The sequence below is a fragment of the Rhincodon typus genome, chromosome 18 (assembly GCF_021869965.1).
Source record: "Rhincodon typus isolate 14 chromosome 18, sRhiTyp1.1, whole genome shotgun sequence".
Classification (NCBI taxonomy): Eukaryota; Metazoa; Chordata; class Chondrichthyes; order Orectolobiformes; family Rhincodontidae; genus Rhincodon; species Rhincodon typus.
This window is the reverse complement of record NC_063349.1, coordinates 44,585,172-44,657,260: the sequence shown is the minus strand read 5'-3', so window position 1 is coordinate 44,657,260 and position 72,089 is coordinate 44,585,172. Positions and strand designations below refer to the sequence as shown.

At 41.4% G+C, this 72,089-nt stretch overlaps 3 protein-coding genes across 7 annotated transcripts in view; 1 reads left to right on the top strand and 2 right to left on the bottom strand.

The window, feature by feature from the left end:
* Positions 1–18,863, bottom strand: part of si:ch73-62b13.1 (Carbohydrate sulfotransferase 1-like) — a 24,611-nt gene extending 5,748 nt beyond the window's left edge. Inside the window, exons 1-2 of the mRNA XM_048607715.1 lie at positions 18,706–18,863; positions 15,447–15,634 (exon numbers count right to left, since the gene is read on the bottom strand). Coding sequence (XP_048463672.1) covers positions 15,447–15,591 — 145 coding nt within the window. The 5' untranslated portion in view covers positions 15,592–15,634; positions 18,706–18,863. The remainder of the gene's footprint in view (positions 1–15,446; positions 15,635–18,705) is intronic.
* Positions 18,864–40,624: 21,761 nt separating this feature from the next.
* Positions 40,625–52,458, top strand: mterf2 (mitochondrial transcription termination factor 2). Of its 4 annotated transcripts, none has more exons than XM_048607849.1 (2): positions 40,625–40,714; positions 43,766–52,458. In XM_048607849.1, the coding sequence occupies exon 2, from the start codon at positions 43,785–43,787 to the stop codon at positions 44,961–44,963; it is 1,179 nt and encodes a 392-aa protein (XP_048463806.1). In that variant the 5' UTR covers positions 40,625–40,714; positions 43,766–43,784; the 3' UTR covers positions 44,964–52,458. The 4 variants fall into 4 exon arrangements, with proteins under 4 accessions (XP_048463806.1, XP_048463805.1, XP_020376614.1 ...); XM_048607848.1 differs by having other exon boundaries at positions 40,654–40,692; XM_020521025.2 differs by lacking the exon at positions 40,625–40,714 and adding an exon at positions 40,943–40,996.
* Positions 52,459–54,906: 2,448 nt separating this feature from the next.
* zgc:153031 lies at positions 54,907–69,603 on the bottom strand. Of its 2 annotated transcripts, none has more exons than XM_020521026.2 (6): positions 69,380–69,603; positions 66,672–66,721; positions 63,254–63,350; positions 60,934–61,060; positions 56,523–56,638; positions 54,907–55,010 (listed from the first exon to the last, which is right to left on the bottom strand). In XM_020521026.2, exons 1-6 carry the CDS (start codon positions 69,463–69,465, stop codon positions 54,926–54,928), a joined length of 561 nt encoding a protein of 186 aa, XP_020376615.1. In that variant the 5' UTR covers positions 69,466–69,603; the 3' UTR covers positions 54,907–54,925. The 2 variants fall into 2 exon arrangements, with proteins under 2 accessions (XP_020376615.1, XP_048463577.1); XM_048607620.1 differs by lacking the exon at positions 69,380–69,603 and adding an exon at positions 69,126–69,264.
* Between the last annotated feature and the right edge of the window lie 2,486 nt (positions 69,604–72,089).

Below are 72,089 nucleotides of genomic sequence, written 5' to 3'. Positions count from 1 at the left end.
TTTACATTAAATTTTCATAGAAAATCAACCACATAGAAATAGGCAGCATAAATAATCCACATTGCTTGTATATTGACAACATCCTTCTCTTCATAATGATTACAGCTAAATCTGCGTTGTTTATTTTTGCTTCAACTTTGAAATGTCATTCTTGAGATTGGGTTCATTGATTCAAATTTGAAAGGTCTTCCTTATGTATATCAGCTTCACTTTGATCTAAAGAACTGTCTTGTCCCACCATAAAATTGTATGTGGTTTAACACTGACAGCAAAATCTTCACACGGCACCACTGACCTCCTGTAAGTTAACACCAGGATTTTGTCAAGTATTTTTCCTCAATATAATTGAGTTTTTGAACAAAGTATTTGGTTTGCAGAAATCTCCTAAATTGGTTAAAAGTGCATGAATCTTTTTGATTTTACTGGAAAATCCAGGAGTGCCAAGAGAAGTGGAATTAAAGCTTGACATGTAAGTAGAGCAGGAGACCATTCAGCCCCTAAAATCTGTTCCATCATTCAATGATTGTAGAAACATTGGACTCAGGAGCAGGAAGGGGCATTCATTCCCATGAGCATACTCCATTCAATAACTGATCTGGTTGTGATGTCAGCTCCAACTTCCTGTCTCCACCGAATAACCCTTGTCCATCAAAAATCCAGCTAACTCAGCCTTGCATAAATTCAATTACCCAGCATTAACTGTTTTCTGGGTAAGAGAATTCCACAACTAACATCCCTCTGACAGAAAATATTTCTGCTCATCTCTGTCTTAAATGGGACCTCTTGTTTTTAAACTGCTTCCTTGAGTTCCAGTCTCCTCTTTGTTTAAGGTAGTGGTTCTGAAAGGGTTAATGTTGGAGACTGCATGCATCTCTACCCAGCCTGATGACATCATAGAGTCTTGGATAGGAACAAGAAGAGACTAGCTCAAATGCTAACTGGAGACAGATGTATCATTCCTGGCTCTTGATAGTCTTAGCAATTATGTTTAAGTGGCCAATGTTACTTGTACCTGGTGGAACCCGAAATGAGGGGAGAATCTATTGAGATTAATGATGATGGCAGGAGGTTTTCTTGTGGCTGTGAAAAAACCAGTAAGTCAAATGATGCTCAAGCAAATTCAACAATAAATAGAGTGACCAAGAATATCCTACTATTCATCAGTATTTCAGTGAAGGATGGCCAGACCGATTGTGCAGCACACACAATTTCTTTGATCCCTAGCAACATTTTGAATCATAGATGGCTTACTAGTTTATGACTGAAGATTAGTTATTCCAGTTTCCCTTTCGGAAGGTGTCTTGGAAAGGATACACAGGGGCCTCCTAGGCACTGTCTGGTATACAGTCAAAACTTGTCAATGGTGCAGTTGTCAGAAATTTCAAAAGAGATTGAAGATAACTTAACTCATGATGAAATCTGCAATTATGCAGGGCTACAAACAGTCCTACCATCACTGAAGAAAACTCAGATGGCAGCAACCAACTATATTTGTGAGAAGGTACAAACAAGGAGAAAAAAATGAGCAACACAATTCACTTGAGCTCACTGAAGAATCTTTAACCAAAATTGTTCAGACACCAAACAGTATAGCAAACAAATTGATGCAGTAGATTTCAATTTGGTGCTGGCTGACAAGCTGACATAAACTCAACAGCAACATTTCAATCTTTTATCTTCCAAAGAAGAATTATCAGTACTACTGACAGTGATTACACGAAGTAACCAGCAATCTTTCACCAACACAACTAAGGATATGAAAATGGCTAGTCCATCTACAAGACTTCCACAGAGGGCAAATTGAGGTCATAGAGTCATAGTCACAGAGTCACACAGCATGGAAACAGACCCTTCGGTCCAACTAGTCCATGCCAACCATATTCCCAAACTAAACTAGTACCATCTGCCTGCATTTGGCCCATATCCCTCCAAACCTTTCCTATTCATGCACTTATCCAAATGTTCTCCCTCAACACCATTTTCCCATGCAATCCCAATAGCCTTTGATATCTATATATATCTTAACTCCATTCATTCACCTTGGCTCCACATATTTAGTGTTAACTCTCAAAAATCTATTGGTTCCAAATTTAAAAGTATTGATTAAGTTAGCATCTACTGCTTTTTGTGTGAAGAAGTGCTTGATAGGCTATGACCACATTGTTCTGGCCTCCCCAAACCCCAAAAAATGGGTTTCTTTTGAAACTATATCTTCAACAATGGCTTCTTCAAATGTAATTAATTGGCTGTAAAATGATTTGGAACATCTTATATTTGTGACAGATGCAATATAAATGCATCTATATCTTAATTTTATGCTTTTTATTCTTTCTGTCCGCTATCAGTTCTTTTCAAAATCCAAAATATCTCAAATGACTCACTCCCAAATCTTTTTTTATTTCAGGAAACACAAAATGAGTTTATATTGGCATGGTGCCAGTGATGATTATCAGATGTACAGAGCAGGATCCTTTCAACTTCATAGAATCCCTGTAGAATGGAAGCAGGCTATTCAGCCCATTGAGTCCACACCGACCTCCAAAGAGCATCCCACCCAGATCCACTCCCCACCCTATCCCTGTAACCCCTGGCTAACCCATCTAGCCTGCATATTCCTGGACACTATGGGGCAATTTAGCATGGCTGCACATCTTTGGACTGTGGGAGGAAATCAGAGAAAACCCATGCAGACAGGGGGAGAAAGTGCAAACTCCACACAGACCATCACCCAACACTGGAATTGAACCCAGCTCCCTGGCACTGTGAGGCAGCGATGCTAATCACTGAGCCAACATGGCTCCCTAACTTCTTCTCAGGGCATGGCCACTGCTGAGAGGCTGCACTGAGTCATTTTCTGATTATTGTGGACTGGTTCGAGGGGACACAGTAATCGGAGAAGCCTAACATCAAGGGCAAATATTCAGAAAATCCATTTCTCTCAGAGGGTTGTTAGTCTGTGGAATTTGCTTCCCCAGTGGAGCAGGGTCATTGAATTTATTCAAGGCTATGTTATATTGATTTTTGATAGGCAAGGGAGGGGAGGATTGTGGGCTGAGGAAGCTGAGGTGCACACAGGAAAATGGAGTTGAGACCATTACCAGATCAGCCAAGATCTTATTTAATGATAAGATTCCCCTGTGTGCAGTGGCTGTAAATTTAATGGAAGGTTGAAGGAGCCCCTGAAAATTAAACAGTAAATCTTGTGATTGAACAAAAAGCATTTTGACCACTGCAATTGGGTTTTTGTGATAAACCTTCAGTCCACATCCTCACATTTTCTAGTCTACAAATTATTGAAATTATAGAATTATCAACACAAGAAAACTATGAGCATTTCAGTATCTTCATCAGGAACAAAAACAAAGTTGCTGGAAAAGCTCAGCAGGTCTGGCAGCATCTGTGGAGGAGAAAACAGAGTTAACGTTTCGGGTCTGGTGACTAGCCAGGTTCTGAGGAAGGGTCATCGGACCCGAAACGTTAACTCTGTTTTCTCCTCCACAGATGTTGCCAGACCTGCTGAGCTTTTCCAGCAACTTTGTTTTTATTCCTGATTGACAGCATCCGCAGTTTTTTTGGTTTTTTTTTCAGTATCTTCATGTTGTACTTGCAACTAGCAGGATGGTAGAAAGCAATCCAGATTCACTTTCATCAATGTTCATCATACAAATCCTAAATTCCTCTTATAGAGCAAACCTCAGCCAATGCATTAGTCCAATGTGTAGTCACCATCATAAAATAGACACTGGAACCAAATCAGTAGCTGTGACAATTAACCAATTAAGAACAGTCTTTCTGTTTTTATCAAACATAAGAAAGAGAAGAAGGGGTAGCCCATTGACCCTATTTCATCATTCAATGAGATCATGACTGATCTTCTACCTCCCCAGTATTTTCCTGCACTATACCTATATGGAATCATAGAGTCATAGAGATGTACAGCATAGAAATAGACCCATTGGTCCAACTCGTCCATGCCGACCAGATATCCTATATAAATCTAGTTCCCTTTGCCAGCATTTGCCATATCCCTCTCCCTTGATGTTTTCAACATGTAGGAATCTATTGATCTCTGTCTTCAACTAACTCAATAACTGAGCTTCTACAGCTCTCTGAAGTATGGGAATTCCAAAGATTCGCCATCCTCTAAGTGAACAAACTCCTTCTCATCTCAGTCCTATTGGCCTACTTCTTATACTGAGAGTGTGTCCCCTGGTTCGAAACATACCTCCCCAACCAGGAGAAATATTGTTTGTGCATCTACACTGTTGAGCCCCTGGTAAGAATTGTATATGTTTGAATGAGTGAATGAGATCAACTCTCATTCCTTTAAACTCCAGTTAATACAGGCCCAGTCTATTTAAGCGATCCTCGTGGAGCAGTCCCTCCGCTTCCAGAATAAGTTTGGTGAACGTATATTGCTCTCCCTCAATGGATAAGTATATCTTCCTATAAGTAAGAAGACCAAAACTGCACACAATGCTCCAGGTGTGGTCTAACCCAGGCTCTACATAATAACACTAAGACATAAGAACATAAGAACTAGGAGCAGGAGTAGGCCAACTGGCCCCTCGAGCCTGCCCCGCCATTTAATAAGATCATGGCTGATCTTTTTGAGGCTCAGCTCCACTTACCAGCCCACTCACCATAACCCTTAATTCCTTTACTGTTCAAAAATTTATCAAGCCTTGCCTTAAAAACATTCAGCGAGGTAGCTTCAACCACTTCACTGGGCAGGGAATTCCACAGATTCACAACCCTTTGGGTGAAGAAGTTCCTCCTGACCTCAGTCCTACATCTGCTTCCCTTTATTTTGAGGTGATGCCCTCTAGTCCTAGTTTCACCTGCTAACGGAAACAACCTCCCTGCCTTCACCTTATCTATTCCCTTCATAATCTTATATGTTTCTATAAGATCTCCCCTCATTCTTCTGAATTCCAATGAGTATAATCCCAGTCTACTCAGTCTCTCCTCATAATCCAACCCTCTCAACTCTGGAATCAACTGAGTGAATCTCCTCTGCACCCCCCCCAGTGCTAGTACATCTCTTCTCAAGTAAGGAGACCAAAACTGCACACAGTACTCCAGGTGTGGCCTCACCAGGACCCTATACAGCTGCAGCATAGCCTCCCCGTTTTTAAACTCCATCCCTCTAGCAATGGCAGACAAAATTCCATTTGCCTTTTTAATTACCTGCTTCACCTGCAATCCTACTTTTAGTGATTCATGCACAAGGACACCCAAGTCCCTCTGCACAGCAGCGTGCTGCAATTTTTCACCATTTAAAACATAGTCCATTTTGCTGTTATTCTTAACAAAATGGATGACCTCACACTTATCAACATTGTACTCCATCTACCAGACCTTTGCCCACTCACTCAGACTATCTATATCCCTCTGCAGGCTTTCAGTGTCTTCTGCACACTTTGCTCTACCACTCACCTTAGTGTCATCTGCAAATTTTGACACACCACACTTAGTCCCCAACTCCAAATCATCTATGTAAATTTGTAAACAATTGTGATCCCAACACTGATCCCTGAGGCACACCACTAGCCACTGACCACCAACCAGAAAAACACCCATTTGCCCCTACTCTTTGCTTTCTACTGGTCAACCAATCCTCTATCCATGCCAATATATTACTTGTAATACCATGCAACTTTATCTTATGTAGCAGCCTTTGGTGTGGCACCTTGTCAAATGCCTTCTGGAAATCCAGATACACCACATCCACAGGTTCCCCATTGTCCACCATGCAAGTAATGTCCTCAAAGAATTCCACCAAATTAGTTAAACATGACCTACTCTTCATGAGCCCATGCTGGGTGTTCCCAATGGGCACCTTTACTGCTTTACTCAAATCCTCTTGTAGTAAGAACCAACATACCACATGCCTTCTTAAGTGCTCGCCGTACTTGTATGTTCTCTTTCAGATAAACACCATTAAAGAAATACTCCGTGATTCTGTTTTTCTCCCCAGCAAACTAGATAACTTAACATTTATCTACATGGTATTCCATATGTCAATTCTTTTGCCCAGCCACATGGCCTCTCCAAATCCCCTTGAAACATCTTTGCATCTTCCTCACAACTCATACTTCTGCCTAGTTTTTTTTGTCATCTGAAAACTGAGAAATATTACCTATAATTGCCATATCCAAATCAATTGCATAAATTGTGAGTGTCTGGAGCCCAACCACTGATCCTTGCAATAACCCATTTATTCCAACTCTCTGATTTCTCTTCATTGACTAGCTCACAATCTATGCCTCTATATTTCTCCAATCGGTTGTGCTCAAATTTTGACTTCTAAATATACACATTTGACGGTCTCCTTTACCTGTTCTTCTAGTTATAGGCCCAAAAAGCTCCAACAGGTTTGTTAAACATGATGTCTGTCATCATTTCACGTTGTCTATGCCCAATCCTAGCCTATTTTCTCAGAGTCCTGTTATCATATTCTATCTTATAAGTTCTAGCATTTTCCCTACAATGGATGCTAAGTAAATAGGTCTGTAGTTTCGTTTTCTCTCTCCCTCCTTTCTTAAACATTGGGGTTAAATTTGTCACTCTCCAATCGGCAGGAATCACATGCTGCAGAGTCCATAGAACTGTGAAAGAAGACTACCAACACATCGACAGCCATCTGTTTCAACATGCTGGGATATAAGACATCAGGTCCAGGGGATTTGAATTTTCGAGCAAGTAACTAAATGTTTAAGTGAGAATTGGACAGTTGATGTAATTTATGTGGAGTTTAGGATTACCTTTGACAAAGTCCCACATAGGAAACTGATAAAGAAGGTAAAAACACAGGGATCCAGGTAATTTGGCAATTTGATCTAAAATTGGCTTAGTGACAAGAGACAGAGGATGGTGGTAGAGGCTATCGGTGTGACTGGAGACCTGTCATACCACAGGGATCAGTGCTGGGTCCCTTATTTTTCACGATATGTATAACTGATATCAATGAAAAAGTTAGGTGGGGGTTGATAAGTAAGTTTGCAAATTACATGAAGATTGGCCCAGTGATTGACAATGAGAAAGAAGGTCTTCGGTTACAGGAGGATATAAACAGATTGGTCAGATGGGAATATCAGTGGTAGGTAGAATTTGATCCTGATAAATGTGATGTAATGCACTTTGGAAGAAGTAATAAGGGAGTGCTCAATGAATGGTAGGATTTTAGGAAGGTAAGAGGTATAGACCATAAGACCATAAGACCATAAGATATAGGAGCAGAATTTGGCCATTTGACCTATCATGTCTGCTCTATCATTCAATCATGGCTGACATGTTTCTAATCCCCATCCTCCTGCCTTCTCCCCATAACCTTTGAGCCCTTACTAATCAAGAACCCATCTATCTCTGTCTTAAACACAAACTCAGTGACTTGGTTTCCACAGCTTTCTGTGGCAATGAGTTCCACAGATTAACCATCCTCTGTCAGAAGAAATTCTTCTTCATTTAAATTCTGAAGAGGCATCCCTTCACTCTAAGGCTGTGCCCTCAAGTCCTAGTCTCTCCTACTAAGTGAAAATACCTCCATGTCCACTCGATCCAAGCCTCTCAGTATTCTGTAAGTGTCAATGAGCCTCTCCCTTCTCCTTCTAAACTCCATTGAGCATAGACCAATGCCTTCAATCGATTCATCATATGACAAGCCCTTCAATCCCAGGATAATTTATGTAAACATCATCTGGACCCCCTCCAACACCTGAAGATCCTTCCGTTGATACAGGACCGAAAACTCACAGTATTCCAAATGTGGTCTGACCAGAGCCACATACAGCCTCAGCAGTACATCCCTGCTCTTGTATTCTAGTCCTCTTGAAATGAATGCTACCTTTGCATTTGCCTTCCTAACTGTCAACTGAACCAGCACGTTAACTTTAAGAGAAGCCTGAACTACGACTCCCAAGTCCCTTTTCAAAACCTTTCTCAATTTAGAAAAAAGTTTAGGCCTCTGTTCCTCCAACCAATATGTATAACTTCACACATTCACTGGATTCCAGAGGGATTTTGGAGTACTTGTCCACAAATCCTTGAAGGTGGCAGGGTACATTAATGGAGTAGTTAAGAATGTATATGGGACACTTGCTTTTATCAGTTGAGGCACAGACTATAAGAGCAGGGAGGTTATGTTGGAGCTGTACAGAATTTTGGTTAGGACACAGTTTGAGTATAATGTGCAGTTTTGGTCATTACACTATAGTAAGGACGTGAGTGTATTGGACATGTTATGGGGAGAGTCACCAGGATGTTGCCTGCAAAGGAGTGCTTTAGCTATTAAGAGAGGCTGGATAAGTTCGGGTTGTTTTCTTTGGATTAGAGAAGTTTCAAGGGGGGCCTAATCAGGGCTATAAGATTAAGAGGGACATGGACAGGGTGGATAGAAAGCAACTGTTCCCCTTAATTGAAGAGTCAGTAACAAGGGAGCACACTTTGAAAGTGAAAGGAAGAGGTTTACAGGGGATTTGAGGAAATAATTTTTCATCCAGAGGGTGGTGGGAATCTGGAACACACAGCCAAGGAAGATAGTTGAGGTGGGTAACCTCATAACCATTAAACAGTACTTTAGATGAACACTTGAAATGTCATAACATTCAAAGCTTTGAGCCTAGTGTGGGCAAATGGGACTAGTGTAGATTTAACATCGTTTTGATGGTATAGACTTGATAGAATGAAAGACCTCTTCTGTACTCTATGGAGCTATGATTTTATAATTTATATACATTAAGTCCCATTAATATCTCTAGTAGTATCTGTTTTACTAATGTTATCATTGATTACACTAGTCCCTAGATTCTTCATGACATTAAGGATTTATTCTTTGTCATTTCATTATTCCCTATTATAAATTCTCCTGGCATGTAAAGGATCCATATTTGTTTTAGTTCATCTTTCCTTTTTTCCATTCCTACAGAAGCTTTCATTCTCCTTATTTATAATCCTCAGGAGTTTACTCACATATTCTATGTTCCCCTTCATAATATTTTTTCTTAGTTATTCTTTGCAGAATTCTAAAATACTCCAATCCTCAGATTTACCTTTTTTGTTGTAATTTTATAGGTCTTTTCCTTTGACCAAATATTATCCCAGATTTTTCTTGCTAGGAACAATTTCCTTCCTGGTGTTTGAAAAATTAAAGGAAAGTATTTTTGGTGTAAACTATGCATTTGTTTCTCTAAATATTAGTTGCTTACTGTCAACCATCATACATATTAATGCAGTTTCCCAATCCACCATAGCCAATTTGCCCTAGTACACTCATAATCTCCTTTGTTTAAATTTAAAAACCTAGCTTCTAATTGAAATATATCGCTTTCAAACTTAATGCAAAATTCTTATATTCACCCTTCATAAATGCTCCTTTATAAGATTATTAATTAGTCCTTTTAAAATGCACAGTATTAGGTCTAAAGTAGCCCATTCATTCATCAGTTCCTCCATGTATTGCTCTAGAAAGTCATCTCATACATATTCCAAGAATTTGCCCTTTACAACATTAGTTGCAATTAGATTCACCAAATCTCTGTGAGAATTCCGATGATTATTTGATTAACTTTGTAACTCCCACCTCTAATTTCCTGACTTACATTACCGCTGCTGTTTGGAAGCCTACAATGTTTTTATGCACCTTGCTGTTTTTTCTTCCACCCAAACTGTTTCTCCATCTTGAGTTTTAAGACAAAAATCACCTTTCAGTACAGCACTAATTTCTAGCCAGTACACCTCGCCCCCGCCCGCCCCCACCAACCCTTTAAGTAACAGAGCTACACCAACACCTTTTCCCAACTTCCTGTCCTTCCAAAATGTCATATACCCTTGGATATTCAGGTCCCAGCTTTGATTTCTTTGTACCCATAGCTCTGTAAGGGCTATGAGGCAAGACATATGAGTTTCCAATTAAACTGACAACTCATCTGTTTTGTTGCAAATACTGCAAAAATCTACTTGTGTGCCTTATTATACTATTTATTTGCAAATAATTCAGTAATAGCTGTAAGTTGAACTTGTTGACCCTATAATGTTGATACTGGCTGTAGATGAACTAGAGAGATTGGCAGTAAAGTTGACTTTGATCCATTATTTCAATAGCAGTTGGAGGAATTTCTTAATCCCACTAGTAAAAATAAGGTGCAGAGTCAGCAACAGGTTTAAGATAATTGGCAAAAGGCTAGAGGGGGTGCTGAGGAGAATTATTTTTCACAGTGAGTTGTTACAATCTGGAATCCACTGTCTGAAAGAGCATGAGAATGTAAAAATGTAAGAACTTCAGCCCCTGAGCCTGTTCCACTATTTAATATGAGCTTGGCTGATCTCATCCTGGCCTCAACTCCACTCTCCATAACCCATTAACCCATTACTAATTAAAAATCTGCCTAACTTCTCCATCCACTGCACTCTGGGATGGTGAATTCTGAAGATTCACAGCCCTTTGATAGAAGTAATTTCTCCTCATCTTTCTTTTAAATCTGCTACCTCTTAGTCTATAACTATGACCTCTTGTTCTTGATTGACCCACACGAGGAAACATCCTTTCTGCATCTACTTTGTCAATCCCCTTTGTCATCTTATATATCTCATTTAGCTCTCCTCTCGCTCTTCAAAACTCCAGAGAGTATAGCTCTAAATCTTGCTTCATAAGACAATCTCTCATCTCTGAAATCAATCTAGTGAACCTCCTGTGAACTGTCTCTAATGTAACTAATACATCCCTTCTCAAGTAAGGCTAAAACTGTGCACAATACTCCAGGTGCAGTCTCACTAATGCTTTGTACAGTTGCAATTCCCTACTTTTGTATTCTATTCCTCTAGCAATAAATGTTAAAATTCCATTTGCCTTCCTTATTCCCTGCTGGGCCTGCATACTAGTTTTTTGTGATTCATGCATGAGGACACTCACATCCCTCTGCACCAAAGTACCCTGAAGTTTCTCTCCATTTAAACAATAAGTTACCTTTCTATTCCTCTGACCAAAATGAATAACCCCTTAGTTATCCATGCTAAACTTCATCTGCCAAATTTTGGCCAATTCACCTGGCCTATCCATATCCATTGGTAAATTTCTTATTTATTCACTGCAGTTTACTTTACCACCTATTTTAGTGTCATCTGTAAATTTGGCTATAGTACTTTCTATCTCTACATCCCAGTCATGAATGTAGATTGAAAATAGTTGAGGCCTGAGGACTGAACCCTGTGGGCCACGCCTCCCCCATCTAGTTACAACTTGCTAACCAGAAAAAGACCCATTTATCCCAACTCTCTGCTTTCTGTTGGTAAGCCAATCCTCTATCCAAACTAATAAACTGCCTCTAACCCCATGTGATCTACTCTTGTGTATTAACCTTTTATGCGGCAGCTTATCAAATGCTTCTAGAAGTCCAGATATGCTATATTTACAGGATCCCCATTATTCACATTGCTTGTTACATCTTCAAAGAACTCTAGCAAATAGTCAAAAATGATTCACCCCTTATAAAACCATGCTGACACTATTAGCTTGTATTTTGACTTTTCAAATGTCCTGTTCTTACTTCCTTAGTAATGGATTCTAATGATTTTGCAATGTCATATGTCAAACTAACTGGTTTGTAGTCTCCTACTTTCTGCCTCACTCCCATTTTAAATAAGGCTGTTATATTAGCATTTTTTCAATCCACTGGGAACCTTTCCTGTGCCATTGGAGTTTTGGAATATTATAAGCAATGGGTCCCCTATCACTGCTGCCACTTCCTTTAAAACCCTAGGATGTAGGGCAACAGGCCCTGGGGACTTCAATCCCAATAGTTTGCTCAGTGCTTTTTCCATCATGGTGATGGTCGTAAATTACTCACTTTCTATAACCTCTGAAAGGATAGTGGAAGCAGGTTCAACAGCAATATTCAAAGGGAAATTGCGAACTACGAGCATACAAATTAAGATTGGATTAGGTTGCTCAGATCCTCTGCCTGCTCTGCTGTTCAGTACCAAGGGGGAACAGATTTGCAAGGCTTTTTTTTGCTTAGTTAGTTAAAGTGGTGGTTAGTCACTGAATCATATATATGTGAGGCTGCACATTTTCTCTATCAGCAGAACATTACACAAAAGAATGAAAGAAAACCACTCTAACTAAATATAGAAGACAGCTAGAAATATCTAAAATACACAGCAAATCAAAGTTTCAACCTGCTTCTCAACATTAACCATTATAAAGACTCAAGTCCAGAAAAATTACAACCCCAATCTCAACTCCTTAAGTTTCTGTTTAACTAAATCCTGACAATTTCTTTGCTGTGGACTTTGGAGACAATTCAAAGAGTCCTTTCTCAGTATCACGACATGAACTTTTCTCAAATCTAAGAGCCAAAACTTTCCCACTTCAATAACCTGCAGGTTTCTAGCCAAACTCTCCTGGTTTGGAAGTTTCACAAACTAATTTTTCTGCTGAGGTGACATGTTCCCTGGTCTGCCCTGAGCTCTTTCCAGGAGAGAAAATGAACTTACTTCTGAACTCAACTCTGGTACCTTCTGAACAGATTTTTGAAATGTACTCAAACCTTGATTCTTCCGAACTGAAAACAATGGTGATGGCCATGCATCTTTATATCACACATCTTTATATCATAAACAATTTTTGATTAAGACCTTGGGGCTCTGTAGTCACTTGCTTTCTGACAAAAGGCTGAATTTTATCACTATTCCTTCCGAGACCTTGATTTTGTTTTTAACAGAAAACCATTTATAAATCTGCCCCCATTTTGAAATCCAAATTCCATAATTGATATTAATATATACATATAATATATATGTTTTTATATATTATATATATAGATACCATTTACAGATTTCTTCAGTTAACAGCAAGCAGCTTTAAATATTCAAATATGCTTTGGAATTGGGATTTATTTGTAATCTTCACTCTTTACATCCGCTTCCTATAATCTCTTTATTGGTTTGAGGCCTTATTTAGATTCTCAGTTAGCCCCTCTACAGATGGTTATGTTTTGCTAACTTCAGAGTTTCAAATTTGAAAAATACAGCCTCACATCTTGTGTGACATTTTATAAAAGCATGTACTCATTACTGGATATTGCATTACCCATAACTGGAACTCGCCAAATTATAAGGTAATTACCAATGATTGCTAGAAAAAAACATTAATCATTTTGTTGTCATGGGACTTGTAAAAGGGTTTATTAAATTGCTGCATTATTTTATCAACTGACATTTACTGAAATCCTAAATATAAAACAGGACTTTGATGTTCAACAGCATTATCATCACTGAATCCACTTTCGAGATCGTGGTGTTACCAGTGGTCAGAAACTGAACTGGACCAGCCATATAAATACAGTGGCTACAAGAGAAGGTCAGAAGCTGTGAGTTCTGAGGTGAGTATCTCATCTCCTGACACCAAAAACCTTTCCACATGTATAAAGTAGAAGACAGGAATGTGATTAACTAGTTTTCAATTAACAGGATGAGTGCAGTTTCAACAACACTCAAGCAGCTCAACACAATCCAGCCGTTTGATTAGCAACACTTCCACTACCGTCAACATTCATTCCCTCAATCACTGATCCACCATTGCTGCAGTGTGAACCATCTACTAAGATTCCTCCTACAGCACTTTCCTAACCCATGACCACAAGTATTTGGAAGGACAAGAGCAGTAGACACATGGAAACACTACCATCTTCAAGTCCCCCTCAAAGCCACTCACCATCCTGACCTGGAACATTATCAACCATTTCTTCACTGTTGCTGGGTTAAAGTCCCAGAACTCCCTCTCTATTGCTGCAATGGGAGTCCCAGGGCCACAGTGATTCACGAAGGAGGCTCACCACCATCCTCTCCAGGAAAAATAGGCTTGGGCAAGTAGATGCTGGGCTAGACAGCAGTGCCCATGCTCCAGGTACAAATAAAAAAATATTTTTTCTCGTCCTTCTCTAGATGTAAAGATAATTCAGAACAATAACATTTTGAAATTAGAAAACTGACCTCAGGAACTTTTGGAGAGGGGTGAGGAGGAGGACAAGGGAGGCATGGACTGAGTCCCAAATTTCCATAACCTTTTGTGTGAACAATTGATTCCGGTCATCACCGTGAATGGTCTTAGTCTAACCCTGCACCAAAAGTAACAGTATATCTCTATCTAACCCTCTTGAAACCTTTTATCATTTAACCCCTCAATGTGATCGCCATCAGTGATTCATCAAGGTACAAATATGCTGACTGTAGGAAGGTGTTTGAGAGCCCTGAAGCATGCTGAATGAATGAGTGAGGGTTCACTCTAACGGTACCAGTGAGAGATTGTATTTAGGGAAGAAAACTCAAAACTTATCTTTTTCCACTGGAACAGTAAATTAAACAAACTTAAAAGATAATGAGAAAGTAACGAAGGGAGTGGAATTGACAAAATAGTTCTTTCAGAGCCAACAGTACAATGGCCTGAATGGCCTCCTTTTGTTTTGGCTCATTCTATGATACTATTTATCTAATAAGCCTTTGAAAGTTAACTATTAAATCTGCTTCCGCTGCCCTTACAGGCAGTCCACCCAGTTATTAACAACTCACTGTTAAAAATGTATATTTAGAAAGTAGCTTTTTGAGTTGATAGTGAAAGTCAACTCCACGAAGCACATCATGCATAGTCAGCAAGTTAATTTGCTCATATGTTTGATGAGGGACTAACTAACCCCAGGACCTTATTCCCTATGAGTGCCTTCATTGATGACAAATATTTGTTGACATTGATCTCTGTCAGAAGTCACACAACACCAGGTTATAGTCCAACAGGTTTAATTGAAATTGCAAGCTTTCGAAGCGCTGCTCCTTCATCAGGTGAAGTCCTTCACCTGATGAAGGAGCAGTGGTCCAAAAGCTTGTGATTTCAAATAAACCTGTTGGACTATAACCTGGTGTCGTGTGACTTCTGACTTTGTCCACCCCAGTCCAACACCAGCACCTCCACATCTTGACACTGATCTGTGACTAACCTAATTATTTAGATAGATTTGTGACCTCCCTAACCTGTATCAAATCTCAACCAGAAGTTACTGGCACAAACCAGACGATTGTATTCTATTCTTTCCAGCCACAGACATGACCACATCCAACAGGTTCAGCTCCGAGTTGGTCAATGAAGAGAAAGCTGAATGCAAACCCCATTCACTGGCACTCCCACAGACTTCTAACAGCTCCACTCCTGATTCTGCATTCCAGTTCCCCACTTCCAATCCTTATTCCCCACTCCCACTCCCCCTTCCCCAACAGACATTCCCAATCCTCAGTCTTCACTCCCATTTTTAATTCTCAATTAACCATTCCCATTCCCTTTCCTCCCTCTCAATTCCTGTTCATAATGCCCTCTTCCCTGCCACCAATTCCCCAGTTCTCATTCCTTATTACTTATTCCCAATTCTCCACTATTCCGTTCCCCAATCCCACATATTTACCTCTCTGCTGAGAGTGACAGTGTTTCCCAGGCTGTGTGTCAGGACAGTGGGAGTTGATGCTAGTAGTCAGGGATCGGATAGCTGTGTACTGAATGCCTAGGGAGGCACAGACCAGGAGAAGGATAGTTTTCCAAGAGCACTCCATCCTTTCGATATTACATCACGGCCACAGTCTCCTCAGTGCGCAACTATAAGAGAGGAAATAGACGTTTGATCAGTGATCATGTTAACCCTAGGGGTTCCAATGAGATAGACAGGGGCTCCTTGAGAGATTAAATAGATCACATGTAAAATAGACCCCGGGACAACTATACCTGCTTTTGACAATGAATGGATAGTTATTATTTTAACTTTGATTTAATGAGATAAAGCAGGGGAAATGTCAGCATAAACTTTATAGCTGGACTCGGCTAGAGTTGTTTAAACCTACTTAAAAGACTCAGCAACTGCTGCACATTGTGAGAACAGATACATTGAAAAATGAATACAGTTTTGAATCATACACTATAGACAATTATTGTGGAAACTGCATGCAGTAAGTGACAGTGTCTGAGCAGATCGAGTGGGGCTGAGACAGAGAGGATTGGGAGAGACAGCAAGGGAAGGGTAGAGGGGGATAAGGGGTGAAGGGAGAGAGAGGAAGTGGCTGAGGGGAAAACAGAGAGAGGAAAGAACAGAGGAGGGAGAGGCTGTGTGAGGGAGAAAGATGGGGAGAGTGGCTTAAAGGGGCAAAGAGAAGGAGATGGTTTAAGTGGGGGTTGCAGTGGGAAGGGGGAGTAGCAGAGAGAAGTGGCTGAGTGAGGGCAAGAGGGACAGCAAGGGACATATAGTGAGAGTGGAGGGGGCTGAGAGCACAATGGGGGGGGCAGAGAAAGAGGAGGGTCATAATGAGAGGGAAGGTCTGAGAGTGGGAGAAAAATCAGGAGTAGGTGGAGAAGTCATGCATTACAACAATGTGCATTTCCATAGCAGCTTCAATGCAATTAAATGTCCTGGTCGCCACATTATTTTTCTATTTGTTTGTGAGATGTGTGCATTGCTGGCAAGGCCTGTATTCATTGCCCCTCCTTTGAGAAGGGCAGTGTGAATCTGAAATTAACTGAACATGAACCAAGTCTGTCACTATCAGCAGTTGACAAACTGGAAACTAATTCAGAAACCCTTTCTGATTGCAACCACCAGCCCCCTCTCTTCAATTCAAACCAGTTATATTCACAGCCTGATAGCCACACAGACAGTGGGCTGTTAGTGTCCCTCTGTGTGTATACAGTCTGATAGCCCTGTGCATGTGTACATGCACACTGACAGCCTGGAGACTTTCTGCACACCTCTGACAGCTCAGACACTGTGTGTATGTGCTCTGACAAACCTGCTTTGTCCGTGTATATACAACACACTCTGACAGCCCTGCTCTATCTGTGTATATACACACACTCTGATGGCCCGAGGCATGCGTATACACACACACTGTGACAGCCCTGCTCTGTGTACATATACACACACACTCTGACAGCCCTGCTCTGTCTGTGTATACACAACACACTCTGACAGCCCTGCTCTGTCTGTGTATATACACACACTCTGATGGCCCTGGGCATGTGTATATACACACACTCTGATGGCCCTGCTCTTTGTGTATATACACACACTCTGATGGCCCTAGGCATGCGCATATACACACACTCTGATAGTCCTGCTCTGTGTATATATACACACACACTCTGACAGCCCTACTCTGTGTGTATACACACACACTCTGACAGACCTGGGCATATGTATATACACACGCCGACAGCCCTGCTCTGTGTGTGTATATGCACACACTCTGATGGCCCTGCTCTCTATGTATATACACACACTCTGACAGCCCTGCTCTCTGTGTATATACACACACTGTGATGGCCCTGCTCTGTGTGTATATACACACACTCTGACAGGCCTGCTCTATGTGTATATACACACACCTTGACAGACCTGGAAATGTGTATATACACACTCCTTGACAGACCTGGGCATGTGTATATACACACACTCTGACAGCACTAGGCATGTGTATATACACACACTCTGACAGCCCTGCTCTCTGTGTATATACACACATTCTGACAGACCTGGGTGTAGTGTATATACACACACTGTGATGGCCCTAGGCATGTGTATATACACACACTGTGATGGCCCTAGGCATGTGTATATACACACATTCTGACAGCTTCAGGCATGTGTACATACACACACTCTGACAGCCCGGGGTGTAGTGTATATACACACACTGTGATGGCCCTAGGCATGTGTATATACACACACTCTGACAGCTTCAGGCATGTGTATATACACACACTCTGACAGCCCTGTTCTGTGTGTATATCACAGACCTGGGCACGTGTATATACACACACTCTGACAGCCCTGGGTGTATGAGTACATAAACACACACACTCTTGACCAATAGCCTGGAGAAAATGTGTACGTCTTCTGGCAACTCAGATGCTGTGGACACACTTTGAAAAATCTAAGAACTGTGCGCCCACAAACTGCCAGTTGGGGGATCTGTGTGTACACATTCTGACAGCCCAGGGTTTGTGTGTGCACATAATGACAGCCTGGAGACTGTGTGTACACATTCTGACAGCCCTGGGTTTGTGTGTGCACACACTGACAGCCTGGAGACTGTGTGTACACATTCTGACAGCCTGGAGACCGTGTGTACACATTCTGACAGCCCTGGGTTTGTGTGTACACATAGTGACAGCCTGGAGACCGTGTGTACACATTCTGACAGCCCAGGGTTTGTGTGTACACACACTGACAACGCACACTGCATCCTCACACCCGCTCCCTGAGCCGCTCTGGTTTCGGTCAGTGCTGGAATCTCGGACCGGGAGATGTGAGCGATGAGGAAGGGCCAGGCGCTCGGGTGTGCTAGAGACCGGGCTTTGGCCAGGCTGCTGTCACTGTGAACAGTGAGGACGGAGCGGCTCGGCTGTACAGGGAGGGTCCAAACCCTGGGACTGCTCCAATCTGCCCGGGTTTTTAAACAACGGGAAATCAATTCCCCAGGGGCTGGTTTATTCTTCCAGAAAGGGAATGACTGAAAGGAGAAAGCGACAACCCCGCCCCGGCACCTTTCTTAAATTTCTTCCTGGAGTTTTTTTTTTGGAAGTGGAGATCAGAGAAAACCAGGAAAAAAGGTGGAAGAGCAAACACTTTGGGAACTTCTTAAAGCCACCCCCCACTCCCCGTCTCCCCAAACACTCACCCTTTCTCCCTCTGGATGGACACTCCAGCAGAATGAGCCTCAGAACCCTTCAAAAAAAGATCCATTGCTCAGTCTGGTCTTCCTCTATATTGTCTGGGATGCATATAGCTGCCTGGAGGGGACAGACACTCTGCCCTGGCACTGCTCTCCTGTAGCCCTGGCCTGGGGCTGGCCAGTGTTTCAGGATCAGCCTCTCCTGCTATCCCCCCCACCCCTCTCTCTCTCTCCCTCCCTTACCAGTGCACATTCGCTGTATCTGACAATCACTGGAGTCTCATACACTGCGCTCTGCAGTTTTAACACATTGCTGTGCACAGGCAGGCTGATGACAACTTTTGCAACCCTGGCTGTAACACGTACAATCGGCGAGGTACAGAGAGATCCCACAGCCGCCACGTCGCATGAGGGTTGGGGGAGGGCTATCAGTGCGTAAAGCTCTGGCTTCTTGACGTGCTGGCCAAAATATTTGTCTCAGACAGTGCACCTTGTCATCAAAGTCTCTGGGATCCTGCTTAGCACCCGCTCTTGGAATGGTTACGGCGCGCGAGGAGACCGTTCGGCCCATCGTCTCTGTGTCAGCTCTTTCCTCCACCTCCCCGCTTCTACTAACTCGCTCAATCCTGCTCCCCTCCGTAACCCTACACAATCTTTCTCTTTGTTCCCTCCAGAACAATCCAGTTCCCTTTTAAAACTGTCAATTGAACCAGCCTGCACCAGACCCTTAGGAGCCCTATCCTGTCCCGCAGGAAAAAGATTTTTTTAAAAAATTGTTTGCAGGTAGCTATTTCGTTTCTTTTGCCAATTATTTTAAACGTGTGTCGTTTTATTCGCGATCCTCCCACTAGTTGGGAGCAGTTTCTCCCTGTCCACTCTGTCCAGGCCCCTCATGATTTTTAAGAACTCCCTCAGTTCTCCCCAGAGAAATAAACCAGTCCCAACTTCTCCAGTTCAATCCTCATGACTAAAATCCCTCATCCATGGAATCATTCTCATGAGCTGACTACTGAACCTGTCTACTTGTCCCTGAGGGCCATGCCTAGATCAGTTGGGCTTTTAACAGGGAATCCAGCAGATTCCAGGATTCCTGGATTGATTGAGTGAATTCAATTTCCCCATCAGGCTATATGGGGATTCAAACTCTGGGACCAGTGGGATGTTAGCTCCAGCTAGGTGATCGCTGGGCAATGTCCAAAGCCCCTGGATTAACAACTTACATCTCAAATGGAATTTGTTAGCCCGCTGTAGCACTGGGAGTCTCCGTATTATGTGAATAAATAGGGGCCAATTCTTTCTGTCCTCAAACCTGCTACAGCCTTTTTTTTTCTAAATGCATACAGCTTCATATTGTGAAGCAAGCACTCCACATGTAAATTATAATGAGAAGCTGTGAGGCAATGTTCAAAAAGAGCCAGGTGAAAAGAAATTGAAAGCATCCTACCTGCAGCTGCTCCTCAGTCGCAATAAACTGCGCAAACCTAGCAAGTTCCAGTCTCCTCCTTAATATGCTTGAAAATAACTCTGTTGCACAGCCTTATTAGGCATTACAAACCCTGACCGTTGGCTGTCTGCCTCTCAAACACAAAATGTCTGATCACTTGAGCCTGAAAGTACAGCTCTTCCTGTCAATCAGACAATTACCATCCAAACTAGACTTCAGAAACCTCCCCAGGTATGTAGTGCCAAAATAAATAATAATCTATCCATTGCCACCCACTGACCCTGATCGGGTTCCTAACTGCCAAAGACTCAAGCCTTTTTTTCTGGTCCATATGGATAAAAGTGAATGAATAGTTTGCTCAGATTTATTGTGCATTATCTGGCTCAGATGCCATTTACTGACTTTACAAATATGATATCAATGACAATGCCTTCTACTTGTCTTATAATAAGTCAGATCTTATTTGCACAGTTCTTTTTAACACAAAAAGAATCTATCTGAAGGTGAGTTGATGGAAGAATGAGCTGTAACACCTCTGGGAAGGCCATTGAACTGTCGGTGAGAGTGGACGACAGGAGACAGTTGGTTGTGGCTGTGCTTAAATGGTGAAATCTGATCTCTGAGGAGGGTCTTCAGCGAGAGAACTGTCAACATGCATTCAAAAAATGTATAGTGTTGATGAGGTACAGGTCACATCACTTCATTTGGAGAAGCAACATTTCTGCTTCCCTCAGACACCTTGGTGTGATCAGTTCCATCAGTTCCTGGGGAGTGTTGTCAAACAAAACGTGCAGGTTCACAGTTCCTTGAAAGTGGTGTTGCAGGTAGATAGGGTAGTGAAGAAGGCATTTGGTATGCTTGCCTTTATTGGTCAGTATGTTGAGTATAGGAGTTGGGAGGTCATGTTGCACTGTACAGGACATTGGTTAGGCCACTTTTGGAATATTGTGTTCAGTTCTGGTCTCCATGCTATAGGAAAGATGTTGAGAAACTTGAAAGAGTTCAGAAAAGATTTGTAAGGATGTTGCCAGGGTTGGAGGGTTTGAGCTACAGGAAGAGGCTGAATAGGCTGGTGTTATTTTCCCTGGAGCGTCGGAGGCTGAGGGGTGACCTTATAGATGTTTATAAAATCATGAGGGGCATAGATAGAGTGAATAGCCAAGGTGTTTTCACCAGGGTAGGGGAATCCAAAACTAGAGGGCATAGTTTAAGGTGAGGGGGGAAAGATTTATAAGGGACCTAAGGGGCAACTTTTCATGCAGAAAGTGGTGCAGGTATGGAATAAGCTGTCAGAGGAAGTGGTGGAGGCTGGTACAATTACAACATTTAAAAGACATCTGGTTGGGTGCATGAATAAGAAGGGTTTAAAGGGATATGGGCCAAATGCTGGCAAATGGGACTAGATTAATTTAGGATATCCGGTCTGTATGGATGAGTTGGACTGAAGAGTCTGCTTCCTTGCTGTACAGCTCTATGACTCTGTGACTCTACATGGTTACATTCAATCTGATACCCGAACATCAAGCACAGAGGGGCACAGATGACAGTGATGTCACGGGAGTGCACTGGCACTGGTAATTTAGAGGCCCAGTGTAATGCTGCAGGAACACTGTTTGAAATTCCAACATGGCAGCTGATGGACTTTAAATTTAGTTAATAAATGTGAAATATAAATCAATGGCTACCATGACAACCATTGCAATAGTTGTAAAAACCCATCAATAATGTCCCTTGGGGGGAAACCTCTGCCTTTCTGGCTTGGTCTGGCCTGTATTTGAGCCTAACTGCTGAACTGGCCTAACAATCCATTCACTTCACATCTCATGAAAGAAGAATAACGAACAAAAGCAACTGTCGAATTACAAGTGTGCTAAGTATATGGTGTAACAGTGCATAAATCCATCATCTTTACTCAGTCATCTCTGCTGACAGTGGTTTAGACCAGATGATTGACTATAGTGGTGCTTGCAAAGGAGGTTGAGAGATGCCAGGAGAAGGTAGGGAGGATAAGCTAATGAGCTCCAGCAGACGACATCATTTAATGCCCCGAAATAGGAATTTTGGGTATCTAAAGTTTCCGGTATAGGTAAGGCATATTGTACACATCATCATTGAGAGGGTCAACAGGTCTGGCAGCAACTGTGGATAGAGAAAAGCAGAGTTAACATTTCAAGAAACTGAAGAAGAGTCATTGGGCTCAAAATATTAACTCTGCTCCTCTCTCTTGTTGAGTTTGACATTGTGTTTTATTTCAGAACTCTAACATCCACAGTATTTTGCTTTTATCATTGAGAGGGTCTTCATTTCAAGTTGGGTGAAGGATATACCCATGGTTGATGGATTCAACTGTCTGTACAAGGAGAAAGTTAAGCAATGCTTTCTGAGAACCATGCATAGCATTTGCTGAATTTCAAGATATGAGATGTGGAGAATATCGCAGCTTATTAAATCTTTCTCTTTAATTATTACATCCTTTAAAACCCAATGTGAATGGTGTTGTTGGTGCTCCATTCCAAGGTATTGTTTAGTTATTTTATCAGGAACATCCTACTCCATCTAAACAGACAAAACAGGAACAGCTTGTACTAATGGTTCACAAAGACGTGATCAGACAAGAAGTATTCAAAGGGAGACTGACAGCTCAGTCAGAGTGATAGATGTTAAGAGTCTCATTGGAGGTGAGAGAGTCAAAGTGAATTCAAGGGAGAGAGGGCAAGGGTAGTAAAATTCAAATAAATAAGTTATTGTTATAGGAGCGTGTAATCATCGAATGGTTACAACACTGAAGGAGGCGATTCAGCCTATAGAATCCATGTTGGCCCCTCTGTAAGAGCAGCACAGACAGTTTCACTCCCTCATCCCTCGCTGCAGCGCTGCAATTGTATTCTTTTCTGATAATTATCAAATTCTTTTTCAAAAACCTCAATTCAAGCTGCTTCCATGCTCTCAGGCAATGCTTTTCAGATCCCCTAATCATTCATTGTGTAAAAAGGGTTTTCTAAATTTTTTATTACTTCTTTTACATATCACCTTTAATGAGCCTCCTCTGGCTCTTGACCCTGTTGCCAATGGGAACAATTTCAGACCCTTGTGATTTTGAACACCTCCACTTTCTTCCTCTTCTCTGCAGAGAACAGTCCCACCCACCCCCCAGTCTATCCGCGCAAATGAAGTTCCTCACCCCGCAACCACTCTTGTGAACCTTATCAAAATCCTTTTAAAGCCGTCATATCTTTCCTAAAGATAAAAACCTAAACATTTTCACACTGTAATTAATGCCTTTGAGTTCACACATTGAAACTTGTGTAATTCAAATAGAAAAGCTGCTTGATCCTAACTTGGCCTGTGCCTTTGGAGAATGCAATTATCCTCTAACTGACTCAGGAAGACACTGTGGTGTCAATGTTTTAGGTCAGTAACCTTTCACCAGACACACCTACAATTCTGTTTCCCTCTGTACAGATGCTTCCTAACCTGCTGTGGATTTTCAACATTTTCAGATCTGCAGAATTTTCCTTTTTTTCTGAATTTGCCTTTATGTCCTTATTCGCCACGTGCCCTCTCCCCTCTTAAGCCATGTGGGAAATTTGTTTGCTGTTCTTGGTGCATTCCCCCTGGCAAAGCTTTTACCAATCATAGTCCATTTACTCACCAATCAGCATTCTCCTCTCATGCCATATAAATTGCTGTTCCCTTTGAGATTTGGTATTCTTGCAATTCTGTCCTGATTTAAGATGAGAATTTCCAAGACAGTGGCTCTCTTTTTCAGAAATAGCAAGAACTGCAGATACGGGAATCAATGTCAACACAGTGTGAAGCTGGAGGAACACAGCAGGTCAGGCAGCAGCAGAGGAGCAGGACAGTCAACGTTTCAGGCCTGGACCCTTCATCAGGACTGGAGAGGGGGAAGGGACCTGGGGAATAAATAGAGGGAGGAGGGGTGGGGCTGGGGGAAGCTCAGAGATAGCAAGAACTGCAGATGCTATCCTTTTCAGCAATACATTTACGTTTGCAGGCAATAAAACTTAACCTAAAAAAATCATTAGTCCCAAATCAATTCACCTCCAGCATTGTTTTTGTGGAATTAAAAACTGGACACCTTCAAACCAAACACTGTCATGAATCTCTTGAACTGTATAAAGAGTATATGAGGCATTCTTAAGAGGGAGATCAGGAAGGAAAAGAGAGGATATGAGATAGTCCAGGCAAATAAGGTTAGGGATAATCTGAAGAGATTCTGTGAGTACATTAAGAACAAGAAAGCAACTAGAGAGAGAGTAGGGCCCCTTAAAGATCAAAGACATTGTCTTTGTGTTGAATCTCAGGAGATGGGAGAGATATTACATGAATATGTCACATCAGTTTTTACTGTGAAGAAAGAAATAGAGGCTGGACAACTTGGGGAAATAAATATTGATGTTTTGAAAACAGTTCACATTACAGAAGAGGAAGTGTTAGAGGTCTTAGAAAATATAAAGGTAAATAAATCTCCAAGATTTATCCACATAGCATATCCCAGGACTTTGTGGGAATTTGGGAAAAAATTGCAGGGACCCTTGCAGAAATATTTGTATTACCTATAAGTAGGAATGAGGTGCTGGATGACTGGAGAATGACTAGTGTCGTACCTTTGTTTAAGAAGGGATGTAAGTAGAAGGCTGGAAACAACAGACCTGTGAATCTGCCTTCAGTGGTGGGTATGTTATTGGAAGTGATTCTAAAAGATAGGATTTTTACACATTTGGAGAGGCAAGGAATGATTAGGGCTAGTCAACATGGTTTTGTGTGAGGGAAATCATGTCTCACAAACTTGATTAAGTTTTTAGAGGAAGTAACCAAGAAGATTGTTGAGGACAGAGTGATAGATGTTGATTACTTGGACTTTAGTAAAGCCTTTGACAAGGTTTCGCATGGTAGACTAATTAATAAAGTTAGATTACATGGGATTCAGGATGACCTTGCCAATTGAATACAAAATTGGCTTAACAGCAAAAGATAGACTGATGGTGGAGGGTTGTTTTTCAGACTGGAGGCCTGTGACCACCATGCTCCACAGGGATGCTTGTCATTTATATAGATGATTTAGATGAGAATATAGAAGGCATGGTTAGTAAGTTTGCGGATGACACCATGATTGGTGGTCTAGTGAACAGTGAAGAAGGTTGTCTAAGATTACAAAGAGATCTTGATCAATAGAGTCAATGGGCTGAAGAGTAGCAGCTGGAGTTTAATTTTGGTAAAACAAACAAGGGCAGGACTTATACAATGAAAAGTAGGGCCTTGGGTAGTGTTGTAGAACTGAGAGACCTAGGGGCTCAGGTAAATAATTCTTTGAAGTTTGCATCACATATAGGTAGAGTGGTTAAGAAGGCATTTAGCATACTTGCCTTTATTGCTCAGACCTTTTAGTATAGGAATTGGGATGTTATGTTGAGGTTGTACGGAACATTTGTGAGGCCTCTTCTGGATGGCTGTGTCCAGTTCTGGTCGCCCTGTTTTAGGAAGGATATTATTAAGCTGGAGAAGGTTCAGAACAGATTTACCAGGATGTTGCTGAAAATTTGGGTTTGTGTTATGGAGAGAGGCTGGATAGGCTGGGACTTTTTTCACTGGAGTGTAGGCAGTTGAGGGGTGATCTTATAGATGTATATAAAATCAGGAGGGGCATAGATAAGGTGAATGGCAGGTGTCTTTTCCCTAGGGTGGGGGATTTCAAGACTAGAGGCATATTTTTGAGATAAGAGGAAAACGTTTTAGAAGACATGAGGGGCCACTTTTTTTTACTTAGAGAGTAGTTAGTGTGTGGAATGAACTTCCAGAGAAAGTGGTGGATGCGGATACAGTCACAATGTTTAAAAGACATTTGAATAAGTACGTGAATAAGAAATTTTGGAGGGATATGAACCAAGCACAGGCAAGTGGGACTATTTTAGTTTGGGATTATGGTCAGGATAGATTGATTGGACCAAAGGGTCGGTTTCCGTGCTGTATGACTCTATAACACAAAACAATTAAATAAGTAACAACGGATGGCATTAACACTGTATTTATAACAGCCCAGGGTGCTTCAAAGGAACACAATCAGAAACAAAACTTGACATTGAGCTACATAAGGAGATATTAGGATGGATGGCCAACATCTTGTTCAGAAAATGTTTTAAAATATCTGAAAAACATCTGAAAGATGGAGGGAGAGAGATGTAGAGGCTTAGGGAGGATACAACTAAGAATGGAGATGTACAGAGGGACAGAATTGGAGGTGTGGCCCCCTTGAAGTTATTTTAATCAAACTGTTCAGACATGTTATGTGGCATATAACTAGGAATTTTGACCAGACCCTTGGAAGGTTGTAACGCTATAGGAAGTTACAGGGACAGGGAGGGGATAGAGAATGCAGTTGTTCCAGGCTCCCATTTAGAATTCAGTCTGTGAAACTTTCTGCTTTCTACAAGCTGTTGGGCAGACCGTTTGGGATGTTAAGCCTTGCTGACCAACAGCTGCTAACAGTGTGTCATGGCATGTCATTCTTCATTTACTTTATTCACTCTGGGATGTGGGCTTCACTGACTAGGCAGCATTTATTCCCCAAACCTAATCGCCCAGAGGGCGGTTAAGAGTCAACCACTTCACTGTGGGTCTGGAGTCACATGTAGACCAGACCAGGTAAGGATGACAGATCTCCTTCCCTGAATGACATTAGTGAAACAGATGGGTATTGTTTTCCCTGATAATTGACAATACTTTCACACTTATCATTACATCCTTATTTACAGATTCTTTATTGAATTCAAATTCCACCACCTGCCGTGAACCTGAGTCCCCAGAACATTAGCTGAATTTCTAGATTAATAGTCCAGCAATAATACCAGTAGGCCAATGCCTCCCTTCTCGTGTGCAATCAGCAGGATTAGTTCAGAGTTGATGATTTGGTGATCACATGTCTCAGGCTCTCCTCTGTGTTCCATTTCGGGAAGTATTATTGCTCTACATGGTGGGAGAAGAGCTCATAGGCATGAAGTCAGGTAAGAAGTGAGAACAATCAGCAAGGAATGATCAAATGTCATGTTAAAGCTCTGGAAGCTGCAAACAGGAGAGATGAAAGTACAAGAGTATTGCATTGCTTAGCGTTGTGCTAATAATAAAGAAAGAACTGCATTTACTTAGTGCCTCGTCTTGCCATATTGTGGAATCAAGTCCCTGTGTTCCTGGAAATGCCAGAAAAGTTAAAGATTTTAAAGTGTCCACAGAATTCCTCAGTTTACATGATTTTCAGACTGGGGTTGACTGAAAGCACAAACCGGGTTTCTGTACTTAACAAAAAGTACTATTTACTACAAGTAATTAGATTCTAGCTACAGTTTAAACAATCAGCATGTAACTCTACAAATTTAAAATTCTAATCCCCAACTAGAGACAGTGATGCCTACATCTCATGGATGAAAAAAAAAACACAGATTATAGACAAAAGGAAAAATTTGGAAAGCAGTTCTGTGGTTCCTGTTTACAACAGTTGCTGAGATGATTCTTATGATTCTTGTGCTGCTCAGAATGCTGTTTCTTAATTGTCCTTTTTCTGCTAGGATCTTCTTTGGACATACTTGGTGCCACCAAACCTTCTTGTAATACAACTCTAAGGGACTTACATGTATTAAGTGGCGAAGGATTAACCACAAATAAATCTTTGGCAAAGGAGCCATATGCTTAAGTATGTGACCTATTATATCTTCCATTCAGTCAGTGTTTTGCTTTAATAAAGATGATCAGTTAGCATTTAAAGTTTAACCAAAATAGTGTCTTTGAATGAAACAGTTTCAAGAGCAAGTGGTACAAGAAACCTTTGTGAGGTTTAACATCTGAAGTTTGTTTTCATAAATTGCAAGAGTTAATGTTTCAATTTGAGATGAAATGTTCATTGTTGATTCAAAATGTTTCATCATTTTCTAAACTTAATTTCAGATTTCCAGCATCTGCTGCACTACATTTCATGTTATAACAAATTTCCTCTCTAGATGCCATTTAACAAGTACTGATTATTGAGAGTTCTTGACTCCTATTCTTAACATTTGTTACTCCTTACTCATTACGTTAAATGTAACACCTGATGTACTGATGGAGCAGCAGATTTTGGATAGAAGGTTGCAGAAATAACTCTATAAATCTCCGATTTTAAAATCATAATTCTCCCCTTTGCCATGACTCCCTGTGGAAAATTCATTGCCCATTCTCCCCAATTTCAGAATATTTACCCAGCAACTCAGTCGCTCCCTTTACATATACTGACACCTTGAAGATTTCGCATAAAGATAAGTTTAATGTTTGGGGAAGCTGCAGGGAAATGCCATTTGCTCTGTGTTCTGTAATAAACCACACTCGGTCTAATCAGACTTTCAACGTCCAATCTGCTCACTGTGGTAGCACTAGAGATTTTTCTTCATGTGTTTACACTGTTATGTGACACAGAAATTGTCTTTATTGTACACTGATTTATCAGTCTGTTAATCTCTCCTGCTCACAACCAGAGCGCAGAGCATTACTCTCATGGTGTAATCACATGAAAACCTGTTTGTTCAGACAGTGAGAGGTCAGCCTTCAGTGTTAATAGGGCCAATTATAGAACATTGGACTGTCAGCAGACACGATCGATGCCTTGGGAATTCTAACTGCCTTGTATTAATAATCTGATTATTGGAAGGCAATGAGGATAGAAAACTATAACGACTCCCTGAGCAAATTCCAATTGTAATCTGCAACATTTGTAAGAGTTTTTCAGCCCTACTTTGTAATAGAGAATCAGAAAACATAATGTCATTACCTGTCAGTGTATTGACATGGGGACAATGAGTGTTTTCTACTGAGGAGATCCTATCGATCAGTTGTTGCATTGCATTCTCCAAAGCTGGACAAGATTTAAAAAGGGAGAAATGCTTAATATTTCAGATCAATGACCTTGCTTCATTTTGAAATAAAGTTAACTCCACTTATTTCACCTTTTTTTTAGCATTCAGCAGATTGTGCTGTAATAATAATTAAATAACAGTAAGTAACTGCAGTGAGTAACTCATCTCCTGACTCCGCAAAGCCTGTCCACCATATACAAGGCACAAGTCAGGACTGTGATGGAATACTCCCCACTTGCCTGGATGAGTACAGCCCCAACAAAACTCAAGAAGCTTGACACCATCCAGGACAAAGCAGCCTGCTTGATTGGCACTACACAAATAAGCATCCACTCTCTCCATCACCATGCTCAGTAGCAGCAGTGTGTACTATCTACAAGATGCACTACAGAAATTTGCTAAAGAAATTTAGACACTACCTTCGAAAATCACGACCACTTCCATCAAGGACAGGGGCAGCACATACATGGGAGCACCGCCACCTGCAATTTCCCCTCCAAACCACTTACCATTCTGACTTAGAGTTATAGAGTCATAGAGATGTACAGCACAGAAATAGAACCTTCGCTCCAACTCATCCATGCTGACCAGATATCCTAAATTAATCTAGTCCCATTTGCCAGCATTTGGCCCATATCCCTCTAAACCCTTCCTTTTCATATACCCATCCAAATGCCTTTTAAATGTTGTAATTGTACCAGCGTCCATCACTTTCTCTGGAGTTCATTTCATACATGCATGACCCTCTGTGTGAAAAAGTTGCCCCTCAGGTCCCTTTTAAATCTTTACCCTCTCACCTTAAACCCATGCCCTCTAGTTTTGGACTCCCCTCCCCCAGAGAAAAACCTTGGCCATTCACCCAGTCCATACCCCTCATGATTTTATAAACTTCTATAATGTCACCCCTCAGCCTCCGACACTCCAGAGAAAATAGCCCCAGCCTATTCAGCTTCTCCCCGTAGCTCAAACCCTCCAATCTGGCAACATTCTTGTAAATCCTTTCTGAACCTTTTCAAGTTTCACAGCATCCTTCCTATAGCAGGGAGACCAGAATCAAATTGCAAAAGTATTCCAAAAGTGGGAAATATATCACTGTTCCTTCGCTGTCACTGGGTCAAGATCCTGGAATTCCCTCCCTAAGGGCATTGTGGGTACAGCACCTGGACTACAGCAGTTCAAGAAGGCAGCTCACCTCCACCTTCTCACGGGCTACTAGGGACAGACAATAAATGCTGGGCAGGCAGCAACAGCCGCATCCCATCAGTGATTAAAAAAATTCATTGGAGAACTCAGCAGGTCTGTTGGCATCCGTGGGTAGAGAAATGGAGTTAATGTTTCAAGTCTGATATGATTGTTCTTCGGGACTAGAGCACACTGCTCATAAAGCAAGTATTTTTTTTAAATGGGAACAGCTCATGAGTCTGAATTACAGCTCAACAAACAGTCCTTGGCAGATGCAGGAATGGGTTTGAAAATACTATCGTCCCCACCATCTAACAATGGTATCTTGCTGAACATACTGCTAATCCCTTCAATATGTCTTTCTTTCTTAAGTCACTGGACTAACCCCAATCCTATCCTGGATTAATAACCCAGTGGCCCAGATTACTACTGTGAGGCCATGGGGCACCATTGCAGCATGTGAAATGTAATATTATAATGCAATTATTTTAATGGAGGTAGTGACAATGGAGATAGGTCCAGGATGTTGGCATCAGCTTCAAATTCTATCATAGCAGCTGGTGGAATTTAAGTTCATTTAATAAATCTGGAATTGATGCTTAGTCCTGGCATTGATCATTAAGATGTAACTATCATTGATTGTCATAAAAACTAATCTCGTTCACTAATATTCTTAAAAGAAAGAAATCTGCTGTCCTTTCCTGGTCTGGCCTACGTTGACTTCAGGCCCACAACCATGTGGTGGACTCTTAACTGCCCTCTGAAATGGCCTTGATTTTGTAACAATCTCCTCTGAATCTTGTTCAAGATCATCCCCAGATATGGAGATCAAAAATCAAGGCTGCCAATCTCAGTGCTGAGGGAGTGCTATACTGTCAGAGGTGTTGGACAGGTGTCCCATTTACCCTCTCTGCTGGACAGAAAGGATCCCAGAGTGCTATTTTCAGGAAAAGCCAAGAGTTACCCATGCTGTTCTGAACAAAACAACTGTCCCCAAAAAACAGATAATCTGGTCATTAGCACATTGGTGTTTCTGGAGGCTTGCAAATTCACTGCCCCATTACCTATATCACAGCTGTGACTACACTACCTGGTGGCTGGAGAGGACTTTGTATTGTCCAAGGTCCTGAAAAGGGCTGTAGAAATGCTTCTACAGAGTATGATAAGGACCGGGTGCTCTGCTAGGTTAATATGAGCAGTGGTTTCCTGTGGGAGGCACGGATGGTTGACCTTGGAGTGAAGATGATATTCAGTAACAGTGAGAACAAGCATCGGTGAAGCCGTTAGGTCACTTAGCTCAAATTAGCTCTCATCAATCTGTCTCCTGCTATAGAGGAACAATGATACCTCTGATTAAGCAGAAGAATTAAAGGAGATCCTGTTGCAGCTTTGGAAAGTTGAATATACATGAGATGCCCTGGATTTGGAAGCAGATTCAGTTCCTTTGTTGTTTTGATATAGTACTTTGGCTGATCCTGTTAGTTAAATGCATTCTTTAGTCTTCACAACAAAAACAACTTGTATTTATGTAGGAACTTTAAAATGTCCCAAAGTACTTCACTGGAGCACTATTTGCACAAAACCAAATATTGGATGAAGGTAGTTTTGTAAGGATGGAATTCCAGATCTTAGGGCCCAGATAGCTAAAGGCTAGTACACAGTAACAATCCACTGAAGCTCCTTTGATAGCACCTTCCAAACCCACAACTTCTCCCATCTAGATGTACAAGGACAGCAGATACATGAGAATGTATTCAGCTGCAAGTTCCCTTCCAAGCCACTCACCATCCTGACTTGGAAATATATCGCTGTTATTTCACTGTTACCAAGTCAAAATCCTGGAACTCCCTCCCTACAGCACTGTGGGTGTGCCTGCATCCCATGGACTGCAGCAGTTCAAGAAGCAGGCTCACTACCATGTTCTCCAGGACAGTTAGAGGCAATTCATGTTGACCTTGTCAGTAACAAACTAGAAAAAAACATGCTCGCTCTATATTCAGATTCCAATACATAAACAATCACTTTCTGTGGTGCACATTTTTTGAGAGAGTTGAAGGTTAAAGTTCCAATGGAATGTTCTAGAATGACACCAAGAGGAGCTGAGAGGTTGGGACTAAACTCAAGTCAACATGGATGGAGAAAGTGGAAAGACCTTTCTGCCTCTAAGAAAGCATTGGTTCTGGAGGATCCCAAAGATAGTTGAATTACAAAGTACAGACCTTGTGGTCATTAAATACTCAGTCCTTAAAGCACCGAAATAGACCATTTGGTCTATCATGTCTATGATAATGATTATGATCTTCACTGTTTAACAGACTGATAGCCATGTGATAAATTAGGCAGGACAATACTTTTAGGGGTTTACAATGGTTTTTGTTGAGATGTACCTTTAAGAAGGATGTGTTCCGTCATGCTTCTTTTGAAAGCAAGTGTTGTAAACTTGGAGTTGAACTGTCTGCTCTGAGCCCAGCTAGTTTTGTTTTGTTCTTAAAGTTGGAACAATAGAAGCAGCATGAAGGGGTAGGATCAAACTCTCACAGAACCAGGGATTTTAGTTTTAGATTTTAGCAGTTGCTGGGGTCTTGAAGCTGGATTTGGGATCTCTTTTTTCTCTCTCTCTTACAGCTAAAAGCTGGGGTTCTCTTCCCACTGCTGGAATTGCACATGAGACAATCTATTTTATTGAATTTGCCTTTGGCAAGGGTACATTTATGGGATGTTACAATATTGGAACAGTTGCTATTTAGTAGTTAAATAATCCATTATTCTGTTAAGTTTTCCAATAGAGTTAAGTTATTCCAAATCTCCTTTATTTTGTTTGTATTTTAACTATAGTGTAAAAGCAAAGTGTGTTTTTCTTCAAGCCTGGTAGTTTGACCAATTGAATTGCATCCACCATACAACACTCTACACTTGCCCTTTAAAAATAGGAAAATGTTAGGGTCTAGGCTACCTTACTGATATATTTTGAGGGGGTTTGGTCTGGTCCGTGACATATTATTGGGAGCCTATAGTTTATCACAAACACCAGTTTTTCCACTTGTTATATAAAGTTCCATTATCTGTTTCCTAACTTTCCAAAACTTTTCTTGTGACAATTGTACCGTAATAAATGTAAACACGGTCACACTAGTGTTCAATGTAGAGAAAACTGTGGCGAGGTTATGAATTTGGCACATGCACTGGAACCGTATGCTAGATTGAGATTCCGATTATTTATAAATTTTGTAACTTGAGCTCTATTCAGGCTACAAAAGCAAGACTGAGAAACTCCCAGCAGGACTGAAGAAACACTAAGGCTGAACAAAACTCAGTCTGAAATCAATTAATCAAATATTCAGAAAGATAATCTAAGAGTGTGGAATGAGTCATTTGAGTATTTGCATAATGCAGCCATACCGCTAGCAGGAGAGTTTTGCCAGCAAACTATAAACAGTGAGCTGACAATGTCATTCCCTGCTGCATATTCTACCATTTAATTGCCAATGCTGCAAGCCCTATTGTTACAAAATACATCATCTCCTGTTGTAATGTCAACCAAGAATTGTCAAAAACAAATATCAGAAGATGATATTCCAATTACGTGTAAGGTATGAAATTCTGTCTGTAATTATATTAAAACCTATATGTTTTTTTCACTGGATGGGGGTATTGCTGGCTATTTCTCACCTCTAACTGCCCCAAAGAAAGTGGTGGTGAGTTGCCTTCGTGAAACACTGCAGTAAAATTGAACGATTTTCTCTGGAGTGTCGGAGGCGAGGGGTAACTGTATAGAAGTTTATAAGATCATGAGGGGCATGGATTGAGTGAATAACAAAGGTCTTTTTCCCCAGGGAAAGCAAGTCCAAAACTAGAGGGCATAGGTTTAAGGTGAGAGGGGAAAGATTTAAAAGGGACCTAAGGGGCAAATTTTTCATTCAGAGGTGGTGTGTGTATGGAATGAACTGCCAAAAGAAGTGATGGAGGTTGGTACAATTACAACATTTAAAAGGCATCTGGATGGGTATATGAATAGGAAGGGTTTAGCGAGATATGGGCGAAATTCTGGCAAATGGGACTAGAATAGTTTAGGATATCTGGTCGGCATGGACGAGTTGGACTGTGGGTCTGTTTCTGTGCTGTATCACTCTATGACTCTACAGTGTACGGACACTCATGGTGCTGTTAGGGAGGAAGTTCCAGGATTTTGACCCAGTAACACCAGAGAAATGGTGATGTACTCCCCAAATCAGTTTGGTAAGTAATTTGGTGGTGGTGTTCCCATATACCTGCTGCCCTTGTCGTTCTGGATAGTACTAGTTATGCATTTGAAAGATGCTTTGAGGGACTCTTGGTGAATTTGGGCAGTGCATCTCGTAGATAGTATCTATGGCTGCTATAGAGTGACGGTGGAGGAGTGAATATTGAAGGTGGTGCTTTGGGTGCTAATCAAGCAATTGCTTTGTCCTGGATGATATCAAAATTCTTAAGTGTTTTTGGGGCTGCACTCATCCAGGCAAGTGGGAAGTATTCCATCACACTCCTGACTTATAACTTGTAGATGGTGGACAGGCTTTGGGAAGTCAGAGGTGAGTTACTCACCACAGAATTCATAGCCATGGTATTTAATTAGCTGTTCTAGTTCCGTTTCTGGTGGATGGCATTCCCCATGGTGTTGCAGTGCTGGTAACACCATTGAATGTCAAGGGAAAATTTTTAGACTCTCTCTTGTTTGAGATGGTCATTATGGAGCAGCTCACTTAACATTTCTCACTTTGTTTAAATGTGCATACAGTATATAGCAATGTACATTCAGGAAAAACTGAATTAATTGTTAAAAATTATCATTTTCAAAATTGTGGCACCCCTTTCCTTGATTGGTGTACTGCGGGAAGCTCTGATTCTTTGAAGCTGTGATCCTGGAAGGCTGTAATTATTGGTGCAAGACATTTCAAAATAAAAGCTTGCGGTCATTCTAATATATTATAAAATATTTAGCGTAGAACTATCTAAAGTTTTATATATTAAAAAAACCCTCAACTTTCACCAACCCACTAAGATCTGTGTTTGTTTAATATTCCTGCCTATTCAGTTTTGCTGCCATTTATAAATAGGAACATTCTAAAACATGAATTTTGTAAAACAAAAGGCTGCAATGTCTTTTAGTGTCAAAACCTTTGTCTCTGTTTATCAGTCACAGGCAATTCCGTGACTGTTTATTAAATTTAGGATTTTTAAAATTCATTCAAAGTTCTATATTTTTCTTTGGACATAGGAAAACGCATTATGGTGAAATGACAATATTGTGAAGTTCCAGATAAATATATTTTTCCTTCCTTTAATTTCAAGAAGTGCCCAGAGCACCATCTAGCGAGCAAATCAGCCCCAGTGTTCAAACTGCCTATCTGTGCACTGACTCATTCATATCCATTACTGACAGGGGTGATCACTCTGAGAATCTTTCAGCAATTATTAATGCGACAGGAGGTACTAAAAGAGAATAAATCATATAGACTGAAAGAGACATGCACAACATTGGTTATAGTTAGATTTATTGATGGCTGCAAACACACCAACCAAACTCATCCAACTTTTGAACCTGGCTTTAGACACGGGCTTAAATTACCTTGCTGGTTACTGAGGACTGTGGGCAACCAGACTGAACCATTCAGTGGGAAAGTCGTGGTGGCAGTGTGAGGGAGTAACATACTGAATAATTTTCCTATAATGGCATTATGTTTCATAGGAGACCGCCCATTTCTCTTAATATAATTGGCTAACAAAAATCAATCAATCTGAGATTTTAAATTAAAAATTGTTCTAAGCTTCTTGCCATTCATGGAAGATAATTTCAAATTTTACACAAGATTTTGTGTGTGAAAATGTTTTGCTCCTGATTTTTAGCCAATACTAAACTTTCCTCAGGCAGATTTGGTGCAACAGAAAAGAAAAAATGCAATTATATAGCACTTTTCATAACTTAAACCTTAGAACATCCTAAGCCTCAACATCATCCAAGACAAAGCAGCTTGCCTGATTGGAACCTCATCCATTAATATAAACATTCATTCCCTCCCATTCTTGTCAATAAACTCTAGGGGTTGCTGCCTGTATGAAGTGAGTTGGAGTCAGTTAATCCTGAAGTTAATTCTTAATTTTAAGAGCTTTCCAAGTCTTTACTGATTATTTGCGCTAATCCGTAGAAAGATCCAGGTGAGTTCATCTGTGAAGCCCCACTTTGTCAATGGCAAGCAAGATTTTTAGAGCTCTTTGCTCAGAATTGGGATGAGAAGGTTTTTTTTCACCCACAGAGTGGTGAGCTTGTGGGATTCTGTACCACTGAAAGTGGTTGAGGCCAAAACATTATGCATTTTCAAAAAGGAGGCAGATATAGCTCTTGGGGCTAAAGGGATCAAGGATATGGGGCAGTGCGGGGGTGAGTGGGATTTGGATACTGAAGTCAATGCTTATTATAAATGGTGCAGCAGGCTTGAGGGATCAAATGGCCTACCCCTGCTCCTATTTTCTAAGTTTCTATCAGCTATCATTTGATCTATAAAATAGAACTGCATACATTGTTCAAATAATTGTAATTGAGTAAAGGTGTCACTGGATGCCCGATTCATGATGATGTTTCTGCTTTCCAAGATGCACCTTGAAGACTTTGGACTGTGATAAGCCATATACCCTGGATTTCATGTCAGCATAAGTTAATAACTGTTCATCCTAAAGAACAAAGACTCTGCTGTTGCTGTTCTGAGAATGGTTATTATGGATTAACTGTCAGGAACAGAGCATACTAGCCTTCCAACTTCTCTATAACACTACGCTTGCTTTGTGGTGCAGCTCAAAATTGCACAGCAATTTTTCTTATTTATTTAGTTTCAAAAAGGCAATTTTAGAACCTTTAAACTTTGAAATAATATGTTTTAATTGAAAAGAAATTAGCTGTTTTCTTGGTTGTTAACACCCTATCTCACAGATCTGTATGACCATCTGTTCTCACAGAAACTGATGCTGTTTAATGGTGAGAACATCTCTATTGGTTTGAATGCACTACTGTCCAAAACTATTGTTTGGTTGGCCTTCGATTACATTTCTAAATATCTACTGCCAAGATGGTCACCACTGGTATCCTGGTATGAGTTTGCCTCTATCAGGCTGTTTTGCCTGTTGCAGCAATGCATAGCAAAAGTCTTGTAACATAAGAAACTGAATGTGGATTCACATATTATATGGTAAATGCAGGAAGGCTGTTTCTAATATAGGAGACAACAAGAACTGCAGATGCTGGAGTCAGAGTCAATACAGTGTGGAGCTGGGGGAACACAGCAGGTCTGGCAGCATCAGAGGAGCAGGAAAGTCAATGTTTTGGGTTTACACCCTTCATCAGGACTTGATGCTTATTAAGGATCAAGGGTTCAAAGTGTATAGGGAGAAAGCAGGAACATGGTACTGAGTTGGATGATCAGCCACAATCAAATTGAATGGCGGACCAGGCTTGAAGGGCTGAATGGCCTACTGCTCCGATTTCTATGCTTCGATGTTCTATGGCACTGAAGAATGCAACAGATATTTATTACAGCTAACTATTGTGTACAAACATTATATGACCCAGACACATAATTGTCTGGCCTAACCTTAAGTTACTTCCAGTAGAGTGCCATATTTGAAATGAATCAAGACAAGAGGAGTAGGAGACTATTATCATGCAATTATGTCATGAGCATACTTCTTAAAGGTATACTGATATACTAAAAGTATGAGACTTAGCACAGCAGTCCTGAGGTTGTGAAAGTTGCAACATCAATGCAAGTTCTGTCTTTAATGCCATCAATCAGAGACTTCTCTGATGGCAATTTTTAAACATGGGGTAACAGGACTGAAGTATGAGGAGAGGTTGAATCAGCAAGGATTATATTTGCTCAACTTGAGAAGAATCGCATAAAATTCTAAAAGGACTAGACAGGGTAGATGCAGGAAGGATGTTTCCGATGGCAGGAGAGTCCAGAACCAGAAGGCCAGAATCTACTGACACAGGAAAAACCATTTAGGGCTGAGATGAGGAGAAATCTCTTCTCCCAGAGAGGGGTGAGCCTGTGGCATTCATGACCAAAGAAAGCAGTCGAGGTCACAACATTATATGATTTCAAGAAGGAGTTAGATTTAGCACTTGGTGTTAAAGGCATCAAATGATATGGGGGAGAAACAGAAACAGGCTGAGTTTGATGATCAGCCATAATCATGATGAATTGTGTAGCAGGCTCAAAGGGCCAAATGGCCTACTCTTGCTCCTTTTCTCCATGTTTCTATGATTCTATGTAAACCAGAACTTGTTTCCATACCAGCATTTGTTAATGCCCATCAGCTACCGCTTTCTACCCCACCTGACAGCAAAGGAATCTATGAGACCCTGGGATATTGGCCACAGAGTAGGAAAGGACCAGGATCTCTGAGGGAATCAGCAAAATTCCATTTTAGGACCAGGACGGTTCCAGCTTTGTTCTGCTAGTGTATATTTGTCCAATGTTGATAGCATTTGCACAACAGAAGAGTTTGAAAATGATTATCCGCCAGGTGAATAAAGAGATCTCCTTGTGGGTCTGCTCCTGGGACTGGCTATAAACTGGTCCAGGCAACAGGCCATGGAGGGGTTCATTTCTGCCAACTGCCTGCCCCTCTTCCACAGTTATGTTCAAGCCTGGGTCTCATTGGAGAGGGAGCATGCAGTGTCCACAAATATTCTCCACGCCTTTAGGGAGAGATGGGCACTGCTTTATTTCTGACCCCCCGCCTCCCAACGACTCTTATTTTGATTTAATCCCTATCCTCCCCTTCACTTTTTTTCACATCAGCATTACTGTAATCGGGCTTTGCTTATCACTGATTCCCTGGCTACATGTTTTTCTGGTGGTGGAAATATTGAATAAAGTCACTGCACTTACACACACACACACAACACAGGTGCTGTGGGGAAAAAAATAAACTTTGCTGCTGTGCTGTAGTTGTGCAGTGGAGGGGTGGGGGGGAAGGCAACTGAGGACTGAGGACACCAGCCATTCACAATTTACAGCAGCTTTGGATAAAACGGATGGTTTCGAATATGTGGAGGTGAAGGGGCTATGCTCCAAAAACTTGTGTTTTCAAATGAACCTGTTGAACTATAACCTAGTGTCAGGTGATTTCTGACCCAGTTTCAAATAGGAAACCCAGAATCCTAGAGGGCTCTCCAAGACTGAGAGGTGTTACATTTCAGGTGGGCAGGGCTACAGTCCATGGTTGTTACACTCTGTATGACAACTTCGCAGTACATCTACATTCTGCCTGCAAAAACAACGCTGAGCAACCTGTTGCCAGCTACTTTAACACACTACCCCGTTCTCTGGCCAACATCTCTGTCTCGGTCTTGCTGTAGTTTCCAGTGAAGCTCAACGCAAGCTCGAAGAACAACATCTCATTTTTCGTTTGGGAACTCTGTAGCCCTCTGGACTCAATATCAAGTTCAATAATTGTAGAGCCTAAACACTCCCATGTCCTAGCCTCCTACCCCACACACCAGGCCTTGTAATCACATAGTCTGCCCTTACACACTACCTATTGTTAGTCATTAACAGTCTCCATTAACAACTATTTACCCTACTAGCCAGATCATTATCCACTCCTTTCTCCATCCAACTGCTCTCCTCTCTCTTTGGGGTCTATCCTTTACCCTATCATTTACTCCCTACTCCATTCCCCTCCCTATTTTCTGATATAAACCGATGTTTTCCCAGGTACCATCAGTTCTGAGGAAGGGTCACCGGACCCGACACGTTAATTCTGATTTTCTCTTTACACATGCTGAGATTTTCCAGCAACTTCTATTTTTGTGTCAGTGGATGTTACATTCCAGGATAAACCTGGGCAGAGCCTGGGCGACTTGGGTTGAAGGGGTAGAGCAGAGTTATATCGTGGGCAACAAACATAAGTTGCTGGAAAATCTCAGTATGTATGCAGAGAAAATCAGGGTTAACGTTTCAGATCCAGTGACCCTTGGTCAGAACTCGACCTGAAACGTTAACTCTGATTTCTCTGCACTCATGCTGCCAGATCTGCTGAGATTTTCCAGTAATTTCTGTTTTTGTTTCTGATTTACAGCATCCGCAAAACTTTCCAAACATCGTGGGGCCGCGGACTGCAACACTAAGGGGCGGGGCAAGGGCGGGGCTACTTGCTGGAGGCGGGGACAGCACGGTGGATATTCTGGGGGCGGGGCTACATGTCGGCGGCGGAGTTACGGGTCAGGGGAGGGGCTACATGTCAGGGCGGGATTATAGGTCCGGGGCGTGGCTACAGGTCAGGGGCGGGGCTACAGCTCGGGAGCCGGGCTACAGGGGCACGTAGACCAGGGTTGAAAGGAGTGGAGCGGGCTACATACTGGGGGCGGGTTGCAGGCGGGGCCAAAGGAAGGATGCGGAGCTTTCAGGCGCTGAGGCGGGTCTACAGTGAAAAGTGTGTCCGAGAGAATAGATGGGTTTGTGCGGGGCAGGGCCTGAGAGGGCGGAGCTATAGGGAGGGCTGTCGTATTGTTCGGGAACCCGGCCCAGAGGGGCGGGGCTACAGTGAGGGGGCGGCCGTACCGTTGTTCGGCCCCGGGGGGGCGCAGCGGCGGGGTTTTGGGTGGAGGGGCGGGGTTTCGGGCTGTGGGGCGGGGTTTAGGCCGGAGGGCGGTGTTTATGTCGGGGGCGGGGTTACGGGTAGGGGTGTGTCCTCCGGTGGCGGTGGAGAGAGGAAAGGGCTGGTCTTTGGCCGCATGGTGGGTGATGGTGGGACGGGGTGGGCGTATTGACATCCTGTGACCTGGAAGCAGGGCCCGGAGTGGGTTTGGGCTATTGGGCCCAGTTGAGCCGGGGATCAGGGAGCGAGGGCGAGCAGGCTCAGGGCCTGTTGCGGCGGCGGTTTGTTTGAAGGCCCACTTTTGGTTGGCTGCAAAAAAAATTCTAGAGTTGTCCATTTGGCCCATCAGACTTTGCTGGCCCAGAGCAGCAGTCTCCAAATAGTCATCCAGTAGGGAAGCTAATGTTGAACCTGCAGCACCCTTTTTGGCAGCACCTATTATCACGCCAACTTGGAGTAGAAAGTTGTGTGGGGTGCACTTTGGCCTCAGCTGGAGTTGTGCCCAGCTTTGGGATCCCCACTCCAGGGAGTATGTAAAGCAGTGCTTCCCACACGTTTTCCCCACAGTGACTCCATTTTAATGGTTATGACTGTCAATGAGAATGGAGCAAGGGAGAGGGTCTATATTAGAGTAGGAATAAATGGGGCATGCTGTCAATGGTGGACTGTGACTAGGATGGTACTGCAAAGGTCAGTACTTGGAACCTATATGTCTATGATTTAGCTTTGAGACTAAAGGCAATTTCAAAACTTGCTGAAAGTGTAAAGATAATCAGAAGTTTGTACTCTGAGGAAGATGTATAGGAAGGATATTACTAAGCTGGAGAGGGTTCAGAAGAGATTCACCAGGATGTTGAGATAACACAGTGTGGAGCTGGAGGAACACAGTGTGGAGCTGGAGGAACACAGCAAGCCAGGCAGCATCATAGGAGCAGGAAAGCTCGGGTTGGGACTCTTCCTCAGAAGGAGTATGAAAGGTTTGAATGATAAAGAAAGCCTGGATAGGTTTGGACTTTTTTCACTGGAGCAAAGGAGGTCGTCATTTCCCTCGGGTGGGAATTCCAAGACTAGGGAGTACATTATCAAGTTGAGAGGAGAGAGATTTTAAAAAGACATGAGGGGCAAATTTTTTACACAAAGGGTGGTTCGTGTGTGGAATGAATTCCAGGGGAAGTGGTGGTTGTGGGAACAATTACAATGTTTAAAAGATATTTAGATACATTCATGAATAAGAAAGGTTTGGAGGAATATGGGCCAGGACCACGCAGATGGAACTAGTTTAGTTTGGGATTATAGTCAGCATGGACTGGTTGGACCAAAGGATTTGTTTCCATGCTGTGTAACTCTGAGTAAAGTAATTTTAGGAGGATTTGGACAGGCACAGAGATTAGGCAAGGACATGACAGTATAATGTGGAAAGCTGTCAAGGTTATCCACTTTGGTTGGAAGCACAGATATACAGAGTTTTTTTAAGTTATGAAAAGTTGGAAAGTGTAGATGTACAGAGGATTTTAGGATCAAATTACTGCAGATGCTGAAATCTGTACTGAAAACAGTACAAAGGGATTTGGGTGTGCTTGTCAATAAGTCAGTGAAGGCTAACATGCAGATCCAGTTAGCCATTAATAAGGCTAATGGAATGTTAGCTTTCATCACAAGCGGATTTGACTACAGGGTCAGTGAAAACTTGCTTCAGTTGTATGGGAGCTTGGTTAGACCACACCTTGAGTTCTGTGCATTTTGATTTCCTTTTTTCAGGAAAAATATTACTGCTATAGAGAGAGTGCAACAAAGGATCACCAGACTTGTTTCCAGGGATGCTGGAACTGTCCTATGAAGACAGATTGGGCAAACTTGGTCTGTACTCTCTAGAATTTCAAAGAATGAAAAGTGATCTCATTGAAACCTACAAAGTACTTAGAGCGATAGGGTAAATGCAGATAAAATATTTCCACTGTTTGGTGAGTCTAGAACCAGGGGGCACAATTTAAAAATAAGGGGGATGTCATTTAGGATTTTTTTAAACTCAGAGGGTTGTGAATCTTTGAACTTCCAAAACCCTCTAGAGTAGAGAATTTCGTTTGTAGAATATAGTTAAAGTAGATTTTGAAACATTTTTGAATTTCAGTGGCATAAATGGCTATGAAGACAGTGTAAGTATATAGTATTGATGTGTTCAATCAGCCATGATGGTATTAAATGACAGAGCAGACTCAATGGGTTGAATGGCCTACTCTTGATCCTATCTTAGAAGTTAGAGTTCTTTGGCAGCCATCACTACCTTGGAGCTCACAGCCCCACTTTGGATCCTGACTGCAGGTTTCAGAAGCCCTGATGTGAAGGCTTTAGAAAGCAAGCAGAAAAGATTTGTGAGACAGGTTCTAGAGATGAGAAACTTCAGTTTTGAAAATAGGCTGAAGAAGTTGGGACTGTTTTCCTTGTAGAAGAGAGGTTAAAAGGAGTTTTGACAGTTATTCAAAGCCAGGAGGGATCTGGACAGAGTAAATAGGGGGAGCCTGTTCCCACAGGTTGGAAGGATTGTGAACCAGAGGGTGCAGATTCCAGGATCTGGAATATGCAGCCTGTGAACATGGTGGGGACAGGTCCAATTCTTGCTTTCAAAGTATAATTATATAAGGGAAAAAGGGTGCAGTGTTGACAGTGAAATTGGAGAGGGACTAACTGAGGTGCTCTTCCTGAGAGCTGGCAGAGGCTAGATGGGCCGAATAGTTTCTTTAAGTGCTGTACTATTCTATATTGACCTTATATTGGTCCCCTCTGGTTGCCAGCCCACTGCCATTGAAAACTGTATTTACTCTATCAAAACTATTCATGATTTTAAACACTTCAAACTTGTCTAGCACTTGTGCAGTCATCATCTTCACTGTCAGCTTTCCTTCTGTCCAAGGTGATACCCAAGGCTAGAAATGTCCAGGTCGAGATCTCTCTGGAAGATGTTTCGATTGGGATTGTTATACAGTGGACGGTGTGGAGAACATTGGTTCCCCTCAGCCCAATGCAGCCAAGGAATGTACAGAAGCTGCCTTCAGTTCACAGTCTCCAGTGCACAGCGAAAGGAAAATGGACAGACTGTGGAGAGTCTGAAGCAGCTGTCAGTGGATGTAGCGAGGATTCGTCAGCTAAAAAGCTGGGTTTTGTTTGCAAACGAGGCTTATGTCTATGAAACCGCCAACATTTTAAAGGAAATGGGAGTTGAGGGGAAGAAGGTAGCCGTCATTTTGGAACGATACCCTGAGGCCGTCCTCTGCAAACCAGCAGAAATCAGAGCCCAGCAGGAGTTATGGGGTAGATTGTGCACCAACGAGAAGGAACTGGCAAGAATTATTGAGCGGTTCCCAGAATCATTCTTTACAATCAAAAACCACAAGAATCGACAGGACAATATCAAATATTTCCAAGCATTAAACCTGAATAACAGGATTATCAACCGCTTGCTGGTCAGTTCTCCCCAGACTTTCTGTAGCAGTGTGGATCAGAACAGGGCTGTAGTTGAGAATTTACAGAAAAGCTACCTTCAGCTGGGTGGCAACCAGGCTAATATGAGGATCTGGTTAATGAAACTGCTGAGCCAAAATCCTTTCATTTTGTTGAAACCTCCAAACTTGGTGTGTGAAAACTTGAACTTTTTGCGATCCTTGGGTTTCAGCAATGCTGAGCTCCTTAAGCTGTTCTCCAAGCTCAAAGGGTTGATAACTGAGCTATCGCCCAATATTATGGAGAAAAGCACTGCGTTCTGTCGACAGTCATTGCAGTGCAGCGATGAGGGATTGAAGATCATCTTGATGAGCTGCCCGGCCTTGCTGTACTTCTCGGCCCCTGTCTTGGAGGAGCGACTCACGGCCATGTTGCGGGAAGGGTTTTCAGTGGAGCAGGTCAAAGCAAGTCCAGCAGTTCTCGAGCTGTCTCCACAGATTGTGCACCATCGCATCAAGAGGTTGGTCTCTTTAGGATATGATGTAAAAAGAGACAGCCTGGAACTGCTCAAAGGAACCAAGAAGGATTTTGAAGTCAGTTGTGGAAAAATGAACCAGAGGAAAGAGAGACCCTTGTTTAACCCAGTCGCTCCCTTGAACATTGAGGACTAACCAGCCAGTGAGCACTGGGATGTGTCAACCCAAGATGTGACCCTAAAACTGGAACACAGGAGCAGGAGTAGGCCATTCAGCCCCCACTGTACCATTCAGTAATATTACAGCTATTCTGATTGTGGCCTCAATAACACTTTCCTGTCTGCCGGACTCTGTTGTCTACCAAAGTCTTGACTGTAGGATGTTGTGGTTTGTATTGTGTTCAAGTTCAGCACTTGCTGAGAATATGAGATTTCAGTGGAAGACAGATCAGGGTATTTAAATTGATGAACTGATTCGAATTGGGCAACTAAGGCAAAAAGCAATGTTTTCATCCAAAAGGTCAGGGAAATCTGGAATTCTGCTCATCCACACACAACTCCCCCCACTCGGAAAATATAAAACACAACAAAACGTTTACCATGTGCAAATAGGTGCAGATCAGTCATGGTCTAATTGAAGATTGAAACAGTTTTGAGGTATCAAATGGCCTCCTCTTATGTTCCAATTGTTAATAATTTGTCACAAACAGATCCCTCAAACTCGTAGTAACTTCTTCCTGTCAACCTTTCCATGAAAATGAGTAGATATGGATATCTACTGCGAGATGTGATTCTGCAATTGGACAACACTTTCTGAGCAATCCAGAGGGTGTTAATAGCTACATTGACAACTAATTTCAGTCAAGCATACGGCTTAGTTAATTTGATAAAAGTGACATGCTTTCACAGGAAAGGACTCATGTCCTACAAACGAAAGGAATATAGTCAGTACTTTTGCCGAGTTATCCACAAGCTCCGGAAATCTATAGTTCCCTGTTGCTTTCTCCGTAGCAACACTTAAGTCAATCAGAGTTGCCTTAGGAATCAATCGGTACCTTTTCTAAACAGTATAAGTTGTGATTGTTTGAAATTCGGCATTCTTGTGTCTGTCTGTGTGACTGAGGAAAGGGTGAAGCTGCAAAACCCTGTGATTAATCACTATGCATAGCCAGCTGCAATTGTCAATCCACTCAGCTTCTGCTCATTGTGGGGATTTTCACATTTAAGTGTGCGTGAGTGAAGACTCTGCTTTTAACAACTTTGAAACCCTTCAACTTATTGGTCACCATGACTCATTGCTTGGTGACTGCTTCAGTTCTATAAAGTATTTATTGAAAACTGCCTTTCACTTTACAGTGTTCCAATGTTTACAATTTAAATTATCATCTTCAAATGGATTATACCTTGAAAATTTGTTATCACTGATTCTAGAACTATATGACACAGCATGATAGATCTTCTCAGCATTTGCTCCAATATTGGATACTGCAGAAGGAAAAAGCACTTCTTAATATCCTGAAGTAAATGATATTTTTATAAGGAAAGGAGCATTTTCCTTGTTCACTGCCCAAAGTGGTGGGGAATATTTCGATCCAAACATATTAAAACAAGTATTTAATTGGTGTATATTCCTGTCATTGTCCATGAAACCCCTTTTTTCAATCTCATTTGGTTGCAAGTTATTATAGATGTCAATCAGATGAACCCAGAGAATGCCACAAACAGACTCATAAATCTTTTTCAACTTTATTGCATTTGTGTGCATTGGTAACTATTTACTGGAAGGGATTAATGTAAGAGTGAGGAAGTGGGAAGCATTCTGTTGGAAGCCATATTCAACATTTCTCACACCAGGTCACTTAAAAATTCAAACTGTTCCTGTCCCTCCCTCTCTCTTCAGTTATTTAAATAGAAATTACCTTATGAAAGATCTGCAGAATAAAAATGCAATAATGTTTATTATAAATTATTTCAACAACAGAAAATGCTGCAGTGTGTTCTGTCTGATAGTGAAATGTCTCATCTTTAAACATTGGCCTCTTGCTGTTTCATACTGTAAAACTAAAAATCATTTCTGATTAATTGTCCTATCAAGTTGAACCTATGAAACAGAAGTAGAGTCAGACTATTTGGCCCCTCATGCCTTCTCTGTGATTCAATGAGATACTGGCTCAACTGCTTGTGTTTTGAATTCCATATTCACATCTACAGAATAACCCTTCCTTCAATGAATGTCTATGTCCACTTTAAAAGTATTCGGTGGTCCTGCCTTTATTGCCTTCTGAGGCAGAGAGTTCCAAAGTTGCACAACCCTCTAGGGAAAAAAATAAAATTGCTCCTCACCTGTGTCCTGAAAGGGCAATTGCTAATTTTAAAATCCCTAGTTTGGGACTCTCCAATAAGAGGTAACACTCTTTCAATGTTCACCTTGTCAAAAACCAGTCAGGATCATATATACTTCAATCAGGCTTCTAAACTGCACTGGAAACAAGTCCAGAGTGTTTAACCTATCCTTGGAAGGCAACCTGCTAACTCCAGGTACCAATCTAGAAAAGTTCCTCTGAACTGCGACCTATGTATTTAAATCTTTCCTTGAATAAGGAGACCAAAACTGCAAACAGCATTTGGGATGCACTGTATAATTGAAGCATAGCATCCTTACTTTTATTTTCAATTTATCTTTTAATTAAGGGTAGCATCTCATTAGCCTTCTCGGTCACATGTTGTACCTGCAAACTAATTTTTTCTGATTCGCACCACAACACCTAAATCTCCCTTACTCTTAGAATTCTGTGGCCACTATGTTTAAATAATACTATGCTTTTTAAAAAAATGTTGGCCAAGTGAGCAGCTTCATATGTGCCCACATTATACTCCCATCAGTCATATTTTTGCCCACCCACTCAACTATCTGTATACATCTACGACTTTCTCAAGTCTTCCTCACATCATACCTTCTGACTTACCTTGGTGGCAATGATTGGTTTCAATGATCTTCCACCTGAAAATGAATGCAATAGAACTTGCTCTGATTAAATAACCTTAGAATTTGAAAAAATTTCTGTTAATTTGTGTGCTGTCTTTCTGATAGTTCCAGCTCTGTTAAATTTGGAATTTAGTCTCATAAATTTCACAAATATTCTTTGGAGAACCAAAGTCCGTCTTTGTGCTGACTGATAACACTGCCCTAGCTGTGAAACATGGCAAGGTAGAAGGAGCGTACAGGGTTCACCTCAAGTTCATGTACAGTAGCTCTGTGACAGGTTCTTGAGAGTGCAATACCAAGCTATTGATGGGTTTGAATGATTTGACTGCTGGTAAGATCATCTTTAAACTATTGAAAACATGATTGCAGTGCACCATGTCGTTGTTTGGATGCCTTCCTATCATCATTCTTTAAATATTAACCTGAGCCAGAGGCATATCAATAATATGCTCTTCATTGAAGGGTCAACTTTGCCTTGTGTTGTGGCATTTCTGCAGCAGTCAATAGGTTTACCGTCTCCCTTGTTCGTACTTGACTTGCATTCACTGCTTCGTCTTTAAAGTTTTCGCCTTTTCTTCCTCTTGACAGGACCACCAGCATTTTTCTATCACTTCTTGGCCAAAATGTGTCCCTCAACCCACACAAAATAGATTACTTGGTCACCCACAACTTTGCTATTTACTGTTTGTAAATTGGCTGCCATATATTACAACAGTGACTACACTCCACATTTACTTCACTGACTTTAAAGCTCATTTGGGCATCCTGAGAAGGTCTGCTATGAAAGTGTAACATTTACGTAAAAGACATAATTCAAACAGGAATATGGTACCTGTCCCCTCAAGCCTGCTTCACCATTCAGTAAGATCACAGTCGGAGCTGCTATGTTCATTTTTGCGAATCTGCCCAAGACCGTAAGAAATTACAGAGTTGTGAACGCAGCCCAGTCCATCACGAAAACCAGTCTACCTTCCATTGACTCCTACACTTCACACTGCCTCAGGAAAGCAGTCAACATAATCAAGTACCCCCTCATCCCAGTTATATTCTCTTCCACCCTCTTACATTGGGCAGAAGATACGAAAAACACGTACCAACAGAAATAAGAACAGCTTCTTCCCCTTTGTGATCAGACTTATAAACGAACCTCATGTATTAAATGGAGTTGATCTTTCGCTGCGCCTTCTGTGCAACTGAGCCACTATATTCTGCATTCTGTTCTATTACCCTGATGTATTTATGAAAAGTATGATTTGCCTAGATAGCATGCAAAACAATACTTTTCACTGTATCTTCGTACACGTAACAATACTAAATCAAACCATTGGCGCGACGGGTTCTAGATGTCCTGGTACCTAATTATAAAACATTAGTTTGCTGGTAGACCAAGTAATTAGGAAGGCAAATGTAATGGTTATTAAAAGGGGTATGGAATACAGAAGTAGGGAATATTAACTGCAGCTGTACGGGGTGTTGGTAAGACTATTTCTGGAACTTTGCATACAATTTGGTCTGCTTACTTGAGAAAAAAGATAGCATTGCTGTCAAAGCAGTTCACAAAAAGAAAATTGCTTGACCCATTCCAGGGATATAGGATTTGTTTTATGAAGAAAGATTGGATAGATTGGCCCTTTATCCATTGCACTTTAGAATAATGAGGTGATGAAATTGAAAGATATAAGATCCTCAGAACTGGATACTGGAAGAATGTTTCCTCTTGTAGGATAGACTAAAACTAGATGACATTGTTTAAACTTAAGAGCTCTCTATTTACAGTTGTCTTCCTCAGAGATCAGTGGAGGCTGGGTTATTGGAATTTATTCAAGGTTGAGTTAAGAGGTTTTTGAAAGACAAGTCAAGGGTTAGAGAAGGGGCAACCAAGTGGAGCTGAGACCACAACCTGATCAACCATGAACTTATTGATTGGTGAAGTAGGCTTGAAGGACCAAGTTGCCTTCTGCTTCTCCTAAGCTTTATGTTTCCAATTTCATCCGATATCCCTTAATTATCTTAATGGTTGGAAATTTATCAACCATTGTCTTGGATATGCTCATCAGTGGAACATAGCTATCTGCAAGTAGAGAATTCTGAAGATTCGCAACACTGAGTGAAGGAATTTCTCCTCATCTCAATTCTAATAGCCTACCTCTTATCTTGAGACAATGCTACCTAATTTCAGACTCTTCACCCAGGGAAACAACTCTCAGCATCTGCCCTGTGAAACTCCTTAAGAATTTTACATGTTTCATTGCAATTGCTTCATTCTTCTAAACTCCATGAAATATGAACCAAATCTACTCACTGTCACCTCACAGGGCAAGCTCCTGAGCCCAGAACCCAGTTCAGTTAATCTTTACGATTCTCCTTCCCTCCCATTTATTACCTTCTATTAGTAAGGAGACCCTTTATTCTTCATTCTAGACTCTCCAGTCAAAAGGCAGCAGCCCCACTGTAGCAAAATACTGCAGATCCTGTAAATTTGAAATAAAATGCTTGAAATACTCAAGCCGCATCTGTAGAGAAAGGAACAGTTAACGTTTAAGGTTCCATCATCACAACTCTCAGCATCAACCCTGTCAAGCTATATATATTTCAATGACTTGGTTCTTCTAAATTCCAGAGAATATAATTCCAGTCTATTCAATGGAGATACAGTGGTCTAGTGGTAGTGTCACTGGACTAGTAATCCAGAGCCCCAAAGTGATTCTCTGGAGACATGGATTTAAATCCTACCACAACAATTTAAATTCAGTTAATTAATAGAAAAATCTGGAATTAAAAGCTGGTCTCAGTAATGGTGACCTCACCAATGACCACGAATTGTTGTAAACAAAGCATCATCTGGTTCACTAACATGCTTTAGGGAAGGAAATCCACTATTTTTACCCAGTCTGGCTTAGATGTAACTCCAAATCTACAGCAATGTGTTGACTCCCGACTGCCTTTGCCACTCAGTTCAAGCGCATCTAGGGATGGGCACAAAATGCTAGCTTTGCCAGCAATAGTTATATCCCCTTAAGGAATGAAGGGAAAAGAAGCTGTCTCCATATGACAATTATCTTATTGCAAGAAAGGAAAGATAATTTCTGATCAAATAGTTGTGGGTATGGAACTTGAGTTTTGCTGCATGAAGACACTTTGTCAATCTTTTCATCCTGCATTGATCAGAATATTTCAGAAGAATACCAATTCAAGGGGAAAAAGCAAAATTCATACTGTATGGCAGGAAGGTGCAGATTGGTTGGTAGATGGACGCTGATTGGTAGAGGCATTGCTATGCAGAATGTATCCATTAATGCTGATTGACAGTGAAAAACAAGGCTTTGTTGAAACTCTAAGCCAGGCAGGTTGACTCTGATTGTCAAACCCTGGCTATTAATTGTCAATCAGTATAAATGGGGATATTCTCCATGGTGACATCTCTACCAATCAGAGTTGACTTCCCAACCAATCAGCACTCTCCTCTTATACCGTATAAAAATGTTAGCTTTCTGCTTGAACCAGTATTCTTACAAATTGTTCTGATAAGTGCAAGACAGAATGCAACACTCAAATCATCAGATTACTGCAGAAACTTCACGCACTTCAGTTTATTTAAGTCCCCTGCAACCACAGAAAAGCACGCCCCACAGTAAACTACGTCAAAGGCAAATCTCTGGCACATTGAGAATTTTGATGTTTTGACCCAAAGGGCATTTTCAATTCATTTTCTTTAAAATTTTACAATTGAAACAGCACACAAACTCTAAATTATGTGGGAATTAAATGAACTCAGCAATTGGATCTGGTTTTAAGTGGCTAATAGAAATGTATTATTTGTCTACATTAATCCCTTACTTTATAAAACTTAATTAGATTATAAGTACATGAGAATATAATGAACTCAACCTAACAACAAATGATCTATGGGCATTAATACAAAACCAAGAGGGCAATAGACCTTTCATTTCTTTTTGTAAATTAAGGATAATTTATTTGTATGCTGGAAATTATTGATTGTGTAATATTTTTACTATTTTATACTTTATTTCTCAGTTCAATAATTGCCTATGACTGTTACAAGTTATGATATCTTGTTTAATTTGTATTGTCCTCACAATTCTACAGGTGACACCACGATAATCTTCAAGAAACCATTCCATTTGAGGAACTGGGGTTTGTACAATCTCTTGAGGCTAATAAACACAATGTTAAAATGGGTTCAGCATATATATGTTTTATATATATGGTGAAAAGACACTCCTTGATCTGTCTGAAACTCGTTGGTCTTCCAATGTCCCTGACGAACTGTTACAGACTGGCGCATTCCAAGGTCCATGGCTAGTGCTGAGGAAAGCATGAAAGTGTGGGGTGAATCTGTTCCCACTGTCTAAAGCCTTCCGGCTTTCATATATGAATGCATATCTACATAAATTGATTTGATCTATTACTGTCATGTGTACTGAGTTACAGTGAAAAGTGTTATCTTACTTGCTTTACAAGCAGATCGAACTATACAAGTGCTTTAGTGTAACAGAACAGAGTGCAGGATATGGCGTTACAGAGAGAGATCAACATTAACATTAAAGAGGTCCATTCAAAAGTCTAATAACAGTGGGGAAGAAGCTGTTCTTGAATCTGTTCGTATGTGTATACAAATATTTATATTCTCTACCTGACAGAAGAGGGTGAAAGAGAGTATAACCAAGTGGGAGGGATCTTTGATTATGGTGGTTGCTTTCCTGATGCAGCGGGAAGTATAGATGAATCACTGGACAGGAGGCTGGTTTGTGTGATGGACTGGGCTGTGTTCACAACTCTCTAGTTTCTTTCAGTCTTGGTGAGAGCAGTTGCCATACTATTCTGTGATGCTTTCTATGGTGAATCTATAAAAATTTGTAAGAGTCTTTATAGAAATGCCAAATTTCCTCAGTCTCCTGAGGAAGTAGAGGCATTGCTGCGCTTTCCTGCCCATAGTGGCAACGTGTATAGACCAGGATAGATTGTTGGTCACTCCCAGGAACTTGACGCTCTTGACCATCTCCACTTCAGCACCATTTGATGCAGACAGGGGTGTGTCTTCCACTCCGTTTCCTAAAGTCAAGGACCAACTCCTTCATTTTGCTGACGTTGATGGAGAGATTATTGTCTTTACGCCATGCCGATAAGCACTTTATCTCCTGCGTTTTTTTGAGATCTGACCTACAATAGTGGTGTCATCAGCAAACTTGTAAATGGAGTTGGTGCGGAATTTGGCCACCCAGTCATGAGTGTATAAGGAGTATAGTAGTGGGCTGAGTACCAAGCCTTGCGGGGCACCAGTATTCAGGATTATTGTGGAGAAAGTTTTTTGCCTATCCTTACTGACTGCAGTCTGTTGGTCAGGAAGTCAAGAATCCAGTTACAGAGGGAGGAGCAGAGAAACCTAGGTCTCCGGAGTCTGTAGATGAGTTTGTTTGGAATTACGGTATTGAAGGCAGAGCTGTAGTCAATAATTGGGAGCCTGACATAGGTATTCTTGTTATCCAGATGTTCCAGGGATGAGTGTAGGGCCAGGCAGATAGCATCTGCCGTGGACCTATTGTGATGGTAGGCCGCTTAGGGATCAAGGCAATTTGGTAGGCTAGGGTTGATGTGAACCATGACCAACCTCTCGAATCACTTCATAATGGTGGACATCGGAGCCACCGGGTGGTAGGCATTGAGGCTCGCTGCATGATTTTGCCTTGGCATTGGTGGTCTTCTTGAAGCAGGTGGGAACTTAAGATTGTCATAAGGAGTGGTTGAGTGGCAAATACTCAGACAGAGCTTATGTCTGTTTCCATAGCTAGATTTTTTTCTGGAACAAGTCTCTAACCAATCATCAGTGGTTGTAGCTTCAAGAGTGCCACTCCACATCCAGCATGGACTCTCCTGGAAAGATTTATAGTCGATAAACAACGACATTTTGGCCATATTATAGGCTGGGACCTTTTTCATTGGAGTGTATGAGGTTGAGGAATGACCTTATAGAGGTTTATAAAATCAGGAGGGGTATAGATAAGGCGAATGGCAGGTGTCTTTACCCTAGGTTGGGGGGATTCAAGACGAGGGGAGATATTTTTAAGGTGAGAGGAGAAAGATTTAAAAAAGAGTGGCAACTTTTTTGCACGGAGAGTAGTTCTTGTGTGGAATGAACTTCCAGAGGAAGGATGCTGGTACAGTTACAATGTTTAAAAGACATTTGGATAAGTACATGAATAAGAAATGTACGGAGGGATATGTGCCAAGGGCAGGAAAGTGGGACTAGTTTAGTTTGGGTTTATGGTTGGTATGGACTGATTGGACCAAAGGGTCTGTTTCTGTGCCATATGACCATGACACACATCCACAGTCAACAGACCCTGGAAACTCTGGTTCAGAGGCAAGGACACTACTCACTGCACCACAAGACATCCTCTACGTAGTAAACATCACTGTGCTACTGCCTTCCATATTGGGAATGATTGATAAGTGCCTGTTCTTTGGGAATGGTTGAGACTGACCTGATAGAAGTCTTCAAAATTATGAACAATATATGCAATACCAGTCAAAGCCCTTTGGAAGAGAGTTGGATAATCATCAGAAGAGAAAAACAAATGCTTTGCTTCAAAAGGCAGAGAAACACAATTAGTGAACTGCCCTTGCAAAGGGGCCAGCAATGACAAGACAGACCAAATGGCCTCCTTCTGTGCTGTAATCATTCTGTGATTGTATGTACTTTTTAAATTCCTCAATAAAATATTAAAGATTACGAATCTTCTGGAGATCAAACCTTCTGGTTGATCAAAGTTCAAAATCATTCACTCATTCTGAATCTCTTCTGATCCTTCACACCCCTTTCTGAATTTTTTTTTCAGGATCCCTGAAATTCAATTTAAACTTAAATGTCAACACACTGTAAAAATCACACTTCAATACAAACCACACTGAAATGACTGCAGCAGAGGCCAGTATCCCATCACCAAGTCACCCTTTATTTACTTGTGCACAGTACACTGGCTGTGACCAGCCAGCTCGGAGTCAGTCCCTGAGGAGATTCTACATCTCCTGTTTATATTGGTCAGCCAAGGCTTTCCTGTTTGGTCCATGTTAACAACCCTAATCGAGGATCTCATAGTCAATGAGATCCATTCAGTTCCAATCACCACACATACAAAGTTTAATATTGAGATTTATTCTTTGCAAACTTTTTGAAAGACTTGGAATTTGTATTTGATGCCATTTTCCTCTTGGATTTCACTTGGAACTCCAGGAAACCTAAACACAAAGATATTACATGAAATGCCACAGACCTGTCAGAAACACTGATGCTTACTTCTTGTAAACCACAAGGTAAACATAAAGGGAGTTAAACGGTATCAGGACAAACAAGAATATAGAATTGAGGTGGCAATAAGATCAGCCATGATCTTATTAAATCTTACCAAATGGTCTACTCCTGCTCTTAATCCGTATGTTCTTAGCTGTATTCCACTTTTGTAAAACTAATTTCCACAGTCTTTCACAAACAAAAAGGCAGATTTTAAGGAGTCTTTTGAAGGTCAGAGATTTGAAAGATTTTTGGGACAGAATCTCAGAGCGTGGAGACAAGATGGTTGAACTCCCTTTTCACTGAAAGTAGACAGGAAGAGAGAGAGAGGAGCAATGCCTCTGAAATTGAGAGCACTTTGAACAGGAATTCCATGCAATGGAGAATACCCGAGGTATGGTGCTGGGAGCTCAAAGGTGGTGAGAGAGCCTATTCAGCCCAATCATCCTGGGAGTTTTCCCAAGCTTTCCTTGATCAACAGCTATTTTGGGATTTGGTGGAAGCCCTTTGACAGTATGTATCTGGGCTTTGCATCAAAGTTCTCTCAGCCAATTGGGAAGACTCTCCAGGAAATTCTCAATATAATGTCCTCCAGCATGGGGCCTAAACTTGTCTTAACATCAGCCCTAATACTTGCCTTATCTCGAATGTATATCTGTGTTCCACTGTCCTGCCAAATGAACCTGCCTTTGTATGAGGATTAACCATTCCTATTCCAGTTAGTATCATATCTCACCGTGAGGGTCCTGCCTCAATTAAATCCTTTCAAATGTGAGCCAAATTTTCTACTCTTTCCTCCTCCCTCGGTCTTTGACAGAGTAACCGACCTCACTTTGCCACCCTTTTCCCGACCCCAAAAATTATGTTTCCAATGTATTCCCAAAGACCCAACTATGGAACCACGGTGCAGAATATCCTTGGAGAAACAGGCAATGTGACTCGATCAGTCCACTCCGCATTTTATATAATGCTGTTCTGACTGGCATCGCCCTTCAATCTCTTTCAGCCTCTGCTAGAGATAGTTCCAAATCACTCATTCCATGTGAAATATCATCTGCACTCTGTAAAAACAGCCTTAGCATCAATGCCTTTGGTTCTCGTATTCTCTGTGAAAGCCTGTGGCAGACTGATCCACAAAGACTGACAGATGAGTTTTGAGTAGGTGAGGCAGAGAGTGATAACGTTGTGACTCAACATATTAAATGTCGGCTGATCTTAATCCCCACCTACACCAGTTTTCACATTACCAAGACAACCCTACTGATGCCGCTCATGTTGCCCCTCCCTCCACGGACTCCCCACTCAAAGTCACTAGAATCCATCTGCCCCATCTCCTCAAATCCCCTATCCCCAGTATCACAAGTCCCATGGTCAAAGTGTCCCATACTTCATTTCCAAGGATCTGGTGATCCTGACCTGGGACATCTCTGATAAAGCAAAGGAAAGATTTTGATGCTTACTCATCAAGCAGCTTAAACGTGTCCTGGTCAAACTTTGGGAAGAAGGTGTCACAGTTGAATTCAGCCATGATATTTGTGAGGTAGATCTGATCGCAGTTTGGATGCTTCATGGCCTCCTGTGAACAGAAAGTAAAAAGTGATTAATAGCATTACAATCCTTTTATTCTTTCTGGAAACATGGGCTAACATTTTGTTGCCCATCCCTAATTGCCCTTGAACTGAGACCCTTGCCAGCCCATCACTTTTGCCATCACTGAATCCCCCACTATCAACATCCTGGGAGTTATTGATCACAAACTCAACGGGACTCACCACATAAATGCAGTGGCTACAAAAGCAGGTCAGAGGTTAAGAACACTGCAGCGAGTCACTCACCTCCTAACTCCCCAAAGCCTGTCCACCATTTACAAGGCACAAGTCAGGAGTGTGATGGAATACTCCCCACTTGCCTGGATGGGTGCAGCCCCAACAACACTCAAGAAGCTTGACACCATCCAGGACAAAGCAGCCTGCTTGATTGGCACAACATCCACAAACATCCATTCCGTCCACCGCCGACACTCAGTAGCAGCAGTGCGTACTATCTACAAGATGCACTGCAGAAATTCACCAAAGATCCTCAGACAGCACTTTCCAAAACCACTACCACTTCCATCCACAAGAACAAGGCAGCAGATAAACGGGAACACCACCTTCAAGTTCCCCTCCAAGCCACTCACCATCCTGACTTGGAAATATATCGCCGTTCCTTCACTGTTCTGGGTCATAATCCTGGAATTCCCTCCCTAATGGCATTGTGGGTCAACCCACAGAAGGTGGACTGCAGCAGTTAAAGAAGGCAGCTCACCACCACCTTCTAAAGGGCAACTAGGGACAGGCAATAAATACTGGCCAGCCAACAATGCCCACATCCCACAAAATGAATAATTTTTTAAAAATCCATTTCAGAGGGTAGTTGAGTCAACTACATTGCTGAGGAGTCACATGTAGACTAGTCCAAGCAAAGGCAGCAGATTTCCTTACCTAAACGCCATTGCAGTACCAGTCAGGCAACATTAGACTAGCTTTTAATTCCAGCTTTATTCACGGATTTCAAATTTCACCCTCTGTCGTGGCAGCATTTGAACTCCAGGTTGTTAGCCTGGGCCTCAACATTATCCAGGCTAGTGAAACTGTTATTGATATCATCATATCCCCTCACAGCACAGGATCTTTTAAAAGATCTTTATGATGGTTACTGTAAAATGTATAAAGAGAGCTTCCTTCCTGGAGCAAATTACTCAATGACATGATTAGTTCCTGATTACACAGTGGAAAATAATTGCTCACAATTTTGTAAATAAGTTAGTTCAGCACAACATTAAAGATCAATCTCTAACCAGCTCCACCTGTTTGGCTGGGGCAATGGAGCAGGGGTTAATATTTCAGGGAATTATTAGGGCCAGGTTAATGTTCTCATTTGTTTTGGTTTCCAAGTAGGGATTGCAGCAATCACATACTCCTGGTGAAGTGTAATGCTTTATATTGTGATATACAAGAACAATGAAAACAGGAAAATGAAAAGAAGTGAGTTGGGTCAGATCGATTGGAAAACTGTAATACGTTCTGACTCACATGGAAGGAGTGCATTGTCTTTCTCTTGTCCTGCTACTTAATGGGTTGCACCTTTGTTTTACCCAGTTCTCAATAAGGTCAATTGTACGCTTTCTCTAAATTAGATTTAAAATAAAGGGATTCATCAACCATGTTTCTTCAATAAACTCAAAATTATTGATGTATCAAAAAACAAATCATATTCAATGAAGATGCAATAACTGGTTAATACAGTTTGTAATATGAAAATAGAAATGATTACTTCTCTAAATATTCCCCCCACAAACACTCACTCATCCAAAAAAGGAAGGTAATTATTTCTCTATGCACAGATTCTTTTGGCCAACACATTTTGGATTTTTCAAGTTAAAAATATAAAATGTAGAGTATTTAGATGTATGGCTGGATGAACACAGCAGGCTGTGTTCATCCAGCCCTGCACCTTGTTGTCTCGGATTCTCCAGCATCTGCAGTTCCTACTATCTCTATTTAGATGTATGTTAGTCTAGCACTCTATCAGATGTAGTGGTCGTGATCAAACAAATACAGGGTTTCTGGCAGATGCTGCTTGCTCAGAAAATGCAGTATTGAGAAGTATTCCAGTTGTTTTTCAAAGAGGACAATTAGTTTTCACACTGGTTTCACAGCAAAGGTGCTTCCGAAACTACAGCTGAACAACCTGTTCCTTCTTACAGGTTTCCTCAAGGAAATATCAAAATCATCTCCAAACTTGCAGGACTCTGTTCAAATAGAACAGCCATAAAATCCAGTACAGTCAGATGCTTTCCCTGGTGAGGTCAAGCAACAAAGATCAGTAACTATCTAGAGCCATGTGGTTTCAAAGAAATACCTTGTTAAGAAAAATCCAACAGGTCTTTCCATTGACCTTTTCTCTTTAAAAAAAGAATGAGGTATCTCCACAATTCTGCAAACTCACATCCACAAAAATCATTAAACATGAAGACATTATAACAATTAAAAGATAAGTTGATGTACAGTGGCAAACATTCACTGGACAAATAAATGGGTCTTTCAATCAACAAATCCACAGGACCAAATGGTGCACAACTCAGGGTTTTAAAAGAAGAGGTGGATGCAGAGAAAGTGCAATTTTTGGTCATCCAAAATTCCCTGGATTCTAGAATAATCCCCATGGATTAGAGGTAGCTAATGTATACCCTCTAATCAAGATAGGGGAGTGAAATAAACCAGGGAACTGTAGACAGTCAGCCTAACAGCAGCATAATAATAAAAAAAACTGTACATGCCAGTGATCTGGAATAAGGCCAGAGAATGTGAAAAATACTCAGCAACTGTGAAGAGAGAAACAAAGTTAACATTTCGAGTCCAACATGATTCTTCTTTTTGAATCTGAAGGAAGGTTAAAAAGTGATGAGTATTAAGCTTCTGAAAAAGGGATGAGGGTCAACAGTACCAAGGGGAAGGTCAAAGATAGGTTATAGAGTGGAAGTGATTAAACAACAAAGTCATCATGGAACAAAAGGCAAAGGGCACAAGTGTAGTACAGAAACAAAGCATTAGTACAGAAACAAAGCATTGGTCCCGAGTCAGAGGTTCTTCCAGCATAATATCAGCTCCTTTGAAGAGCTAAAACATGAGAACAAGATACAGATGGACACTCTTGGGAACAAAAAACAAAATGGAGGACAGAATTCATTGCTGAAGTTACCAAACCTACCGTTGAGTCCAGAAGGCTGTACACAGTCTTATCAGAAATCGAAGCGAAGACAAAGATGGGAAAGATGGGCCTCATATCAGTCATAGGCGAAATTTTAGAATCAGTTATTAGTGACGTAGTACCAGGACATTCAGAAAATCTTAACATGACTGCACAGAGTCAACATGGACTTATGAAAGGAAAATCATGTTTAGCAAATCTGTTGAGAATTGTTTCGCGACTGTAACTAGAAAGGTGGATAGGGGGAATGTTTCTTTCATTGCGCTTCAGTGAGACTAGCCCTGAAGCACTGTGTCCAGTTTCAGTCTCTCTACCTATGGAAGGACATACTTGTCTTAGAGGGAGTGCAACAAGGATTCATCTTCTGCCATGTGGTGATTATCCTACAAGAAGGGATTGAATAGACTCAGCATGTATTCATTAAAATTCAGAGAAATTATTGCATTGAAACATCCAAAATTCTTAAGGAGTTTGCCACGTCAGTCTATTCAACCAGCCTGTCTCTTCAAATCTATCAACATTCTCCTTGCAGTTGGTAATATTTTCAAGTCTTCTGGAGTCTGCAAATTTTGAAATGGTACTCTTTACTCAAGCCTAGGTTCTTTAATACAGGAGGGTCACAGTGATTGTAGGACAGGAAGAGAGTGGTTGAATGAAAACAGGCCAGCTTATCACCTGAGTTTACAAGTTTCTCCAGTGTATCTGGAGAAAGCACTGGTTTTAGCACAAATTCCATATATTGTGATGGTGTCATCACCCCAAAGAGCAGCAGGGCAACTAAACTGCAGAACTTTTTTTTAATTCATTAATGGGATGAGGGCATTGCTGGTGAGGCAGCATTTATTGCCCACAGGGCAGTTCAGAGTCAACCACATTGTTGTGGGTCTAGAGTCACACGTAGGCCAGATCTGGTGAGGATGGCAGTTTCCCTCCCTAAAGAATATTAGTGAACCAGATGGGTTTCCACCATCTGCCATGGCAGGATTTGAACCCGGGTCCCCAAAACATTATCTGGGTCTCTGCATTAATAGTCCAGCGATAATGCCACTAGGCCATCGCCTCCCCCTGACACAACCCAATCTGATAAACACTTGTTTCAAACATTTTTCACATCTTTACCTCAAAGGGTTTGACACCACCTATGACCCATAGAATTTCAATCTCTTCATTTAGAGGTGGCTCTGAAGCAAGTTGAATAGCACTGGGAAGGTCTCGGCAGAGATAGTCTGCATTCTCAGGCACCGAACTGATCAAAAAAAAAAGTCAAAGTCACTCATGTTCCTGGATACATATATAACTTATAAATTTAAATCATTCTTGAAGCATTTACCTGCTTTTAAATAAATGCCACATATGATTTTGCTGTCAATTTTCATTTCTCCGATCAATGAACAAAGAACTAAGTAGGAGATGCTTTAGTCTCAGTGGCTCTGGAAAATTAAAGTAAAGGCATTTTTGCTTCAATTAGCAAGCAGATATAAGCTGGTTTTGTTTTTACAAGGGACGTTTGTAATCAAAAAAATAAGCTTTGCTGAGAAAGAAGATGAGCTACTGAAGCTCATCAGGACTGGTGCAAGAATACCAAATTTCAACAGGATGAACAATTTGTATGGCATGAGAATGAATGCTGATTGAGAATTTGAGTGTTGTCAACCAAAGAAATAAATTCTTTTGGAACATGTTTTATCCAGTATAGTTTAGATTGGTATAGTTTAGATTGGTATAGTTTAGACTGGTCCTAGATAGCACCCCAATTCAATTGTTCAAAATGTAGGCTCTCCAAGGTAGTATAGTGTCATGGGTTAGGTGCAGCTTTGAGTTCCAAGTTGGCACTTGCTGATAATGATGAGCCAGCCGATCCGATCTAACTGACTTCCTCAGTTAATCAGGGCAGCTCCATCTCCAGCAGACCTCTTAACAGGTTCGATCTTTCATAAAGTAAAGAAATGCCTGGCCATCGTCGTGGAGGGAAAGCCCCAGTACCAGGTGGTTCACCACACCCTGTGGAAGTGGGGAGTGAATATGAAAAACCTTGTAGATGCCAGGCACTTGACAGGCTTTGGTCTCACCAGGGGTACAACTTGACATCCACTGGATGCTCTAACCCCTTTCCCACACCACCACACCCCTCACCACCCCACCGCTCCCCCCGCCCAACAAGTCTGCCAACAAATCGGCATTTGGTTAAAAAATGTGCTGGAGGCAGTCCAGGGAGGTTTACTAGGCTGACACTTGGAATGGGGCACATTGACAATGAGGAAAGGTTGGACAGGCTAGGTTTATATCCATTGGAGCGCAGAAGAGAGAGAGGCAACTTAACTGAAACCTACAAAATCCTGAAGGGTCTTGACAGGGTGGATGTGGAGAAGATGTGGAAGAATCTAGAACTAAGGGTCACTGCTTAAAAGACAGATTAGGCAAAGTTTTTGCCTCAAAGGGTCATGACTCTTTGGAACTCTCTCTCTGAAAAGGTGGTTGAAGCAAAAGCCTAGACTAGTTTTAAGAAAAAGGTTGACAGATTGTTGATATGCAAAGCATGCAAGGTTATTAGGAGTAGGGGGAATACAGATTTGAGGTTACAATTAGATCAGCTCTGATCATATTGAGTGGCAAAGCAGTCTCATGGATCCAAATGGTCTATTCCTGCTCCTAATCCGGATATTCGTAAATGAACTAGCTACTGCTGCCGGAGGCGGGTAAACACTGCCAGTTTTCTTTGTCTGCAGCAAGATCCTCTAGCAATAGCAACACGTTGACCAATCTACCAGTGCTAACCTTTCCCACATTCATCCCAGGCCTCCCTTCAAGTTTCCCTCACTGTGGGACTGGGGAGACCCTGGCCAATGGGTAAGATTTTCTCACTCAAAACCTGCCCATGTAGAACCACGTTGGGCCCATAGTAACTTCAAACTCCCTAATAGCTCAGAGTGCTATCTGAACATGGGAGTTAATCCTGTGTATAAGGGTAATCCCTGACACAGAGCAGGTCACCCATTGGTTAAGTCCATTTCAAGTGTCAACTTCTTGGCATTCTCCTCTGAAGTACAGCCAATTTCTGAAGGTAAAGTTTGATTATTATATCAAAGGGCAATGACCATCTGACCTTTAGCCCCAATTTTCATCCGAGATCCAAAAATAGCTCCTATTTTGCACTTGGAATTTAGGGCCAGGGATCCAGGAGGTGTTGATAATTTCAACAGCTTTGACAAGGAAAGGAAGGTTAGTAACAGGCTGTTGTTTAACAGCTGAGGTGAAAATAGCCAACACTTTAACCAATTCACTATACAGCCCTTTAAGAATATACCTTGCTAAGTTTTCAGGGCTCACACTCCACCCTTGGACTTCAACTTATCACTTTCCCAGTAAAGAGAATGAAGGCTGGATCTTTTATCTCCTGTGTAAGCCCATTTTTCTCCATTTCAAGCCTCATACAACTTACCTCAATGTTCTGCTTAAAACAACACAATAGCAGTTTGGCAAAGATAAATTGCCCTTGATGGCACTTCCTTTACCATAGATGACAAAATTCTTCTTGCCTGAAATTGAAATAATGTAAAATGACATCCACATTCTCTATTTCAATCAAGTTGACAGCTTAATTTAGAAATACAGAAAGGTCACAGAACTGAAAGCCATTTGTTCAGCTCATCATGTTTATGCAAACTACTTCCAACACAACTAGTCCTACCACCCTATCAGTGCTTCTCTGCAATTTTTCTCCATTCAGGTGTTACTCCAATCCCTTTTTGAAAGCCACAAGTTCATCTTCCTTCACCAAACTCTCAGGCAGTGCATTCCAGACTTTAATCATTTGCTGTTTACAAACTTTTTTCTCATGTGTCCCTTGCCTCTTTTGCCGTTCATCTTAACTTGGTGCCTACTGATTCTAAATCCTCCAGCCAATGACAGCATATTCTTTTTTCCTATCTGTTCTGTCTAGACCCCTCATGATTAAGACCATAGATGTAGGAGCAGAAGTTGGCCATTCAGCCCACCGAGACTGCTCTGCCAATCAATGAGATTTCCATCAGTTTGCTAATCCTCAACTCCACTTTCTTGCCTTATCCTCATAACACTTGATTTCCTTTCTGTCTAAAAATCTGTCTTGAATATACTTTAATGACTCAACCTCAACAGCTTTCTGTGGCAAATAAACACCTCGATTAAATAGCACCTCAGCTCTCTGAGATGTGCAGCCCCTAGATTCTCCAAGCTATCCACTAGAGTCTTTCATTCCTGCAGACACTCTACTGAATACTCTGTGCACCCTCTCTAAAACCTTTACAACCTTCTTGAAGTGTGATTACCCCAGTTGAGGCTTAACCAGTGTTTTATAAAGGTTTACCATAATCTCTTTGCTTTTACACACCGGTGTCCCTATTTATAAAGTGCAGGATGCTAAAGACCTTACTAATTTCTTTGCCACCTTTAATGACTTAATGCTCATATTTCAGTTGCTAGTTGATTTGAGGTGTTCCTATCTGTCATTTCAGCTTATCAATCCTGCTGTAAAATAGCCCATTACTATCCTTCCCCTCCTCATCAAAGTTCTCGAAAACAATGGCATTTCCTGGATCCCTGGCTGCTGTCCTAAACTCCAAGCATATTGTAGCATCTGTATTTGAGATGAACTTTGGATGAAAGTTGGGGAAAATAGGTCTGACGGTCATCACCCTTTTGATGAGTTAATAACCTTTGACCACTACCTTCTAGAAGGACAAGGGCAGCAGATACATGGGAACACCACCACCTTCAAGTTCCCTTCTAAGCCACTCATCATCATGACTTGGAAATATATCTCCATTCCTTCAATGTCACTGGCCTTGAGCAGTTCAAGAAGACAGCTCATTACCACCTTCTCAAGGGTCAATAAGGATGTGCTGGTCCAACCAGTGAAGCTTACAATTCATCAGTGAATTTTTAAAAAAAGTTCACAGTCTCAATTTGGAGAGGAGTCTAAAAATGTTGAAGCTTATTATAGACTCAAACAATGGGTGAAATGGATAATCCTCTGCTCTGACACCCATTTTAGAATTGTATCCTTTGTTTTGTTTCCTCTCCTTGTTCTTCCTACCATAAGGAGTCACTGCATTTCTCTGCATTACGTTTCAACTTCCTCTCATGTCCTCAATGTCCTCTCATTCCACCCTTTGGTGTCTGCCCTCTTGAAGTCTATAGTATCCTGCTCATGCGTTTTCAATACTTCCAAATTTTGAGTCAACTGCAAATCGTGAGACTGTGCCTTGTACACCCAAATCTAGGTCATTAATATAGGTCAAGATAACAGAGGTCCTAATACCTATTCCTAGGGATCCCCAAACATTTTAGCTAGAAAGCAGGATGCTGCCTTCATAAATTTGATGAGACCAACACATCTGTACCAATGGTCTGTTTATCCTCTGGTATCAGTGAACCATTCCTAATTGCTGTAGTTGTATACCTTCTTTCTGTAATTAATTAATGCATTCTATCTAAACTGCTGCTTCTTAACAATCGCAATAAACTATCTAAAAATTGCTTATAAATGGCCGACTGTAATTGTTAGGTAACTGTGACCATGAAACTCCTAAAACCAACAGTTTCTTCCCCACAAATAACTTCATGGTCCCTAATCAGTTTAATCCTTCTTTCAAACACCCCTTTAATATTTATACTTATTATTTGGATTCTTTTTTCATGTTAGCTTTTCATACTCATTCTTTTATTTGCTTATTTCTTATTTTTCATTGGCCCCCTGAATTTACAGCATTCATCTTGATTTTCACTTGTATTACCAACTTGACATGCGTTACATATATCTTATTTTCTGTTTGGTCTATCTCTTTGTCATCAAGGGAGTTCTGGTTTTATTTACTCTGTCTAGCCACATTGTGGGAATATATTTAGGGTAGCATGGTGGTTCAGTGTTTAGCACTGCTACCTCACAGCGCCAGGGACCCAGGTTCAATTCCACCTCGGGTAACTGTCTGTGTGGAGTTTGCACATTCTCCCAGATTTCCTCTGGGTGCTCCAGTTTCCTCCCACAGTCCAAAGATGTGCAGGTTAAGTGGACTGGCCATGCTAAATTGCCCATAGTGTCCAGGGATGTGCAGGCTAGTTGGGTTAGCCATGGGAAATGCAGGAATATAGGGTAGGGTGGTGGGTCTGGGTGAAATGCTCCTCAGAGGGTCAGTGTGGATTTGATGGGCTGAATGGTCTGCTTCCACACTGTAGGAATTCTATGATATATCATTGCTAGACCTGAACGATCTCTTTTTTGAAAGGCAGCCCGTTTTTCCTGCCGATCTTTGATTCGACGGAACAAATAAATAAAAGCCAATCTAGAACATTCTTAATTGCATGGTCTGTGAAATGGTGATTCAAAGATGTTAAATGATTTGCATCTTGAATTTGAATTTTACTTGTAAAGTTGCTGAACTGGTCACCTGGTTTGTATGTGGAATGAACTGTCAGAGGAAATGGTAAAGCAGGAACAGTTACAACGTTTAAAAGATGTTTGGACAGGTACATGAATAGGAAAGGTTTGGAGGGATATCGGTCAAACGCAGGCAAATGGGACTAGTTTAGTTTGGAAAATCTGATCGTCATGTACAAGTTGGACTGAAGGATCTGTTTCCATGCTGTATGACCCTATGACTGTAGGAGATGTCAGTATTCAATACCAATTCTCTAATGTCAGACAGCAGCTGGGAATATTTCACCTGCAGTCTCTATGGGTTCCATCCTTCAGCTCAGCTTTGTTTACTGAGGGAAATTACTTTTACTCCAAACCAGTCAAATTATCACTGAGACAAAGGAATAGATAAGGAATAACGAGTCCGAAGTTATATAACTTCTCAGCAAGTATTGCGACATACCTGGATCAGAGACTGTAGTTATCTTCGAAAGAAAGTAACTAAATTCATTCCTGCAGGAGGGAATGCACAATATAATGAATATTCAGGATATAATGGGCGGGATCTTAACCACATTGAAGATAATCACAGGTCAGAACAATTCTGGGTCTTGATCCCACACTTGCCATTGGTCTATCCCCAGCATGACGTTATAGAATCCCCAATCAGGCCCTTTGAGCACTGAAATGTTTACACTGGCTACACTGGTGAAACATAGTTAGTACAAATAATTCTTATCAAAACAACTATGTAATTGAGAATGGCACCAATTCATGTCAACAGTTTTTCAGCTATGGACATCCATGAACTGTCAGTGAATTAGACCCACATACTCAAAGTTTTGGCAAAGATCTGTAGCTCGGGTTGTGGGCGAGGTTGTTGACTTGCTCGCCGAGCTGGCTTGTTCTTGTTCAGACGTATCGTCGCTATGCCAGGTGACATCTGAACGAGAACAAGCCAGCTTGGTGAGCAAGTCAACAACCAGACCCACACATATTTGAAGTATTGGACAACGTCTGGGATGCAGAATGTTTACCATGTGACTTTGGAATTTTTCGGTCAAAAGTACAACTGTGTTTTGGTTCACTCATCATTTACAAAACATCATGTTCTTTGGAAAAGTAGAAATATTTAGAGACAGAGAGAGAGAGAGAGAGAGAGAGAGAGAGAGAGAGGGACAAGGAGGAATCTTGAGCTGAAGGTTACGTAGCAACAAGTTTTGGACTGTTAGTTCCTGTTTTGCCACAGACTGAGAGCACTCAGGACAGTTTGACAGTCACTGAAGAGAAGTGCAAGTTTTACAGGCAGGAAATGAGATTGGAGAGAGAGAGAGAGAAAGAAAGAGAGGCAAACAGAGACAGAAACAGACTCTGTGTTAAGAATGCTGCATTTAGCTATATTGGCAGGCAGCTGACCCATATGGATTCTGTGCAGGAAATTCAGTGAGGAGTCAACAGCAGTTTTTTAAAAAAGAAAATTCTCATAGGATGTAGGTATCACTGGCTCGGCTAGCACTTATTGCTCATCTCTAATTGCCCAGAGAGCAGTTAAAAGCTAACCATGTTGCTGAGGGTCTGGAGTTGTATGTCAGCCAGACCAGGTAAGGATAGCCGACGGCCTTCCTTAAAGGACATTAGTGAACCAGATGGGTTTTGAAAACCTGTTGGTTTCATCTGTGCTGTTAGAATTCAAGAAATTGTTCTCAGAATCAGTAGGCAGCTAAGTCTTGGAGTCAGAATTCAGAAGAGGTCCAGGGGAGCTGAGAAAATGAGAATGTTATTGGCTCTGTATTGGGGGAACCCATGAAGGCCCTGAAAGAAGACTGCGAACATTAATACTTCAGGGCAGCTGAAGGGTTGCGAATTGAAAAGCTCACAAACAGTATTTGATTGATGCAACTGGACAAGTTTGAAGTTCAGGGGAAAACCAAGGGTTCGGACCAGCTCAGTGATGTTAATCTGCTGATGAAAAGCTGGAGTTATGTTGTGAATAAATACTAAAAGTACAGAATTAGAGTCCAGAGGAGTGTAAACCCAGGAAAGGAGTCCAGAACTGGAGCAGTCATCAAGCCAATCCATGACAGAACAGCTTTTGAGACTAGTAGATTGGGAAATGTGAAGAATTGTGATCCCTATGAAGTTTAATGAGATTTGATGATTCAATTCTATCATTACTTTGAGGGGTGGGTAGTTGCTAAGACATAAGTCACTAACATATTTGACATTTGACGTGGGTGTCAACTCACAGTTTATCACCCACATATTTACCACATGTTAATTCTGGGTATTATAAATAAGTCATACATGTATTGTTGATTGTATTATTGTTTTGTGTGTTGTAAAGTTTATTGTTGTTTGTTCAAAACTGTGGCTTGTTCTCACATTTTGCCTACAGTTAAAAACATTAGTAGTCCCTAACAAGATCATAACATAAATTTGGCAATCTGGACTGGGGTCATAGCAGACAGCAACACCTGCATACAGCACTGTCAGCTTTTGCCCGGTTCAGTCTGAGGCGAGAATATATTTGGTCCAAGCTCTGACATCCTTGCTGTTCTACCGTCAAATCCACCTTGGTGGGAATGGTACGAGTGTTGACAGTGAAAGAGTAGTAGGACAATTTTATCATGAGAAGGTTTACAACCAAGTGTAGCATTATGCAGAAAATAGACACTTTTTTAAAAAAAATGCATAGATTTTACACCGGCTGCTTAAGGCAGTAAAATGTTATTAGAGTTGGAGGTTTTAACCCTGTAACGTGTCCTGGCTAACAATCAGGTAAGAGAGCTGGAGCCCTCTTAAGTGTCTGACTCTTAACATAGTTAAAATTGCCACCATTAACAGTGGCATCAAAGACCATTAAATTCTAATGGAAAGAGAGAATGCATTTAAGTTTAAATCTGCAAAGTCCAAATACCTCATTCTAATTGACATTTCCTCTTCCGGGAGGCCACGGGGGAGGATTAATAGCAAAGCTCATCATGGACCCAAAATTTATTTAATATTTCCAGGAAACAATATCTACTCTGACAATTCCCTCCATATCCAATTCTAAAAGCCCACGTACAGGTCTCTTCCCCTTCTCTCCCCCACCCCCGCTCTGTGAGTGTAGTGAAGGTACAAAATAAAACTATCAAAACGTTTGGTTTGGTTGTCACAGTGAAAACTCACGGTAGGAGCCAGGGCAAATTTCCAGAAATGCCGATTCCCATATTACTATCAGCTGCTGCAATTAAACGCAGGGGTTTGTGATCCATTCTGATCTCATGGGCGAGAAACCTGGAACAGAGTCAGAGCCTGCCTACCCTACGCTGTTCAATCACAGGCTCAGCAAGAGCAAAGTCTACTAAAAATCTGCATCTAAATCCAGATGTTGCGTAAGTCTTTTTTTTCTGCAGAGAGGGCGTGGTGTTGAGCGCCACCCACAAATTTTCGCTTTAAAAATCCACGAAAAAAGTTGAACCTGGGAATTGGGATATAAACTTGGTTTGGAACAGTTAATCATTGCTGCTAAGCACCCTCTCTTACCCAGCAAAAATAATTTTGATTTTTTTTTTAAATCATCCTGATTCAGACATGTTGTGACACCTTGAGGGTAGGTGGGATTTAAAGCTGGATGTTCCAGACCGGAGATACGGCACTGCCACTAAGTCACAAGATCCTTAAAGTTCAACGCGGTTGACTCGATGAGAATGTGTAATCCTCTAATGTAGTATCAGATCAGTTATCATCACGCCACAAATCAGCTCTTTTTAAAGAAAATGGAAGCCAACCTTTGGAAGAAGAGGCAAAGCTGTACTGAAACATGAAATCAGGATTTCCTGTTTAATGCACGGGCTCTACAACCTGCAAAGGAACGTCAAATCTTTCCGTGATGTAAAATCATATCAATTGTTTTTAAAGATTGTTTATTCTTGTTATAATATTCATGTGATCATCTGTTTCACCGTCTGGCGATTTAAGTTAAAAGTAAAAGATATTAAGGCCTGAATTTTCAGTTCCAAGGACGTGTCTTACTGGAATCAAAATGAATCTCTTTCTCTCCCCTCCACAGATCCTGCCAGAGCTGCCGCGTTTCTTCTGTTTGTTCCAAATCATCTGGTTTATTCTGAAATTTGTTTATTCCAAATCATCTGGTCTCCAGATAGTCTGGATGTATGTTGGAAGATGGTCAATGGTCCCTCTCAGAAGTACCGACACACTGACTATGTGGGAACTGCCCGGGAAACTAAAATTCCCGATGGACAATTACCAAGCATCTGGGAAAGTCTTACTCATAGAACATTACAGCGCAGTACAGGCCCTTCGGCTCTCGATGTTGCGCTGACCTGTGAAAGCAATCTGAAGCCCATCTAACCTACACTATTCCATTATCATCCATATGTTTATCCAATGACCATTTAAATGCCCTCTCTGAGTAAAGAACCTACCTCTGACATCTGTCCTATATCTATCACCCCTCAATTTAAAGCTGTGTCCCCTCGTGCTAGCCATCACCATCTGAGGAAAAAGGCTGTCGCTGTCCACCCTATCTAATCCTCTGATCATCTTGTATGTCTCTATTAAGTCACCTCTTAACCTTCTTTCTAACGAAAACAGCCTCAAGTCCCTCAGCCTTTCCTCATAAGACCTTCCCTCCATACCAGGCAACATCCTGGTAAATCTCCTCTGCACCCTTTCCAATGCTTCCACATCCTTCCTATAATGCGGTGACCAGAACTGTACGCAATACTCCAAGTGCGGCCGCACCAGAGTTTTGTACAGCTGCAACATGACCTCATGACTCCAAAACTCAATCCCTCTACCAATAAAACCTAACACACCGTACGCCTTTTTAACAACCCTAATCAACCTGGGTGGCAACTTTCAGTGATCTATGCACATGGACACCGAGATCTCTCTGCTCATCCACACTACCAAGAATCTTACCATTAGCCCAGTACTCTGTATTCCTGTTACTCCTTCCAAAGTGAATCACCTCACACTTTTCCGCATTAAACTCCATTTGCCACCTCTCAGTCCAGCAGCTTATCTATATCCCTCTGTAACCTGCAACATCCTTCTGCACTATCGAGAACTTCACTGACTTTGGTGTCATCCGCAAATTTACTAACCCATCCTTCTACACTCTCATCCAGGTCATTTATAAAAATGACAAACAGCAGTGGCCCCAAAACAGATCCTTGCGGTACACCACTAGTAACTGAACTCCAGGATGAACACTTCCCATCAACCACCACCCTCTGTCTTCTTACAGCTAGCCAATTTCTGATCCAAACCGCTAAATCACCCTCAATCCCATGCCTCCGTATTTTCTGCAATAGCCTACTGTGGGGAACCTTATCAAATGCTTTACTGAAATCCATATACACCATATCAACCGCTTTACCGTCATCCACCTGTTTGGTCAACTTCTCAAAGAACTCAAGGTTTGTGAGGCACGACCTACCCTTCACAAAACCGTGTTGACTATCCCTATCTAGATGATTATAAATCCTATCTCTTATAATCCTTTCCAACACTTTACCCACAACCGAAGTAAGGCTCACTGGTCTATAATTACCAGGGTTGTCTCTACTCCCCTTCTTGAACAAGGGGACAACATTTGCTATTCTCCAGTCTTCTGGCACTATTCCTGTAGACAATGATGACATAAAGATCAAAGTCAAAGGCTCTGCAATCTCCTCCCTAGCTTCCCAGAGAATCCTAGGATAAATCCCATCCGGCCCAGGGGACTTATCTATTTTCAGACCTTCCAGAATTGCTAACACCTCCTCCTTATAAACCTCAATCCCATCTAGTCTAATAGCCTGTATCTCAGTATTGTCCTCGACAACATTGTCTTTTTCCTGTGTGAATACTGACGAAAGATATTCATTTA

Coding starts and splice junctions, on each gene's coding strand:
- mterf2 (XM_048607849.1), top strand. CDS start 43,785: ATGTCCAGGTCGAGATCTCTCTGGAAGATGTTTCGATTGGGATTGTTA.
- zgc:153031 (XM_020521026.2), bottom strand. CDS start 69,465: ATGGATCACAAACCCCTGCGTTTAATTGCAGCAGCTGATAGTAATATG. Junction 61,061..63,253: donor GTTTTAAGCAGAACATTGAG/GTAAGTTGTATG, acceptor TTTTTTGATCAG/TTCGGTGCCTGAGAATGCAG. Junction 56,639..60,933: donor GTGGTGTCAAACCCTTTGAG/GTAAAGATGTGA, acceptor TTCTGTTCACAG/GAGGCCATGAAGCATCCAAA.